Source organism: Notothenia rossii, assembly GCF_949606895.1.
Source record: "Notothenia rossii genome assembly, chromosome: 3".
NCBI classification, from domain to species: Eukaryota; Metazoa; Chordata; class Actinopteri; order Perciformes; family Nototheniidae; genus Notothenia; species Notothenia rossii.
Genome location: NC_136901.1, coordinates 54,153,656 through 54,225,744, shown reverse-complemented (window position 1 = coordinate 54,225,744; position 72,089 = coordinate 54,153,656). Strand labels below are relative to the sequence as shown.

Here is a 72,089-nt window from a genome sequence, read left to right as displayed (position 1 = left end):
AACAACAATAATAATAATAATAATAATAATAACAGCAATAATAATTGGGAGGGGGGGCGCTGCTGTTCTTATGTTCTCTGAGGGGAGGCTCACCTACCCACACTTTGAAAACCCCCGTCCTAAAACATCAGTTGAGACATTCTTTATGAGAGGGGAGCAGAGTCTGAGAAAACTGATGTGCACTCTTGTAGTCAACTTGGAATTGAGTTACTGAGTCAGTATTTTACCATTTCTGGTTCTTTCATCGCGTAGTCAAGGCTTTTTTGAACGTGTCTTTAGTAAGTGCCTGATATAAAGAGTTTTACGATATAATCATGGCTGCACATAAGTGGTCCCCGCCAAAAAAGTAGCATTTGAAAAAAGACACATTTGCGCACCAACATTGAGAGAGAGAGAGAGAGAGAGAAAAAAAGAGAGAAGAAAGAGATAGAAGAGAGAGAAAAGAGAGAAGAGAGAAATAGAGAAGAGAGAGAGATATTTGCGAGTTGTATAAGAACTGGTAAAATAGCAGGGTTTCCCACACATAGATTTTACTTGGGCGGGCCGCCCAGGTATATTAACGGCCACCAAAGTATAATTTGCGAGCTATTTAGGTTTCATTTTTTTTAATCCGACCGCGAGCACGACGGCATCTGCGATCCCTCGCTCTACCCCTCGCTATCGCCTGAAGGGTCTGCTTTATGCACTCCACACAGTAACCCTGCTGCGTGCTCACAAGCGCCCCTCCCCCCCGTTCATAAAGTCAAGTACCCCTCAAAAGTTCTGGTTTATTTCATTTTAAGGATGCGCACCAAGCACCATCTCCAGGTGCTCCTTTGAGAACCAGGGCAAAAAAGTTATGTGCACCCCTGGATATAATATAAGTCAGTAAATACCAAACTGTTGGATGTCCGAAGTTTCTATATGTCCTTTTCAGCCAGTTACCAACAAATGATTCATTCATATGTGTATCTAAACATCATCACGCTGAACATTAGCCACTTTTAGCTTAGTGGTGGTGCAGCAACTAAATGAAACAGCTCCTGCCAAACCAATTTAAACAGAATTAATTCAGATATGTGAATTCAACACAACCTTACATTTTTATGCGGACGATACCGTGATGTACTGTGCAGGTCCCTCCATTAAGGAGGCTGTTGTTGAATTGCAAGCTGTTTTTAACATTATTCAGACTCAGCTCTCTGAACTAAAGCTTTTTTTAAATGTTGAGAAAACCAAGGTTTCAAAAGTTTCAAAAGCTAAAAAGACACCAGAGCCTGTTGTAGATATTGTAACAACGCAAGGAATAAAAATTGAAGTGGTTACCTGTTACAAATACCTTGGTATCTGGCTTGATAATTGTCTCACTTTTAAATGTCATGTCAATAACCTGCTTAAAAAACTGAGGGTTAAGCTAGGTTTCTTCTACAGGAACAAGTCCTGTTTCTCGCTTGAGGCCAGGAAAAGGCTAGTCACTGTGACCTTTTGACCTGTGCCGATTTGATTTATATTAATGCACCTGCCCATTGCCTGGTCAAGTTAGATGCTGCGTATCACAGTGCACTGAGATTTGTAACAAACTGTAAAGCATTAACCTATCATTGTACCCTGTATGTGAGGGCTGGTTTGCCTTCGCTAACTGTACGGAGGCTCAGTCACTGGTACATTTTTATATAAAAAGCCATGTTAGGGAAACTTCCATCGAACATATGCTCCCTGATCTCACGGCGAATTGTAAGTGGCTACTGCCTGAGATCGCATGCTGTGTTTTTATTAAATGTGCCAACTGCTAGGACTGTCTTAGGGAAGATAGCATTTAGATGTGCAGCTCCTCTGTCTTGGAATAGTCTGCAATTGAAATGGAAACTGAGCAATCTGGTGCCACTACATGTTTTTCAAGCTCGGTTGGATGCTACTCAATCGGAAGCTTTTGGTACCTGCTCATGTGGATAGTTATGTAAATTGTAATCCCTGTAATGATGCTGTATGATGTCCTTTTTGTTGTTCTATTTATGTTTTTATGTTTCATGTGGAACCTACTTGAGCAGGTCTCCCTTGAAAAAGAGATCAATGATCTCAATGGGATACACCTGGATAAATAAAGGTTTGAAATGAACACAAACTCTACATTACAAAATACTTTATATACTGTAATACACTGAGTACCTCATTCAACCCACCTTACAAACATCTAAAGTCTCTCATTGGGTTGCATGGAGCAGGGATATGGTCACTAGAGGTCAACAGTCTAGCATCTCCAGGTTCTTTGTTGTGTTTAATTATGAGCCAATTAAGTCCACAAACAGTGTTGCGCTTACAATAAAGTTCTTGTTTATTTGTGGCTTTGAAAGTAGATCTGATCCGGTAAGCCGATCAGAACCCAATCGTCCTGGGTCTTCAAACGAAGGAACTCAATGTCACTGAAAATAAAAACAGACTCAACAAGTGTTTCTTTATCTCCCATTTTAGTTTGGAGCCCAACACTGTTCTTACCTCAAGTACTCATACACTGCCCACATCTTTGATGAGCTTAATCGCGCCTGGTTGTGAAGGAACACAGGAAACCCTCAAGAGCTGTCAGCATAACCTGCCGTTTAAGCAAATATATCAGCAAAGGAAAAAAAATCCCAAACGGCTTGTATTTGCACTACAGAAAATGTCACAATTCTGTTTCATTTTTTTACTTAACTTCAGGACGGTTTTGACAGATAAACCTCTGCTAGCTCAGCTTCAGCAGCACCAAAAGGTCATCCAGTGACCCATTGACTCATCACTTCATCCTGCCACTCTTGCATTTCTGTACATTCTGACCTTGCCGCCACTCCATTACTGAGTGGAAAATGCTTAAACTGTAAAGACCTTTACTTTATTTCAAACTGAAAAGGGGTCTACTGTTTTCATCCAGACAAAATCTTAAATTAAAGGACTATGGACCAAAAGTGGATGAATTGTTTCAAACCAATGCTGTTGCGGCTGCCTTCAGACACTGAGCCTGCTTCAGAAAAGTAATCACAGAAGGGTTGGTTTTTCTCTTTTATTTGAACCTTCACCCTTTAGTCTGAAACAGCAAAGCAACAAGAACAAATGCATCGAAGGTGAACTGTCGGTATAAGCACTTTGGTTTGCTATATAAATTAGAGGGGGGAAAAGCTGAGGTTGGGTTAAAAGGTGGGCAAAATAAATCCAAAAGAAAAACTGTTGATTTATGTGAAAGAAACATTTACTCTCGGTATATAGGTCTGGTGTCTAGAGTGTGCTTATGAATAGTTTACTTTATGTTTTATGCAATGGTGCAGTGATGTTGGCTTTGGTCACATTACACACACTCTTGCCTTACACTCAGCGCAGAGGGCCTGTGTGGCTCTGCTGTCATCTTCTCATTAATACATTAGTGTTTGTGTGTATAATCCCATTCATTTGTGCTCAACTGACTGCACTCTTTGACTCTCCTAAGCAAATACTAAACAAAGTGCATCCATTAAAGCACTTTTGTACAAGCTGACATTTAGATGTCGCCCGCTCTCTGTCTCTGTCAAGGCTGATGTTCCTCTCTCCGCAGTCACTCTTGTCATCTTCGCCTTGGAAGGTTTTCAGACGACACGTCATGCTGTAGTCCTTCAGGGGTCTCTGCACGCCACACAGCAGATTCCGAGCTCCCGGACAAGGCCTTCTGTGTTTTCCAAAAAGTCTGATCGGCCTGTCTCATGAAAACACAAAGGAGCCGTTTTACTCATTTTTTTACTTGGTCCACAGAGATGTGATAGGTGGGTCGCGAATGGACGCGATGAACGGGAGATTATTATTATTTATTTTTTAATAATTATTTTGGAACTCAGGCCGGAATCGAACCTGTGCATCCCAGCATAGTAAGTAAGTAAATGTACATAAACAGATACATAATAATAACAACAATGATGGTAGGTAATGAAGGCAACAGACAGGTATACATAAGTAAACAAGTAAATAATAATAACAGCAATAATGAAGTCAGGTAATGAAGGCAAAAGACAGGTACAAGTAAGTAGACAAAGAGTTATATAAAAATAAAGTGCGATTCATTTCTACGTGAGGATAAATTAGATGGTCGTGTTGGGCTGTGTGTTATCATGTCATCCCTCAACCTCCAACAAACATGCGTTATCAGGGAGGGTTTTTAGTTTGTGGAAAAAGGATATTACTGGGTTCCAGGTAGAGTAGAAGCGGTATTTGGACCCCCTAAGTGTGTATTTAATCTTCTCAAGACTTAAGTAGAGCATAAGGTCAGTCAACCATCAGGAAGAGTTCAGTGGTTTGGGGGATTTCCAACAAAACAAAATCCTCCTACGGGCAAGTAGAGTGGCAAATGCCATAATGTCTTTATGCTTGTTACTTATCCGCTGGTCAGCTGGCGCTGTGCCAAAGATAGCTGAATAGGCATTAGGTTGTAGAGCCAAATCTAGTGCCTGTGAGAGGGTCCTGAAAACTGCTGACCAAAAATCAAACAACAAGGGGCAAGACCAAAACATGTGTGTTAGCGTTGCTGGAGCATTATGACATCTACCACAGTTCTCCTCTACGTTAGGGTAGATTCTGGCCAGCCTAGATTTGGAGAGGTGTATATGATGCAAGACCTTAAACTGGATTACACCTAGTCTAGCACACGATGTGCTCCCGTTAACTCTTGTCAGAGCCTCAGTCCATAAGTCATCAGGTATTCCGTCTCCTAGCTCCTCTTCCCATTTCTCTCTAATTTTGTCGATGGAAGTGTCTCCTAGGGATGTTATGCTAGAATAGATTCTCGAAATTAGGCCTTTTAGATTGGAAGGAACTTGGAGGATGTCATCTATAGCAGAAGGTTGTGGTGTATTGGGGAAGTTTGGATCTACATTTTGTATGGAATGTCGTACCTGGAGGTATCGGAAATGGTTTGAGCGGGGAAGGTTACATTTTTGAGAGAGGTGATTAAAGGTGGAGAAGATGCCCTCATTATAGAGATCTTTAAATTTGGAGAGACCAAGTCTTTTCCACAAGGCGAAAGTATTGTCTATTCTAGCAGGGGCAAAAAGGTGATTATTACAGATAGGGGCTAAGCTAGAGAAATCTTTCAGACCAAAATGGCGACGAAATTGTGACCAAATTCATAAGGTATTGACAACCACCGGGTTAGAGGTGTAGCGTGGGGTAGATAGAGGGAGTTTGGAGGTAACCAAGGCACAGAGGGATGTAGAGAGGCATGATGCATTTTCAATTTTGCACCAAGACGGCATTGGTGAATGGACCCAGTATATAATCTTCTGAATATTGGCAGCCCAGTGATAATAAAGCAAATTTGGTAAGCCCAGTCCGCCCTTGGATCGATGTCCTTGCAGAAGTCTTTTCTGTATTCTAGGGACTTTATCCCCCCAAATGAATGACGATATGGACTTATCAATAGACAGAAAAAAGGACTTTGGGACAAATATAGGGAGACATTGAAAAAGGTAGAGGAATCGGGGTAGAACGTTCATCTTAATACAGTTGATCTTCCATGCCAGAGATAGATTAACAGACCTCCATCTCTGTAAATCATCTTTTAATTTATTAACGAGGGGTGTGAAGTTTTTTTGGTATAGTTGAGAGAAGGACCGTGTAATATGAATTCCCAAATACTTGAAGCCAGGTTTAGACAAATGGAAGGGCAAGTCACATTGTGGGATTGCAAGAGCTAGGTTGTTCACCGGAAAACATTCGCTTTTAGTGAGGTTGATCTTATATCCCGAAAAGCTACCGAATCTATGCAACATCTGAACTATATGGGAAATGCAACGCACCGGGTCGGACACATACAACAAAAGGTCGTCGACATACAGCGCCACCTTGTGTTCCCTCCCCCATCTAAAAATTCCATTTATTGTTGGAGAAGATTTTACCATGATAGACAACGGCTCGATGGCGAACGCAAACAAAAGTGGACTCAGTGGGCACCCTTGGCGTGTTCCTCTCGACAATGAGAAAAATATGGAGCGCTTCCCGTTTGTAACAACCGATGCCTTAGGTGATGAGTATAGGAGTCTGATCCATGCAATAAAGTGTGGGTCCAAAGCCAAAAGCCTTCAGACATTCAAATAAATATGCCCACTCTACTCTGTCAAAAGCTTTCTCCACATCCAGGGAGATAACCACCTTTGGTACCCCCCCGGATGTAGGAGAATGTATGACATTTAGAAGGGTTCGGATATTAGAAAATGAGTGGCGACTCGACATGAAGCCTCTTTGGTCAGGGGAGATCACCTCATCTGTGACGGACTCTAGGCGCCGGGCAATTGCTTTAGCTAATATCTTGATATCGCTATATAACAACGAGATGGGGCGATATGATCCACATTCTGTTCTGTCTTTCCCCGGTTTTGGTAGAAGTGTTATGGATGCCTCTTTGAGTGTCTGTGGCAGGGCCCCATTATCCATTGAGTCAATAAACATTTCCAAGATAAGTGGGGTCAATTTGGTTGAAAATGTTTTTTAGAATTCAATGGGGTATCCATCAGGGGCCGGAGCCTTACCGCTTTGCATAGCTGTGATGCCGTTCCAACTGTCGGTGTGTAGAAGAGGTAGTTCTAATTCTACTTTATGAACAGGGTTGATAACAGGGGCACTTACATTTAGGAAGAAATGTTGCATATTGGTATCATCGTTGGGTGCCTCAGAGGTGTATAATTTCGAATAAAATGCACTGAAAGTCTCATTGATTTCGAGGGGGTCAGTTGTAATCTCCCCGTTTTCTCTTTTAATTTGTGGAATCTGTTCGTCAGAGTACTTACATTTTAATTGGTGCGCTAACATTCTGCCAGCCTTTTCCCCATATTCATAAACAAGACCTCGTGATTTCAGCAACATACGTTCTGTCTTATCAGACAGGCTTTGAGATCCAGCTTAGTTTTGTAGAGTTCCGGAGTGGGAGAGGCAGAGTATTGATGATCTATGTCAATTATTGATTTGAGAAGCTGTTCCTGCTCTTGCCTCGGGGCCATGTTCACCCTGGATGTGTATGCGATAATATCCCCCCTAATTACCACTTTGAGGGTCTGCCATAGCAGGGAGGGAGACACAGTATCATCCTTATTGGTTTCCAAGAAATTATCGATGGCAGTTGAAATCATTTGGCAGAATTCTTTATCTGTTAGTAGTGTGGTATCAAGTCTCCATGGAGCACGGTCAGAATAGTTAAGTGGGAAGTACATATCTAATATTACTGGGGCATGGTCAGATTCAATTATGGTTGAATAGTCTACTTTTTTGACAAAGGGAAGTAATGCACTATCTATGAAAAAGTATTCGATTCTGTTATACGAATGGTGGACGTGCGAAAAGAAGGAGAATTATTTATCATGTGGGAAACGAAAGCGCCATGGATCGATACATCCAATTTGGTCCATGAAATTTGACAAAATGTTAGCCCTTTTGGAGGTTTTTTTTTACTTTGGGTTAGAACGGTCTAATGAAGGGTTAATTACGCAGTTTAGATCTCCTCCAAAAACTAGGCAGCATGAATTTAGGTTAGGCACAGACGAAATCACTTTTTCCATGAATTTCTCGTCGTCCCAATTAGGTTTAACCAATAGTACTGGTTTATGGTAGAGGGACCCAGAGATAATGATAAAACGGCCGTTTGGGTCTGATATAATGTCTTTGGCTTTGAATAGTGTGTTCTTATGAATTAGGATTGCTGTGCCCCGTGATCTAGAATTAAAGTCTGAGTGAAAGATTTGGCCAACTGCCACTTTTTTAAGTCTGATGTGATCTTTGACCATCAAGTGTGTTTCTTGCAAGAAGGCAATTTCCCATTTTAAAAGTTTAAGATGTGCAAATATTCTGGCTCGTTTAACAGGTCCATTCAAACCCTTGACATTCCATGAAATTAATCTTATACTCGCCCCCTCTGCAGCCTGATTACTAATCTGTGTCCTGTTCATAATCTATGAAAAACATCACAAGTAATATTTATGAAGAGACATGTGTTTTGCCACAAACCAGCCCAACACTTACTGGGAGAAACACGTATAGCAAATAAAAAGGTACCTCCATTCATAAAGTAACATTTGGAAAACAGACAATTAAAACGACTTTGAAACCCCGGGATGCACACCCTCAGTACCCTAATAGCCCAAACATATTCCCAAATTACCCCAAAACAAAACATAACATGAACAATGCCTATGTTTACGTCCCCAATTGAGGCAAACTGCAGGCTCACCATATCTCCGTTAGTCTTCCGCGAGTGTAGGCCTAATCCCATTAATCCTATTCTCACTCGAGGAACTCCCAATCAGTCTGTAGTATAATTAACATCACTACAAAAATATGTCTATTTATATATAGATTATATCAAACATAGGTAGGCTATATGACCCAGCACATGAACAAGTGTTAATGAACGTTGATCAAAACTTGAATTGAAAAAAATAATAAGTTGGTTATTTAGTTAGAATCAGTCCAAAAAGCAAACATAATATAGGCTTTTACACGCATTGTTTTGATTTGTGCGGACAGAAGTTAAAGTCTAACAAATTCCAACTTGTATAATGTAAGAAAGAAAAGCAGGCAAGAAAATAGTTTAGCCTATACCTGAAAGCGGGATCCTATGTCGGATGGAAAGAGGAAGACCGTATGAACAAGTCACAATGTTCAAGTAAAGTCCAGTTCGTTAAATGCTGTGCTTGTAAGGTCCTTTTCTCTCGATGCGAGTGTCACCAGTCAGAGTCGTTTTATCACTCCTTTGCTACCCGACGCTTGTAGAATTCCTGGGCATCTTCAGGTGAGTCGAATGTGAACGTTTGTGCCTCGAAAGTTACCATCAGACGGGCGGGATGCATCAGACGGAAGCTTACACCTTTCTTGTAAAGAGCTTGTTTCACGCCGTTGTAATCTGCACGTTTCCTCGCCAGTGCGGAGCTCAGGTCGGGGTAAAACCTCAGAGGGGATCCCCGGAAATTCACCTCATGGTTCCTGGACCACCGTAGGGCTGCCTCTTTTTGTTGAAAGCGAAGAAAGCGCACGATGAACGCTCTAGCTGGTTTCCCGTCTTTTGGTTTTGTGGCAAGTGAACGGTGGGCTCTCTCCAGCTCTCGCGGTTCGGTAAACACATCAGGACCCACGCATTCTGCCAGGAGTTCGGCAATGAATTTCACCGGGTCCTTGCAGTTTTCGCTGCCCTCAGGAATATTCACTATGCTCAAGTTGGATCTGCGTGGCCTGTTTTCAATGTCGTCTACATGATCCAGCAGGGTTTGATTCTGGGCTTGGAGAGCTTTGATTGTAGCTTCAGCCGAGGTCAATCGTTCAAAGTTCTCTCAGGCGATAGTCTCTGTAGCCAAAAGGCGGGCTTGAAATGAGCCGACCGTGTCCCGGAGGGCACCCACAGCAGTCTCAAGTGGCTTTAAAGACTCCTGGATCAGGTGAGAGACATCGTCCTTCAGACCGGCTCTTTGCTTCGCCAGCTCGTCCACCAGTTGCTTCATGGAGATGGATTCAGTAGCAGCAGGTAGGCCACCGCTAACATCTTCGCCGCCATTAGCAGTAGTCGTCCACGCTGAGAGTTTGCTTGCTATGCTAGTGCTAGCACGAGTTGCCGCAGCAGGGTTCTGTGCGCCGTGTTTCTTTCCAAGTTTGGAGCAGCTCATTTTGACAATTTTTTTTTTTTTTGACACCAAAAAGTGCCAAGCAAGTTCACAACGAGCTGTGGTAGTTTTATAGAGGAAACTCCGATGTTTTAAACAGTAAAATGGAAAATGTGATCGGGAGACCTGATGCCGACGTCTACAATCTCACATCGTCAACCGGAAACCCCAGAATAAACCAGTTTAAATGATTTGTTATTGGTTGTGATCATATTCTAAAGATGTTTGGATTATCGAAAAGTATACAGCTCCCTTTCATCTGAGTGTTGAGAGCTGTATCCATCAATTCATGTTGTGCTCAATGTGCACCAGATGGATGCATTTCACTTCAACATTTAAAAAATAATCTATTAAATTAAAAAATAATTAAATTACATGCATGTTATTTTAGTAAACACTATACATGCCAACCTTTCCAAATCCAAAAGAGGTAGGTTTGCAAGCGGGAAATGTGCACGCCCAAATTAGATAATCAGAAGAAATGGAACCCCAGTAATCACATGTATAAACCATGTATTTAACATATATTGCATCATTTTATGCATTTTTCAGAAAAAGTGGTAGTATGGTAAACAGTGACATCAACGACATGTTTGGTCTGTAAAATTTCCAAAATTAAAAGAATGGGAGATAAATATCCCAAAGTCTCCACATTTTATTATATTTTTAATGTGTTTCTGGTCCTCTTTCAGTTGAGACAGTGTAGATGAAGGATGTGTCAGGATCTAGAACTCTTGTGTGAACATTGGATAAAGCCAGGTTCATATTCTTGTTTCATGTTGTTGACATATTAGAGTCAAATGTTTGCACAGAGCGAAATATCTTTGTGTTGCGCCATACATCAGAAAATACTGCATTAAAAAAGTCATTTCCGGCATTTTTCTACTCATAAAGTGTGATATAAATAATGTACAGGCTTTCAGATTGCTGTAGTTCATTAGTGACATGTTTGGTGTTGAAAATGTCAGAAAAAGTGAAAGAATGGGAGATAAATATCCCCAAATCTCAAAATTGTATTATATTTTGTGTGTGTTTGTGGTCCTCTTTCAGTTGATACACTGTAGGATGCTTCCGGAAAAGACCAAACACTGGATGTCTTTCAGTCGCCAACATGTGTTTTCAAGACACTGATATTAACGGGGGAATCCTGCAGGACTCAAATGCCTCGTTGTGGGTAACGCTGCCTTTCCCCGCAGCGTTACCCCCGGTCTGCACGTTGTTTCTCTTTCAGAAACACAGAGGACTGCTTGTATGATGCGATAACAGACAAGCTGCAAACGGTGTCCGCCAAAAGTCGAGTCCAGTGTCTATGTAGTGTCATTTTTATTTGTTATAGTTTGGGAAGATTGGAAATCGGTAGGGAAAGCCAGCTAAGTCGGTAGGCGGTAGAAACATGTCAAAAGCGGTGGACTACCGCCCAAATCGGTAGGGTTGGAAACACTGAAACGGGTCCCACAGACCCAAACAGCACACAAAGGTTAAAGGTTTGATTTAGGAACTTCCCCCTTGATTCTATTGGCTCTAACGGTTCAAAAGAGGTGTCAATCATCAAAATCGACTGAGGGGGACCAGAGAAACGTCAAATCCACCCAAATTACCCCAGAAGTGTTTTTTGTTGTTTCTAAACCTCTCTAAAAAGGTCAAATCTCACTTGTTTTGCATCAATCTTGATACAGGGTACTTATTATATGTTATAGTTTGGATTCCTAAAGCTTTTAGCTTTTTTTTACTATGTTCAATCTGAATTTACTTTAAAATTGAAAAAATCTATATTGATTCTGACACTTCTACATCCAACTCACAGGTTTATCATTACTTTGAGAACAAATATTATTTATTTACCCCTTTTAGAAGGGAATATATAGTCATTTGTTCTGGGCATGTCATTTTTCGAGCCTGAGACCTGAAAAACAGGCTTGGGGTTTAACACGTTAATGGATTGAGGCATGAAATTATGAATGTATAAAGGGATATTGGGAGGAAGGGATGGACGAAGGGATGGATTGATGAAGGAAGGGATAAAGGATCAAAGTGGTGAAGGCTGGGATAGATGAGGTTCGAAGGGAGGTGGAGAGGGAAGGAAACATGTACAAAGGAATGTAGCGAGGGAAGGATAAGTGGTCAAAGGGATATGGGGAAGAAAGGAAATGGATGAAGGGGAGGGAAAAGGAGGGTGGGTCAAACAAGGCTGGATGTGTTCACAAGGTAGGTCTGCAGGTGATGAGGTGTGCTCTACTTCATATGATGTCATATTAAAAGGATTACAGTTTTTCGATTCCTAACACGCAAAAATTATACATAAAGCACAATTATTTTAACTGTCACTCAAAGAGCAAAACATCTGCTCAAATCCCCAAAACTCTAAACACGTTTTCAGCTTTTCACACAATTTGTAAAATCAACATGGCACTTTTTGCAAACCACTGCACACGTTTCTCCACGTAAGACACAGGAATCTGACACAAAGTCACGTGTTAGCAGGTTTCAAACGCTGATATTCAAAATGCCTCACACATGGACCAATGATCAAGAAACACGTTCCACCTGACCAAACACCTAATTGCATAATTGTTGGCTCATCAATCAGGATGTTAGCACTATCAAAAGACCACAGGTGAGTACTTTCTTACAGCAACAATGGAAGCCAACATGGAAGCAAGAGGAAGAGCTGGGCTGAGAGTGAGAGGAGGAAGAAGAGGTGGGTGAGAGTGAGAGGAGGAAGAATGAGAGATAGAGGTAGAGCTGGAGGGAGAGGATGTAGACAAAGAAGAGTACTCTCTAATTAAATTAAATGTTATCAACCATGGTTTGACGATGATTAGGCTGAACCGTTCAGCCTAATCTAAACCGATGTAATGTTGCCTCTGTAATCCGGACACTTAGACTTGAAAACAGGTTAGTTACCAGTTTTCAGCTCTGCATAATATATGATATATCAGTGCTTATATCTGTTGTGTGAAACGTATTGACTTCATTACTGTAATTGAATTGTTGGCATGTTGCATACCATAACTGTACAAAAATCCTGCACAATTTACTGTGGTAAACTTATGCAACACAGAACGTGACCAACCACTATATCTTTGTTCTTTATCTGAAGGACTGAGAAAGACAGAGGTGCAGGTGGAAGGCTAAGGATTTTCAATGAGGCACAGGCAGCAGCAGTTACAAACTGGGTTTTGGCAAACAATGCATCACACTTAGAGAGATCCGATGCATAGTAACTATGTGCTGAGATGCATGTTGCACAATGTTAGTTTTGAATAAAATGTGATTTTTTTATGCTCAGCAGTGTGTAGTTGGGTGCTCAAACAATATAGTATTATGAATGAAGTGTGTTATATTTGGTGCTAAAGTTTGCATTTGGTAAGTGTTTATGTCGTTTTGAGGGTAGTTCTTCATTTAGCAGGAGAAATTAGGATTTTTGCACTATGGGTGTGGGGTTTTTTGAATTGTGTTTAGTGTTCTGAGAAACTGAGCAATTAAAAAAAAATGTGTGTTAGCAATCGAGAAAAACCGTAAAAGGTGATCTGCCAAGCTTGGGATGTAAAACATAGTTGCATGATATGTCGGTACAACATACACTCATCTCCTTCTTCACAGCATGCATATAAATATATAGCAGATGTATCATTTATTTTGCAGCAAAATATTGAATTTGAACTGTAATACAAACCCAATTTCCTTTTAAATAATTATCCAATCAGTGCCAATACTGCTGCTCTTCAGAGAGTCCTGGGTGGATTACTAAATAAGATGATGTGAAAGTGAGAAACTAATATAAATATGTTTATCTGTGATTACGGTTCATGATATGACTATCTGACATAGATGAAACAGCAACAGCTCATTACTTTTAATATGCCCAAACAACATGTGCGCCCCTAATCTTCTTTTAGCTTTTGCTCTAAATGATCGGAGAATGTGGGAGGTTTTGGAAAGTATTTTAAACGCTGGCTAGGAATCTCAGGAATATTATATTTAGTTATTACTTTAATTGCTGTTGGCAGTTGTGTGCATCACGTGGTACCAGGGTCGGCTCTAGACCACATCGAACGGGGGGGAAATCATTTACCACGGGGGGGCACACACTGCCGTCAACAACCAACACACAAACACCAACGCAACTTCAATTTTAAAAAACATGCTGTAAAGTATGTTGTCTTTCACACACATTGCAGGGGTGTAGTGCTAGAGCACCTATATGACTTGTGCATACATGCACGTTTGTGGCACGACCACCAAAACAGAAACATATGGACATAGGCCACCATATTAAAAGTGTGCAAATGTATTTAGTATCCTATCCATGTGAACATGTTTTAGGTGGGGGTGGACCTAACTTCCTCTAGGAGGGTCTGGGGGCATGCTCCCCCGGGAAGATTTTTTTTTAAATATTGAAGTTAAAAGCATCAATCTGATGCACGTGCAAAGCAAAATAAAGAGATCTATGGATACACCTCTCAACACCCATTTGAAACAGAACTGTAAACATAGGCTACTTTTTCTTTATGGATATTTTACTAATCACTCCCCTATTAAACTGTATTCTTGTGTTACTGTCCTATAGTGTTTCATACCTGTTTTTCATTTAATCTCTTATTTTTTAATAACTATAATGATCATATAAAGGTGTTCCTCGCAAATACTTGTTTACATAAATGGTGACAAAACCGTTTGAGACCCACTGAGATAACTTAGACTAAAGTGATCTATCTAAACACTGAGAGAGTCCTTTACCAGACTGAGCTGACGTTATACGATCCTCTCAGTCTGACAGGAGGACTCTCCTCCACCTTGGTGTAGAAACAGCTCTTTATATCCGTTAGCATAGCTAGCTAACCAGATGCTAACAACAACATTCCACGTTACCGCTCGCGCACTGATAAAATGCGCTCGTGCCACACACACACAGAGCCGAGCTTGAATGAAACACAGAGACCCATGTACTTGTACTGTACTGTATATCATATTATTTTCGATTGCTTTACTGTATAATCAGTATAACAGATGAACAGATCGCCACTGGGCTTTCATCTAAACCAGGGGTGGGGAACCTCCGGCCCCCGGGCCGTATACGGCCCGCGAGACCATTTGCTACGGCCCTCGAGGTAATTTATAAACACATGCAAAAAAGAAAAAATTCAAGAAATCTAGACCGCAAAAAAATTAAACAGGCGAGTGCCTGTTTTTCCTGGCCAAGGTCAGGGTCCTTGAACACAACACGAGCCTAACGTGTCATCACTTGGTATATGTCTCGTCTGACAGGGGAGCATGGCAAGGTAGCACCAGATTGTCACGTCGGCACTTCCAAAAATTGCAGTACCCATAAGGAGCCGTACACATGTCGCAGTTTCTGTGTCGCTGTGTCTTTAGTTGAAAGCCCAGTGGCGATCTGTTCATCTGTCATACTGATCATACAGTCAATAACTTTGTTGTTATTAGCATCTGGTTAGCTAGCTATGCTAACGAATATAAGAAGCTTTTTCTCTAACCAGTGAGGTAAAGGCACATCGTTATATGATCATTATAGTTCTAAAAAAACAAGAGAATAAAGTAAACAGGTATAAAATACTATATGACAGTAAATAAAAGTTGTTATTAATGAACAAGAATACAGTTTGAAAGGGGAGTGATTTGTAAAATATCCATAAAGAAAAATACATCTGCTTCCAGTTCTGTTTCATCTGGGTGTTGAGAGTTGTATCCATAGATCTCCTAATGTTGCTCTCAAAGTGCACCAGATTGATGCTTTTAACTTCAACATTTAAAAAAAAATCTTCCCGGGGAGGTGAGGACCCCCCTAGAGGAGGTTAGGTCCCCCCCCCCACTATTAAATCACGTCAACATGGATAGGAAACGAAATACATTTGCACATATCTTGTGTCCAATATACTTTCTGTTTTGGTGGTCATGCCACAACCGTGCACGTGAATGCATGCACGAGTCATGGTAAAATATCTGGATTAAGAGTTTGCGTTTTCTTTGCACGGCATGAAAGAAAGGCGAAATGAATGGGCTGTGATTTTAGTATTTTTAAGCAGAGGTCAATAATTTGTACGGCCCTCGGAGGATGTTTAAAAAATTGAACTGGCCCTTGAGAGGAAAAAGGTTCCCCACCCCTGATCTAAACACACAGCCACGTAATGAGAGCAAAACAAAGGTCGGGGGTCATTGGTCAAGCAACAAACCAATCAGAGAGCAGCAGTGAGCACACCTCAGGCTGTGTTTTATATTTGTATTCTTTATTTCTGATGTATTTCACACAAACATTTTTTAGTGGAAACGTTTTCACTTATATGATTAAAAAAAAAAAGCGGCAAAGTGGCAAGGCTTGCCCACCCTGCGTTGGGGGGACACAGTTACTCATTTGGGGGGGCATGGCCCGCGAATGACCCCCCATGACGCCGACCCTGCGTAGTACTAGTTCAGTGAATGTCTGCTACAATGTACTTTTGGCAATGAAAACATTAAGCCCATGCTCCTCTAACAATGGAAGACATACAATAGGGCACACAATGGTGTACGTAAGTTGCAGGAATAAGAACATAATGTAAAATAAATACTGTATACTGTTAATATACACTGTATATGTCTAGCATGACATGCTGTATCTTGTCTGCTGCAAAGATTTAAATGTCAGATACAAGTGTGATAAATAATTTAACGGCCGTGTCTGTGTTACACATGTACATGCTGGCGCTATGAAATCATTTCTGGGGCTGAGTGAAGGTGCTCTCGCTGCTCCTGACCTTTGGTGCCCCCCCCCCCCCCCCCCCCCCACACTGTGTACGATCTAATTAAGCAGAGAAAACTTCATCCCATCACTGCAGATCTGCTGTTGCACTGCACCGTGCGACAGAGGCAGATAATTATGGTGTCTTGTGTCAGTGAACAGGGCCTGTGTCTCCCAACAGCTGCCACCATGTGTGCTCCATAACAGCTCCTGCTGTTGCTAATGGAGATACGAGTGTAAACAGGCTTCAGCCCACAGATGCTTTTTGTTAATAATTATAAGTATTATTGTTCTCCAGAAGCAACTGTGTCAACACACATATACACTGACAAATGCTAAAATGTGTAGATACAGATAATCTGATATATTCTCACACACTGGCACACGGTTATGTTCATCATGTGTAACCAGCTAAATGGAGAGTCAATATGTGATTACCTTAGGCGTACATTTTACGCATACACATTGTAGGAGCAGTAGAGCAGTAGACATATTGTATTGTTTGAAGTAATGGCAGGAAGCTCATCGTACACTCAGTTTACCTACATTTGATCAGCAAAACACAATGGGGAAACATCTTAGGAGCCAAGGCCCCTTCCCACCTTTCAACTCTATAAGCTTTTCAGATATTTGTTCATTAAAAAAAAGTAAGTGATAACAGAAGGTAAGCAGGAAACAGGTTAAATCCCACATTGACCCCCACTGTAATCAGCATGTCGTTGTGTCCTTGGGCAAGACACTTTACCCCAAATTGTTCCTGTGGGCATTGTCCACCAAGGGCGCCGGAAGCGGGGGGGCCAGGGGGCCATTGGCCCCCCCACTTTTCAGCCCTGCCCCACATTTTCGCAGCGGCAGATGCCGCGGAACACTGTACAAATCCCGTTTCAATAATTCCCCTCTACTCTAAAGTCACATCTAAAACGCGATCTGATCTAGCTGTGTATATTTTGTTATTTTTGATTGCTATATTAAATCTCATTAGCTACAGGCATTTTTGAAGCTTGTAAAGAGAAGATGACAGCTCTCACTCGCCACTCTGCTCTTCCACAGCGCCGCTCCCCCTCCCTCCCGCTGAAATTATGAATGTAAGCGTATAGTAATCATAGATAACACAACAGGGTCCGTTACAGTTTGTTTTCATCTGATTTCAAATAAACAAAGTCTTGGCTTTCAGAATATTAAACTTGTTTCGGCAAATTCAGATGATAAATACAGCTTTGAAGCTTGTGACGGCATAATTACAAGCGGAGATCGGAGTAACTTAACGTCACAACAGGCATAACAACAGCCGGTGTTTCTCGTGAGTGTTTTCCCCGGGAAACAAACACAATACACACACGTATACACACACACACACACCCACACCCACACCCACCCACACACACACACACACACACACACACACACACACACACACACACACACACACACACACACACACACACACACACACACACACACACACACACACACACAAACTTGCAGGCTTCCCCCAGACCACTAATCCAAACGAAAATATCTTCCCTCCGTAGTATTTTGATCATTTGCTCAGCTAATAATCAATCAGATCGATTCAGAGAAGAGGACACTTTAAAGGCCTTTTTCTCCAAATGATGACTCTGTAACAGTCATTATATAATGTGACATATTTTGCTTAATATTTGGAGTTGCAAAAACAATCCTGATATCATCAGAAAGCTAGGAATCAAAATGTGTCTTCGGGTCAATGCGACTGATTTCGATGGAGCAGGTCACTTTAAATTAGGTAAAATAAAGCAGGCAGACATAACAGGAAGAATATGTACATTTTAACCCAATCAAATAGGACATTGTCACACCATTCAAATGTATCCATGTAAATTACAATCAATAAAAAAGCTTATATTTGTTTATTTTTTTACGTTGTTCAGCCTACTTTATTTGTTACGTTGTTCTGTGTGTGTCAGCCGATAACCTAAATAGAAAGAATAGGCCTACACTTGCAAACATGTCAGAAGACTAGCGCAGAAGAAAACTAAATACAGTCAATCTAAACTTAAATGTAAAAACTGGAAGGTCACATCCCTGACATCCACATCTCCGGAGCCTGGACCTTCATCAATCATACAACAGCGAAGCCAGATGAACCCAAAAGCGGCAGCTCTGCAGCCGCAGAAACTGTCAAAATTGCCGCCGCCCCCACTGCCGTCGTTGAACCGAAACAGGCTGGTTCCGACTGCATGGAGGTTTGTTGTCGGGACATTGAGGCGGGTAAAGCTGGACAGCTAACTGTCGAAAAAAAGGAGACCGCTAGATTATTTGGGCAAAGAGAAAGGTACTTCAACGCAGAATGATAGAAAAACAGAGTGGTTAATTCTTTGCAAAACCACTAAACGATACTGATAAACTGCGATGTTAACAACCTCATGATAACCTCATATTTTTTTAACTTAGGATCATACCCGCAGGGGCGGTTCTAGGGGGGGGGGCAGTGCCCCCCTAACACTGATCTCTGACCCCCCTGTGGCCCCCCTAAAAATGAAAAGTGAAAAAAATGAAAAAATGATGATTTATTACCAGTGTTGGGCAAGTTACTTTTAAAAAGTAATTGGTAATAGTTATAGTTACTGCTCTCAAAAAAGTAACTAGTTACTTTATTAATGACTAAATTGTAAAAAGTAACTAGTAGCAAGTTACTTTAGTTTACTTTAAAAATAATAACAAAAAAAATACAAGTGTTTGTGTTGTTCTGTGGCACAGTAAGATAAAAGACAACTCCCCATCATTGTAGCATAATAGAAACATTAACATTATGGATAGATTACCGGCCCTCAAGCGAGTACTGCAAGACATAGATGGCACAGTTGGATCTAGAATTCATTGTGCATCTTACAAAATTTCTCTCTGACATGTTACAGTCTTCATCCCTTGACCTTTCAAAGGCTGTGGATTTAGTTGAATCTTTGGTTCAGACATTGAATGACTTCAGGCAGGAGTCATTCTTTTGATAACTTGTGGGATGAAGTGTTGAACATTTCTGAGGAATGTGATACTGCAATACATCCAGCAACAAAACGACAAAAACGACTGAGCTCTAAACTGGCTGAAAGCTTCGTACTGACTACTGTTGGACAGAGAGAGACAGAACAAGATAAACACGGGTTTCGTACAGCCTTTTTCTACCCTGTCATTGATCAGAGGCTCAATGAGCTTAATAGACGGTTTTCAAACACAAACTGTGACATGGTGAATAGCATCCAAGCTCTTAACCCCAAAAGTAATGCATTTCTGAAGGAGACAACTCTGTTTTCATTTGCTCAGTTGTATGATGCAAATATTGAGGACTCGGGGCATGAACTACATCAGTTCAGCAGAATTTTAGATAAAGTAAGAAAGTAAGAAAATAAAGACTGGGATGCAGAGACCTGATAGTACAGTGGAGCTTGTTCAGTTCATTGAGCCTTATAAATAAGTGTTTTTTGAGCTCTTCAGACTCTGCAAAATAGCGGTCGCAACCCCAGTCAGTTCTGCTTTCTGTAAGCGTACATTGAAGCTGGTCAAAACTGTTTTAGCAATCTGGGTGTGCTTAGTATTGAGTCAAGGAGGTCAAAGGCTTTGAATCTTGACTTATTTGTTGATCGGCTTGCCAAAAATCACAAAAACCGCAGGATCTGTTTTTTTCCCCAGATATCACTGTTTTACATCTATTAAAAATGTGAAGGAATAGACGAAACTGATTAGCGCGCGTGCAGAACAGGGGTGCATTCTGTATTCAGTCTTCATGTTTTTTAAATCGCCTACGTGTCTGCTTATGGGAAATAATACATCTGAAATCTATGTTTTCTATCTATATCCATGTATTTTATTTGAGTCAACATTTAAGATTTGTAGACTTTTACATTAAATCCTTTTCTGTGGATTTAAAAATGTATATTTTCTGGTACTCTTGTTGCGTAAACTTGTTGATCGGTTTGCCAAAAACCGCAGGATTTTGTTGCTGTAATGTGAGATTTTGGGAAGGAAACTACAGCCTGGGATGCAGACACCCTTATGTAAAGTAGAGATGTAACTGTTCATTGCCTTTAGTTTTATATAAATATGATATGGTGTTAGTGCAAAAATGGTACTATAACTTAAGCTGAAGCTAACAGTAATAACTATAAGATCTATCTGAAATAAATAAGTGTACTGAAACAAATATCAATAAATGTATTGCATTGTTTTCTTATGCCCAATTACTTCATACTGTCTAGTTCTCTTTTTCGTCCTGCATTTATTGTGCCCCCCTCAGAAAACAACTGGCTCCCCAGTGACCCCCTCAGTGAAAATTGGTCTAGAACCGCCACTGCATACCTGTGTTTAGTCAAGAAAAAGGTAAATGTGTGCATTTTATTATAAAGTTGTGTAGGCCTATATATTTACAGACTGTTGCAAAAACTAAGAAGCTTATAAACATCAGGTTTAAAAATAAAAGAGCTTTACAAAAACACAATTAAAGATGTTTGGAGTTTTATTTGAGTTATTCATTTACATTTTTTGTCCAAGAGATGCTGATTTGAAATCGGAGAGAGGGGAGGCCGTCCCAAAGCTTGCCGCTGTATTTACTCCCTCCATCTGACAGGAGGGAGCCTCATGTGTCACTCCACAGAGTTCACTCCGTCACGGAGGGGGAGTGTGTAGGGGTAGGGTGTAGGGCAGGGGTGGACAAACTTTTTGGCTCGGGGGCCACTATCAGTTTTAAATTTGACAGGTGGGCCGGGCCAGTAGCAGATCGTTAAACAAATATTTAGCTGTCCACTCCTCATTATACACTCGGCACATGACTTTTCTTTTCTTTGGTCCACTCATTGTTACAGATGCAGGTTCAAAGGTGAATTGGGTTCAAAGGTGAATTATTGCGTCTGCGCTGTAAAGTTTTCATTGTCTGACTGTCACACAAGCAGCTGATAAATATTCTCCCATCCCCATAAGTGAATGTATTTTAGTCTGAAAGCTGTTTGGCATCACAACGCTGTTATGAGCGTTTCTCTGGCATTCTACAGGTGATGTTAGCAAATCAGACTATCTTGACTACTTTTTGTTATCATATTGTGGCATAAGCCGTTTTCTACACGCATATTTTACCGGCGTAGTTTTCGTTATGATTTTACTTGTGATGGCCACATGTAGCCCATGTATTGATTCCATCCGATAGTTGCAATAATACAAAACAAAAGGAAAACGTCTGCCTCTTCACAATGGTCAATAACAGTGAACGGATGGTTATTAAAGTAAGTTAAAATAAACAGAATCACACTAAGCCTGGTTAGTGTTGCCTGACTTTATATAAGTGTTTTTATAGGTGTGTGGTCGCGTTCTAGTCACTTTGCTCAGCGCTACTGCTTGTTACAACTTGTATTCGCCGATCTTGCCGGGTTGCCGAGTGGGGCCAGCTGAGAGAATAGACCAGACTCCAGCAAAGGTAAATTGTGTCTAGAGTGCGCCATCTAGTGGGATCCACTAAAATGGCGGATATTGCAGGAAAAAGGCAAAATGAATGCGGTCTTTACTATAATTTGGACCATTTTGTAACAATATTCGGCAGGCTGGATTCAAAAGCCCAACGGGCCGTATATGGCCCGCAGGCCTTAGTTTGCCCATGCCTGGTGTAGGGCGTGGTTTGGGATTGGGCCATACACACGCACTTTTTGGCCCCCCCACTTCTAAAATGAATCCGGCGCGCCTGTTGTCCACAGCAGCGCCATATAGATAGAAGAGTTACGACAGCGGAAGTCCAAAAACGGTTATCGTCACCTGGTTCATGTAGACGAGGATCGTTCCCCGGAAGTTCATGGCGGGCAATGTGAATGCATTGATAACAGGAGATAGAACTACGATTTTTGGTAATTATTAGTGAATAAAGGTTTTGATTTGCAATATTTATACAACACATCAATATGTGTATGTATTTACATCAATATGTTTTAAAAGATAAAATAGAATTTGCTAATATTAAGTGATAATATTAGGATTAGTGTGAACAACTAGTTTACATGTTAGGCTAACAGTGCCTTGGTTAAAGAGCCTGTTGCTGTTTATTTATAGCTTTGAATTCTTTAAAACCAATATTATTTTCTTAAACTTGTATGGTAGTCAGGAGCATCACTTTCTAATGTTTATTGATATATTTAGAGGGAGGGGATCTAAAGGAATGCTTCAAAATTCAGATTAGATTCATTTCTACCATTTTCTTAAATTCATGGTAGTTTCAGTAATCCCATGGTAATTGAGGACACAAGTTATCTAAATGACTAATGTCATCTTTATGGCTTTCAGAAAGGACAGGAGACCGACAGTTGACTATCAAAGGACTAGCAGCAGCAGCAGCATGATGATGATGACGTTAAATGTGTTGTTTTAGGAACATCCATTGCAAATACATGGAATTCATTAAACATTGAATAGCAAATCATGCAGTTTGTCTGTGCCTTTTCCTCCGTGTTGTCCTTGTTTGCTGTGCTGCCTCCTAGTCGCCACCATGGTTTGCTGTGCTGCTGGGGATGCTCAAATCGCTCCGAGAAAGGAGTACGAATGTACGGCTTCCCCACTGACACAGAGCGGAGGAAAAAATGGCTTGCTCAAGTCAGAAGGAGCAATTTCATGAACCAACACCAAAAATATATGTGAGGTTATTATATACAAACACTGCATTTGCACTTTTTCACAAAACGAAAACCACAACGTGGGAAAGCTTAATGTTTTGTTTAATACAAAAAAACAGGTAAAGGCTTGAAAAACACTGAGAGCTGAGACTCAGGGTGCAGGGTGAGGGTCTCAGTGCAGGTATTCAGGCTCCATTGAATCCCCCTCTGGTTCTTGTGCTGAAAGAGTGAGTAACAGACAGGAGAAAGGGTTATACACACCTATATAGCACCTATTGGATGGGAAATTGCCTTGGGGAGATAAGGTGTGGTCTTTGTTCCCAACTGAAGTTATGGAACTTTATTATTTGTGAGTTTAACAAAGTATGCCAAATGGCATCAGTAACAGATGTGATATGAATTTCTATAAAGTTGTCTCACATTCTTGGTCATATTTTATATACAGTATGTAATGAGTATAACATGTCCAGTAAGTATAAAGTGTTTCCTAATACTGTGTATTCAACCACTATGGTATAGTGTATGTGTAGCCGGTCTGGGCCTACTTCTCAGCAGACCCTTGCTACGACTCTGCGTTGTGTTGTGCGTGTTCGATGGACAAGGAGATTCGGTTGTTGTCTTTAACCGAAACTGTGGCGTATTTATTCCTCTGCATGAAGTAAACACAATAATGCAGCAGCATTAATACACATGGACGTCTGCAACACACCAGTCTCAGTCTGCCATACAAACAACTGAGAGACTAGTACTTATAAAACATTCAGATATCAAATCTGTCACAATAGATCACAATACACTGTACAATTACAGTTACACTGGAAATGTATACACCACCGGCTAATTAGTATTTTTAGACATGTAAATAAAACAATAAAATAAACACATAGTACAAAACACAATAGACCAAAAACATGGGAGCAACAAACATACCTGCATGAAGTAAACACAATAATGCAGCAGCATTAATACACATGGACGTCTGCAACACACCAGTCTGTGGTGGGGAAAAGACGCCATTAAACATGCTGAAGGTGCTGTGTGTGAGTCCTCACAAGTGCTGCTAAACAGTACACTTAACTAAAAGTTTGCTAAAACACTCAAACTTCTGCAAAACAACTACACAGCAACACATTAGCACCATGGAATGATATTATAACCTTGTTTCACAGTTTAAGATTATATAAACACTGTAAACATCATTTAGAACAGAAATCTACAAAGAGCACATGACAAACTCTCCTCACCTCAGTCTGCCATACAAACAACTGAGTGAGAGAGGGTGCAACGCAGGTAGATGACGTCACTGCCGAAAGTGAAGACTTCAAAATAAAAGCATTAGCTCCCAAAACTGTCTTTTGTAGTAAACATACCAAAATAAAAGTGACAATAAATAATATTGGAACAATAAAATAAAACGTGAGGGATTATTGGTGGAATGCATTCCTTTATATTTATATACCTGCTACATTCACCCCTCCTGAATTACACCAAAATCCTGAGCGGCTGACAGGACATAACACTGACAGGGACATTAACACTGCGTTAAAACTGGCACGGGTTCACATAAAGATACCATCTTCACAATCAGCTAGAAGCTACCTGGTAAACAGGTTCAGATAAATCAAAAGGGTGATCAACCCTTAGTCCCCTCTTAGAATTGCTTGGTGCCGTGTACACCAAACTACCCGGCATACTTGAGTCCCAAACCGTACTCGTGAGCACATACAGTAAACAGTACATCACTTACAGTGACACATTGCAAAACGTAAAAAAAAAACTACGATAAAAAAAGAAACATCTCAATAAAAGAAAACAAACAAGAAGAAATAATACAGCCCCTTCAGAACAGGGTAAGAAGAGACTGGGATCTCTTACTGAAAGAGTTTGCGAACCCCCTCATGCTGGTCGGCCTCTGAACCATTGTCTCTACAAAACGGCTGACTCTCTTAACAACCCTGCCAGCACGTGTCCTGACCACACCCTGCGTGTCTGCTTGAGTGGGTGCTTGGCTGTCTCGGCCCTGTTCTGCAACTGTTGGTAAAGTGTCAGAAATAACGGTCGGGACATGGCCTGTGTCAACCATCGACACTGAGTCTGATGTGTCAACTGCTGACGCTGTAACCGGTCTGAATGACTGGACACTGCTTGCGTTGATCACTGATGCTGTATCTGGTACACTTGACTGATCTAGCTCTGCATCAGACTGATCTTCGTCTGTATCAGCTTCGTCACAGGACTGGTGACTGGCAGTGTCTTCCGCCCCACTCAGTGCCCATGCACTTGTCCTATCCTCCGAACCCTCTTCCTCTTCCAAAGAGTTGATGAGATCCTCCATCCGAGACCCGTCCTCTGAATCATCAAGACTGTCCTCAGTCTCCGCCATTTCTCCTTGAGCAGACTCTATGGGGAGGAAGCTGATATCCAGGATAAGGTTGCAATGCACTACCTTTGTTTTACCCTTGTCATCTTCCAACATGTAGACATGAGTCTGTGGGTTGCTGTCCACGACAGTATAGACCAGGGGTCACCAAACTTTTTTCTCTGGGGGCCACATTATTGTTCCTGACTGTGATGGGGGGCCGGGGCCGAGTCAGCTCATTGTGTAGAAGAGATTACTAGCCCGGCACAGCCATCCCCACTACTACTTCCACACTACTATATCAACACTTGATTCCTGTCACATATTTGTTTACCATCTTTACTAGTGGTTTACAAAAGTAGCAATTGAGTCTTCACACTTTGCTTTAATTTGAAATACCACAGATATTCCATTTATTTGTTTTCTAATAAAAATAACATAAAAGCTGCCAAGGTAAGAAACATCTGCCTAGTTGAGGTGATTGACACTGGCAAAGGTGAGTTCAAAATTATAAATTATAGGTAGGCCTGATGATGATGATAATAATAATAATAATAATAATAATAATAATTGTGTGCAGCACTTAATAAAGGTCAAATAAATAGGCCTATAAAATAAATAAATAAATAAAAAACATCAACATTATAATAACATGAGTAGGCTAATAGAACTAGCCAACTCTTATGCCTATCCAGGTGAGCATGTTCAGTTAACATTTTGTTTAGGTCAAGGTGAAAAGGACATGAGCAGTGTAGGCTCAAAACTAAAGCACAACAATAATACAGAATAATGGCAATCAAAATCAGTAGCCTATATGTAGGTGAGCTGGATTTGTACTTGTTGATGAATTGTGCTGTCTTTGGGATGGGATCAGCAACAGCAATCTCCTCTCCTCACTTCAGAGTGCCTTCTGGAGCCCTGGCATGGAGGGATGACGGATTGAACACAAGAAGCACCATATTCAGTAAATGGCAAGACATGCTGCTGTCTGCTTTTCTCTGTGACATAATTTTACAACATATGTAGCAAATTAAAAAGAGCCTTCACATTTCATATTTATAGCAATTAAAATCAGTAATTGTTAAAATCAGTGTGCTTACCGTATCAGTGTGAACTGTGTGTTTGCTTCTGGCTGATGAGAAGTTCAATGTCTGGTTGCAGTCTAGTGGTAGCCAGTCTCAAGGTCTGATGCAAGTGTTTATCTGTGAGTCTGTTCCTTGTTGTATTCTTGGTTTGCTTCATGCGGGAAAAGGTTTGCTCACAGATGTAGGTGCTGCCAAAAACTGTGGACATCTTCATTGCATGCTGTTTGATGTTTGGGTAGGTTTCCCCTGGGAGCGAGTAATAGAACTCAATGAGACTGTCAGGCTTGAATGCATCTTTAAGGATATCACAATTCTGCAACTCGGCTAGTTCAAACTGAAGAGAGGGATGGGCATCATTTATGTCGGCAGCAAAGGGGTTCTGGAACAAACGTATTGCTTTACCGTTGACATGAAGCTCACGGAACCGCACACTGAACTGCCACTGCAGCATTTCCAGTGCATCCTTGCACTTTTCGACTGGGAACGGGACAGGTGGTTTCTCAGCGCAGTAGCTCCGGGTGGCAGGGAGATGCGTAAAGTCCAGCTTTTCGACCTGTCTCACAAGCAGCACTAGTTTGACCTCGAACGCTTTGATGTGGGAATACATGTCACTGATTAGCTTCCCTTTGCCTTGGAGCTGCACGTTAAGGTGGTTCAACATTTCAGTCACATCTGTTAAAAATGAGAGGTCCCATTTCCATTCTGGCTCGGTCAGCTCTCGTACCGTTTCACCTTTAGACTGCAGGAAGGTGTTGATTTCGGGTAGCAGGTCGTAGAAACGGCGCAACACTTTGCCTCGGCTTAACCACCGGATTTCTGTGTAGTACAGCACATCCTTGTAGGCAGACTCAAGCTCGGAGAGGAAGGCCTGGAACTGTCTGTGTTTCAGACCATTTTTTCGGATGTAGTTGACACAGTGCACAACCACCTTCATAACAGACGCCCACTTCAAAACTTTGCAGCATAGGGCTTGCTGGTGAATCAGACAGTGGACTTGTAGTGGGGGGGTGAGACCTCGTTCCTCGAATTCGCTGTTCAAGCGCCCTACTAGCCCCCTTGTCGTGCCAACCATACTAGGTGCGCCATCCGTAGTGATGCTGGCAAATTTACACCAGTCTAGACCCAACTCTTCCATTGTTTTGCACACTTGGACAAAAATATCCTCTCCTGTTGTAGTTCCTTTGAGGCTTTTTAGTGCTGCCAGCTCCTTAGACACTTCAAAGCTTTCGCTAATCCCACGAATAAAAATGAGCAGTTGTGCTGTGTCCTGCACATCATTGCTCTCATCCATGGCCAAAGCAAAAAACTTGAAATGTGACGCTTTCTCGTTCAGCTGCTCATAAACGTTGTCCCCCAATTCTTCTACTCGCCTGGTCATAGTAGTCGCGGAGAGACTCACACCGTTGACTGCCTCTCTCTTGTCGGGACACACCTCCTCGGCCACAGCAAGGATGCATTTTTTAACAAAGTCCCCATCAGTGAAGGGCTTCCCATGGGTAGCTAGTATGTGAGCTACCTTGAAGCTAGCTCGAACAGCAGCGTGGTTTACCTGGGTTTGGCGAATGAATGTTTGTTGTTGTGCTGCCAGTCCGCCTTTCATTCTGCGAATTCTGTCTGCTCTTGCTTGCCCTCGCAAGCTAGCAAAGTCACTGTGGCGGGTTTCGTGGTGACGACGAAGATTATATTCCTTGAAAACCGCCACACTCTCTTTACAGATAATGCAAACGGCACGGTCCTTATACTGAACAAAAAAATAGTCGTTGGTCCACTGTTCTTTGAAAATTCTGCACTCTCTATCAACTTTTCGTTTAACGTTAGCCATTTTTGCTGTCCTGAACACTGACAGTTCTCTACGCGTGCGTTGTCTGTCACTCACTTGATCTCCAAGATGTCGGGTGACGACAATTCGGCAAATATAGTGCATTTTATTTGATAACTAAATATAATTTTTTTAACTGAAACAAAATCAACAAAATACCAAACGCAGACATGTTATTATTTTCCAAAAATCAATTTGAAAAAAATAAGCCATGACGACTTTTGGGGATTTGCCTCATAGGGCCGGTTCAAGTAGTGGGGGGCAGAGGGGGTGGGGGCCGGTCAAAGGGGGGTGGCGGGCCGGATCCGGCCCCCGGGCCGTAGTTTGGTGACCCCTGGTATAGACTGTTGGTTCCCACTTGTCCGCAAGTTTCTTCTTTCCCCTCTCACCTTTGTTGGCGAGAAGTACTCTGTCTCCCACGTTCAGGCAAGTCCCCTTGATCTTTCGATTGTAACCTCTGGCTTGCTTGTCTTGCTCCTTGATGGCATGCTTTCGAGCAATGTCTGCTGCTTCATGGAGGTGGGACATAAGCGTTGTTACATAGCTGCCATAGTCAACAACCACTGGGTCGTGTAGGACCTGTTTGAACATCACATCAACGGGGAGTCTTGGAACCCGACCAAACATTAGGTGGAAGGGTGCGTACCCAGTCGTCTCATGCACTGTCGCATTGTATGCAAATGTCAGGGTCTGGATTTGCTGGGGCCACTTGGCCTTCTCTCTCAGTGGCAGTGAACGGAGCATACCCCCCAGAGTCCCGTTAAATCTCTCAGTCCCTCCGTTCCCCATGGGGTGGTAGGCTGTAGTGTGTGACTTGGAGACACCCGATAGTTTAAGCAGTTCTGCGATGAGCTCACTCTCAAAGTTGGCTCCTTGATCTGTATGTATGCGCCCCGCAAACCCATACACACAGAAGACGTTGTCCCACAACTTCTTAGCAACTTGTTTCGCTTGTTGGTTTGTGCAGGGAAAGGCATGGGCCAACTTTGTGAAGTGATCTGTCAGGACAAGAACATCTACTGAACGCTGCTTGCTATCTTCCGCACTCCAGAAATCCAAACACACTAGTTCCATAGGAGCGGTGGTCCTGATACTTTCAAGCGGAGCTCTGGCAGAAGGATCCGGTATCTTGGCCAGGATGCACCTCTGGCAGCACTTCACATAGTCCTTAATTTGGTGCTCCATTCTAGGCCAGAAGAAGCGTTGTCTTGTCAGGTAAATCGTTCTTGCCTGCCCTTGATGACCGGCCAAGTCATGTACACCACACAAGGCCTTGTCTACCAGACTTTGGGGCAAGACAAACTGACGCCTCTTCTGTTTGCTCAAGGGATCCTTGGTGACTCTATAGAGCACTCCATCAATGACATTAAGTCTCTCCCACTGCTTGATGAGTACCAGAGCACTTGTGTCCAGACCGTCTCTCTCCCGCCTTGAGGGTCTTCTCTGTCGACTCAGAAAAGGCATGACTCTAGAGATGCCAGGGTCAAGCCCTTGGCTTTTTCGGAGCTCTTCCAGGGAGAAGGCAGGTAGCAGATCCTCCCCTGGTGGAACAAGGTGTTGAACGGACTGGATCAACACTGTCGCCCTGGACTCTTCAACTGTATCCCAGTGGTCATGAGAATCAAGGACAGCTTTCACAATGTTGTTACACAGGGGCGGGGAACAATGGGACTGAGTCACAGCACCTTGTTTTGACCTCTTCGTCCGCTGACACTGGACCTTTAAGCGAAAGACATCCTGAACTCCATTTTCTCCAACTTCATCAGATTCGGCAAGCAGATTGCCATAGGACTCTGTAACAAGTCTACGCCCAACTGTCTTGGCAAACGGGTCCCGACTGAGAGCATCAGCCACTACGTTCTTGGTTCCTGCAATGTGCTTCAGACTGAAAGTATAAGGAGCGAGCTTTGCGACCCATCGTTGTTCGCAGGTGTCGAGTTTGGGCTTAGTCATTATGTATGTGAGTGGATTATTGTCCGTCCATACTATGGAGGAATTGCCCTTCAGCCAATGGCTGAATTTGTCACACACACTCCACTTCAACGCCAAAAACTCAAGCCGGTGAGCTGGATAATTCTTCTGAGAGCTGCTCAGTGTCTTACTTGCGAAAGCTATGGGACGGGCTTTACTTTCACCAGCTGCTACTTGTGACAACACTGCGCCAAGCCCGTCCAAGGAAGCATCAGTTGACAGAATCAGGGGACGTGAGAAATCAGGATGTGCAAGGACCACACAGTCCAGCAGACTTTCTTTAAGACTGTCAAAGGCGATGTCACACGCTAGAGTCCAGTCATCAGGTTTCAGTTTCCTGAATGTTCCTGCCTTCACATTCACTTTCACTTTCATCCTTCGTCTTTTCTTTTGTCCAGCAGTCAGAGCAAAGAGTGGCCTGGCAATGGAAGAGCAATTAGGGATGAAGTGCTGGTAGAAGAACACCATGCCCAAATAGGATTTGATCCTCCTTACTGAGGGTGTACATCCGTCATCTTCCATGAGATCAGACTTCGACATAGTGGATATTACTTCCACCTTTGCGGGATCCACAGCTACTCCGCCGCCATCTATGATATGACCCAAAAACTTGACAGACGATCGCATCAGGTGACACTTCTTAGGACTCAACTTGAGGTTGTTGTCTCGCAGGCGCTGGAAGACGACCTCCAGTCTCTGTAGGGCCTCCTCTTCGGTTGATGCGAAAACAAGCAAGTCATCAAAATAACATAACAAGCTGCTGAAGTTCATGTCCCCAAATATACTCAGCATCATGCGCATAAATGAGGTAGGACTATTGCACAGTCCCTGCGGCATCCTGTTATACTCATGCAAGCCTAGCGGTGTGGTGAAGGCTGTGTATTTTTTGTCCTCTTCAGCCATGGGGACGTTGTAGAAGCCGGACGTTAAGTCCATCGTGCTGAAGAAGGTGTTCCCTCCCAAGGCAGCCAAGCAGTCTGACTGATGTGGAAGAGGATGGGCGTCCTTGAGTGTTCTCGCATTCAACCACCGGAAATCGGTGTAGATCCTCAAGTTTCCGTCCTTCTTCCATACCATCACCAGTGGTGAGGCATACTCACTCACAGATTTCCGAATGATCCCTTGCTCCTCCATGTCTGTCAAGACTTGACGTAGTTTCTGGTAGTGGGTCAGTGACATTTTATATTTTCAAAATGGCAAAAAAATAAAAATGAAACAGCAAGTCAGTTTCAACATTTTCTGAGTGAATTCAAATATGTATTTTTCATTTGTGCATGTGCCCACTGAAAAAGGTAACACTACAAGGCATTTGTATGCATTTCATTGATACACCCCTTGACAATGTCATTCGGCAAAACAAGGCTATTTTCCATATGATATTAAAATCAATGACAATGACATAGTCACAGATAGTGAACAATGTAATTATTGATCTATAAGGAATCTATATTCAGGTATAACATTTTCACAGCAAAACTACAAATATTAAATATTTTGTCTTTTAAGGCAATAGCTTTTCATCCGTCAACATTTTTTTCCTACATTATTCCAGTACAGGTAAAAATGCTTTCAAATCATATGAAACCTCTTATTATAATTAAATTAACTTTATTAATTTAATTGTTTATGTCAAGTAACACACTATTTTATATATTTGTTGTAAAATTCATTGTTTTACTGTATGACGTCTTTCGTTTTACTGAATGACATACTGCAATATGCCATTGCACATAGATCCAATAACTGGATTTAGTCCTACATTTAAAAAAAGGATACCAAAGACTTTATAATTGAACTTTACATTTATTAACATCAAAAAACAGACTCAGTCTCATAACATCGTTCTCCATTCTCTTAACACAATAATGATGTCAAATATGAACCAGTAAGTATCTGATTAAAGTTTCTTTTTTATCACTACAACAGAATAATAACAATAACAACTCCTGTTTTTATTTCAGCTGCTATCAACAGGTAAGTGAACAGGCAACAATAGCGGCAATTCTTTTTTTTCTTATTGCATATGAAATATATAATTTAAAATTGTTTTATTGCAATTTATACTTTACTAAATAATGAACTCATTAGTGTTAAGAAATACACAGTACCACTGAAGGCTGGTCAGTGTTATTTACTGACTGTTTCAGACTGATAAGAACTTATCCCAGTCATCAGCTGACAATTTGGAGCTTCTACTAGAAGATGGCTCTGGTTCTGAGATAAGCGTTTTCACATCTGATTGAAAGTAATAGATGACGTCGGGATTTTGGGGCCATGCAAAGCAATTCTTTGTGCCACACTGTTGCATACAGGACACCTCAACGTCATCACCAACTACCTTCAGGACTTGCCCTACAAATAGCTTTTTGTCATAAGACACTATTACCATCTTTCCAACCATGTCATCAGATTCTGAAATGGTGGTGGAGGGTGTAGCTGTTTTGGCATGAAAGTCTACCTCAGAGGGTGATTCACATTCACAGGTAAGTCCCATTCGATGGCAAAAACAGGACACATCTCTAAACATGATCTTCCCTGCGGTGTTTGCAGTTACCTGGTGAATATTCAAGGTGCCTTTAACAACCGGCACGTCATTCGGCAAAGCCTCATCCACTCTGGTGATGTCATCTTCGGATACCCAGTAGAATTTTACATTTGAATTCAATTTTTCCAGAAAGGAAAACAAATCTTGAGGCTGCTGAATATCACTTCCTTGCAACACAAATGCATCAGCACCTCTCTTGACTGAACCACCAATACCGTCTGTTGCACCCTTTCCATGGGCCTTCTCTGAGAAGTTCCATGTTATCTCTTTAATGCCTCTAAGGAAAGGCATGGTACACATCAAGTAGAAATTATTTCGGTTTCTGTACTGGGTGAGTGGGCCGTCACTCATGAAGTGCACTGTAGTTATCCCTGCATTGGATAGGACCTCATCCAACACAGGTTTCAGATGTCCCCATACTGCCCGTTCGTCATGTCGGAGGGAGTCGGAAATGGTGGCATAGGCTTGAGATTTCCCAGCTGTGTAGACCATGCATGTGTGAACTGTTGCCTGTTTTCTACTACCCCCAAAATGAAAAGACTGGACCTCAACATTCAGCTTACAGGCATAATTTTCAGAAAAGTCCATATGGACTACAGCCTCATGGTCTTGGAGGCTGTTCTTGAGGGCCCTGCACTGTTCCACTTGATGGATCCATATGTACTGGTGCTTTGCCAGTGCGTCCAGCTTTTCATTAAAGCTTTTCAGGAGATCCTCCCATGTTCCTTTTACAGCTTTCTTCACAAAATGGGAATAGGTTTTCCCCTCCGAGCAGACCCTCTCTCTCTGCCATTGGTGCCATGTAATCTGCTCAGTGTTTTGGGGGATGGCTGATTCAATGTCGGAGTAGCAACACTTTGCACATTGCCTGAACATGCATCTTTTGTTTTTAAAATTACACACAATTTGAGAGAGTGTCTCCGAAATGCTTTTGCTTCCTAAAATGCCAATTTGATGTAATTTGTCAATGAGAATCTTGACATTCTCATGATCAATGCACGCACAGGTGTTGCGGTCACTAGCCTTTGGCTCTGTGACATAAAATGGATGCAGACGGACAAACTGCCTGTAGGATATGGAATGTGCCACTCCTACCTCCGTCTTGTACTCTGAGTGAAGCTCTCTAAGAGACTTGGTAAGAACACGCCGCTGTTCCTTGACCTTATTTTTAGTGACAGTGTCCTTCTTTCCTGGTAAAAGACGACTGTTTTCATCACGTGTGAGAAATTCAATCACACTTCTTCTTCTTCTTCTTTCTGGACCTTTTCTGAACACTTTTGGTCGATACTTTTCATTCACTGCTTTATGTTTTGCTCTATTCAGTCTCTGTACTTTCTTGCGGAATGCATCTGCTCTTCTTTTTTCTCTTAAAAGTTGCTTTCTTAACTCTTCTATTTCCTCCCTCAGTTTCCTGGTACGGTTTTCACTTCGATGGCTGGAGTTTTTTTTCTTGCTTCCACATGAAGCCTTATCAGGTGTTGAGGATGAGAGTGGTCCCTCCCAAGGTGAGGATGGCTGAGCAGAAACAGATGGCCTAGGAAGTGAGGAAGGATGAGATGGTCCAGGAGGTGAAGATGGCTGAGATGGTCCAGGAGGTGAAGATGGCTGGGATGGTCCAGGAGGTGAAGATGGCTGGGATGGTCCAGGAGGTGAAGATGGCTGGGATGGTCCAGGAGGTGAAGATGGCTGGGATGGTTCAGGATGGGCAACTTGTGGAGGCTCCTCAAAAGAGTCCTCAGACAGAGGTGTGAGGTTCATCACAGCTTCCACCTGCCTCTTTCTTTCCCTACGTCGCCTCTGATTGAGCCTCCACTGTTCCCTCTTCTTTTCAGCAGCAGATGCTGTCAGTTCTGTGACGGATGGATGATCATGCTGTCCAGCTTGCATCCTCTGTTTATACCTACAAAGTATTTATTAATTTAGTCATGTATTTATTTATTAGATATTCATTTGTTTATTCTTTTTAATTAAGATTTAAGCCAAGTTAACTGCCAAATGCACTTTGTAGTGGTACTGTAGATATGGAAAAAAAATTCAGGCTTATAGACAATGCATCCTATACTGTTTACTGCCATTACTGCTCTCATACACCTTCACAGTTATACCTGTCCCTTCTCTTTGCTAGTCTCTCCTCCCTAGCAGCAGGATCTGCCCTTATCCTTGCACGGAAGTGTGCACCCCTCTCCTTGTTGGACACAGGCATCTGTTAAAATGTTTTTTTTAATAATAATAAAAAATAAAAATAAATAATACAATTAATTCAGTTATACAAACTCTATAGCATGTTAAAACAATCAATCAATAAAGAAAGAAATCAGTTAAATCCACTGTGTCATTCGGGATAACAGATGTCATTCAGACAAGCGGTTTTACTGAATGACAAATTCTGTTTTGCTGAATGACAAATTTCATAGAAATGCATTCCTAACAGGCAGTTGCTTGGTCGCCTATTAGCAACAATGACCTTGACCTCAATTTGTAAACTTCAAATTTCATCTATAACTTAATATTATTTTAATTAAAAACTTTATAAACACTTTTTTGACGTTTCACCGAATGACATTCAAATCTGTGACACATGGTACCACACATGGAAAAGGTGTAATCATCTCAAATTTAGGAGCAAAATGTAAACTTACCTTCAACTTGGGCAGTCTTCAAGGGTCCTCTGAGTGATGTCATCACATGTGGCCTGACTAAAGTCATGTGACTATAGTTCAAAATGGCCTCTGAACTTTGTTTTACCGAATGACATACAGGAAAATGTTTTTTTGCGGAACAAAGTCTTTTAGATATTTCTTTATGTTTTTAAAGGTGCATCTTATCAAAACTTTAAAATGTTTATCAAGAGACTTGAAAAAATATGCCGCATGATTTTAAATTATTTTCATCATTTTACAAACAATTGTCTTCATTGACTTTAAGTGAGAACCGTTTTACCGAATGACATCTTACCACTTTAATACTAGAAAAATCACCCAATTTAGTATTATTTACACTATTTACGAATAGTGGTCAGTAAAGTGATGTGAGATTAATGCCTTCATACAATATTTAACTATTTTTATATAACAATATAAAGTTAACTTCTTGTGGAAACAGATATCTAGGCGTCACGTCACTGACCCGGTAGTGAGCAGGGGGTACTCTCCGGTAAGGAATGCGGAATAGGCGATCATCGGTAAGTCGAATGCGGTGGACAAAGCCCTTCGTCTTACCGCAGTCCATTTCATGCTTGGAGAAGACATCGTTGTAACACTCGAGCAGTTGGACTAACTTCTCCTTCCCTGTGTGGCTAGTATGACAAGGTTGTATGTCAAGTTTGTCAAGGCCAACATCTCGCAGCCTCTGTTCGAGATCTGAAGGACTGGTTGGTGTATGGTGCTTGCCTGGGACAGCCTTGTCAATCTGACTAGAGCCTTGGAGGAGCTCAAAATCTTCTACAGCTAAGCAGGGGGACACATCTGCCAGTTTACAGTTCCTCTTCAGCGTAACTGGTCTATCAGACAGATTGGTGACCTTCATGGGGACCCACCTATCACCCCACAGAGGTGTCACGATCCGGCCAACCATGATGTTACGTGGCATGGACTTGGATGAGGTCGGCTCAACTATCACAGTGCTTCCCGGTGACATGGGAGTATCGTTAGGTAGCTTACCCCAAACGAGGTGTTCTTGCATTGCTAGGAGAGTGACTGACTGCTTCAGCTTGACTGTGCCAATTTTGTCTGGTAGCTCCTCACCCCTCCAACGGGATGAGTTCGCCATGAGGTCCAATAACTGTTCACACTCTGGGGATGAGGAAAGACTGCAAACGGAGATAAGCCGCCAGTAATCATCACTGTTCTTCAACTTGCGCATGAGAAACTTGATCACATTTGTGCCAATGATGAGATCATCTCGCTGGCCTGGCACCACAATAACTGGAACGATGCAGCTCTCTCCATACACCTTCAGTTCAACTTCATACATGCACTTCGGTTTAGTGAGTTTTCCTCCACACCCAACTAAAACCACTTCCTGAGTCATCGGTCTTGGTTCTGACAATACCTTTTCACTCAGCATCTTTTCCACTGCTTCTTCAATGAAAGTACAGGCCATGGAACCTGAATCAAGCATTCCCTGCATCTGGAACATATTATTCACATTGACTGGAGCATAGAATAGCTCATCATATGGCTCAACTCTATGCGTGTTCTGTGCTATCATCGTCACACGAGCCGGTGCTGCAGCGCACAACTTCACATAACACTGTTCATATTCACTGTCACTTCTGAGGGTTTGTTTGTCCTCACCCACACGTCCCCTCTCCAAATGCGGGCCAGTCAGTTTAAAGGCTGCTGCTCTCGAGGTGAATGTGCGGCCTGGTCCTCCCGTCCGGGAGTGTAACTCTGACAGTCTTTCTTGATATGGCCAGGCTTAAAACAAGACAAGCACAGGCGCTCCCGCCGACAGTGTGCTAGAGTGGAGTGTTCCATAGACTTGCATACCTTGCAGTGTTTTCTCTGGTCAGACGGGTGCTGCCTATACATTGGCTGGTTGTTTTGAGCCATCGGCTGGCTGTTCTGAGCCATCGCCTGGCTGTTCTGAGCTAGTGTGCGGTCAAGCAGGCCAATCAAAGTCTTTAGGCAATTTCCATCAAACTGAGGAGCAGATGTGACATTCGCTTCAGCCTGGACAGGGGGCAACACTGGAAGGCTAGGCATAGACACCTCCTCAGACACAGGTGTTTAAACATGAGCTGCCACATGTCTTGCTGCGCTGGGGCGGTTTGGTCTGGTGTTCAGCTGTTCTCTCATTTCGATTTGATAACGGTCAACATGCTCCTGTATTTCACCAGCTGTCCACTTCTCTGGCGCTTTGAACCGCAACACTGCAGCCAGGGAGGGATCTGGACAATACTTGACAAACATCATGGTTACTTCTCGACGGGGATCATCAATATGTCTCCCATGTCTGCTCAAGCCCTCCTCAGCTGCATCAACAGCTTTGTTAAGGCGGATCCAGTACTCGACAGGGTCCTCTCCTGCTACAGGCACAGTGCTGTAGAAGTCTGCAAGGGGCATACTCGAACATGACACACCACCAAAATGCTGTTTCAATATGTCAGTTATAACTTTTGGGTTCTCGTGAGGCTTCAATAACGGATTGCTACGGAGCGTTATCTTCACAATGTCTCTGGCTTTGCCCATTAATCTAGTCAACATCTCCTGATGCTGCTCACCCAGCTGTATGCTCCTCTTCCTCAAGTACGTGTCCATCAGCTCCTCCCACTCATGCACTGAGAGCTTGTCAGACCCATCTCCTCTGTACACAGGAGGCTCTCTCACATCGGACTGCATGACTAACTTCACACCAGTCAGGTTAATTGTGGAGTCAACGCGCGACTGGCCTGCACCTGAGTTCTGAACCTGTGCTTGACTGCCTTCATTCGCTTGACTCTCTTCCTTTAACTGAGCTGATATAGACTGTCCCACTTGCTGGGCGATGTGTGCGATGAGATCACTCAAAGCTGGGTCACTCCTGCCTGGGATGGCCGAAAGTGAAAAGGTAGGTCTGACGGCAAGGGACGGGTGGCTACACTGTAAAAAAAGTCCGTGAAATTAACAGGGAAAAGCTGTAAAATCACGACATCAAAAAACTGTAAATAGAGAAACAATGAAGCAGTGTTTAATTGACAGTAATATTTCGTAAAGTACTGAACCAAACAAAACTGTTAAATTCACATTAAGAATATGTTAAAAATAATTATATTTCATTGTATAATTTACAGATTACTGTGGTTTGAACACAGAAAACTGTAATACATAAAACAATACAATACAGTTAAAATGACAACATGACAGTGTTAAAATCATGTTTTTTTATATTTTTTCATTCTTGAAAATACTATAATATACTTACTTCTTATTTCTATTTTTTTAATACATATGTTTATTTTGAAATTGGAAATAACCCAGTACTGAGACATTTTTGGAAATTAAATGAGAATCCATAAAACAGCTGGCGTTTGGATTCTCGGGCCGCCCGGCTATTTGGAGTGGAATGCAGCCCACGGCAGACAGCCCAAACAGTAATCGAACGCGCCACTAACGGCCCGTCCACACAGCGGTAAATCTACTTTTTGAGTCTTGTATTTTTTTTAAATTGGGACAGCCTCTCGGCGGAAGTGACGCAAGCGGTCAACGAACGCAGCCTCCGAAGGAAACGGCCGCTGAACTGAGACACGCCTACTGAGCAGTAGAGTTTGTTTCTGTTATTTCATTGGACTATTTAATTATCGCGGGAACAGCCACTTTTTGTAGGTTAACGGCTCAGTGCGCGGCCAAGTCTGTCTGCCACGGACCACGGAGCTATGTGCAGGTGCTCATGAGCGGAGGATCACATCTGTAGCACTGGTAAGCTAACCGTTTATTTTCTTCAAACTTCAGTTATAACACGGTGTGTTGTCAGGACAATTCTGTTTGTGATTTATTGCATTTTGCAGTCATAGTAGTTATAACGTCTACTGACTGGGAGTTAATTTAAATAGTCTGGTAACGTTATTGAAGTATCATGCTAAAAGCTGAACTCTTTATTTTCGTTCAATTCATACTGTTGTGAAGCGGGGGGTTCGAAGCTACATCTGAGCGGGTTCAAATTTAACGGGCAGTTATATTATTATTATATTGCTAAATATGATTACCTACCATTTTTGCAGGTTAACGGTTACGGCTCAGTGCGCGGCCAAGTCTGTCTCAAGTCTGCCTGCCACGGACCACGGAGCCGTGTGCACATGAGCGGAGGATCACATCTGTAGCACTGGTAAGCTAACCGTTTATTTTCTTCAAACTTCAATTATAACACGGTGTGTTGTCAGGACAATACTAACTTCTGTTTGTGATTGAGTGCATTTTGCAGTCATAGTTATAACGTCTACTGACAGGGAGTTAATTTAAATAGTCTGGTAACGTTATTGAAGTATCATGCTAAAAGCTGAACTCTTTATTTTCATTTAATTCATGCTGTTATGAAGCGGGGGGTTTGAAGCTACATCTGAGCGGGTTCAAAGTTAACGGGCAGTCGTGTTAGCGTGCTAAAAATGATTACCTGCCGTATTTGCAGGTTAACGGCTACGCGGCCAAGTCGGCCTCAAGTCTGCCTGCCACGGACCACGTGGAGCTGTGTGCACATGAGCGGAGGATCACATCTGTAGCACTGGTAAGCTAACCGTTGAGGGGTTATGTTCTGCATTGCATAGGAACCCCTAAAAATGATTACCTGCCGTTTTTGCAGCAAAACGCTACAGACTTTGAAGGGTTATGTGCTGCATTCTAGAGTGCATAGGAACGAACCCCAGTGATTTTTCAAATGTGTTGGCACGAACTGCAAGCGAACATTTTGTACTTACGCATCTTTTAAAGCTCACTTTTATCGGATTCACAATGTGCCTGCAGCCACTGCTAGAGCCATTGTTACAGATTTGAAATGTGCAATTTCGTTATGTGCGCGCCAATTTCAAACAGTGAAAGAACTTATATCCCACTTAAAAGATCATATAGTGGAGAGACGACCTGTGTTATGTCCAGTAACTGGTTGTACAAATACTTTCACTGTGAAATCGTCATTTACTGCTCATATGTCCAGAAAACACAGAGCATGTTCTGTTGATAGCATAAGTGACATGTACAGGGAAGCCATTTCTCCGTGTTCTGCACATGAAGATGCTTCCCAGAACCCAAATGATGCAACAACAAATGAAAGCACTGATTTGACACAGCATTTCAATGAGACCTATCTTAGGAATGTATGCTTATTCTACTTAAAATTGCAAGGGCAGCTCCTTCTTCCAGCTTCAACAATACAGACCATTGTCGAAGAGATGCAAAATGTGCATGAGTTGGGACAGGATTACATTTTAAGTAAACTACGTTCACTTTTAAAAGATGACATGTCTCTAACTGATGATGCTATTGCTAAAATCTGTGATTGTGTGAAGGATTCCGATCTGTTCTCAGTCTGTCACCAGGGACCACTGAGAACAACATATTCAAGAGCTCAGACATTCAAAAAGATGTTCAAATACATAGAGCCTAAAAAAGTAACATTAGGAAATGATGAAAATATGACACAAAGGTTTGCTTACTACATACCTCTGAAACAAACAGTAAGTGGCTTATTAGAATCAGAATTTTGGAAGAATTCAATGTCACAGCAGTCATGTGAAACAGACTCAGATGTTTTTGGTGACATAAGTGATGGACACAACTTTAAGTCCAACCAGTTCTTCATTGAAAATCCAGGATGCCTGAAGCTAATTCTGTACCAGGATGCTTTTGAAATTGTCAACCCCCTTGGCTCTGCTAGGAAAAAACACAAAGTTGTTGCAGTCTATCTTTCTGTGGCAAATCTACCTGCTCATGTGCGCTCTAATACTGATCACATGTCCCTGGTTTTATTGTGTGGAGAGAATGACCTAAAACAATTTGGATTTGCTAAGGTGTTCTCAGAGATGTTAGTGGATTTAAAAGATTTGGAGGAAAATGGAATAGTTACAACAGTTGGAGACATGGTCAAAGGGGCTCTGTACTGCATTGCGGGTGATAACTTGGGTTCACACGGTATTGGTGGGTTCACTGAAAACTTTAGTCGTTCAAAGTACTTTTGCAGGTACTGTGAAATCACACAAAGTGAGTTTAAGAGTGATGATCCAAATGTATGTGGGCCACAGCGCACACCCGAAGGTTACGATTCTGCTGTTGCTGATCTACAAGTTGAAGACAGTCCACACATCAAAGGCATAAAGGCAAACTCTGTCTTCAATGCTCTGACATCTTTTCATATTTGCAAGCCAGGTCTCCCACCTTGTTTAGGCCATGACATATTTGAGGGTGTCTTATCCTACGATGTTGCACTGTACTTAAAGTATTTTATTAAGAAAAATAAATGGTTTACATATTCACTTTTGAACCGGCGCATAAAACAGTTCAAGTACAAAGGATCTGATGCTCTCACTAAGCCCTGTGCTGTCAACTCTGACGTATTCAAGCTCTCAGGTCAAGCCATTCAGAACTGGAATTTGTTAAGATTGCTGCCTGTATTAATTGGAGACAAAGTGCAAAATCCAGAAGATGATGTGTGGCAGTTGACTCTCCAGCTTAAAGATATTGTTGATCTGATTTGTGCACAAAAGATTTTGTTGTCACAGGTAGCCTATCTTGACATTACAATCCAAGAATATTTGGAAACAAGGAAGTGTTTCTTTCCTGAGAGTCCACTAAAACCAAAGCACCATTTCATGAGACACTATCCGGCACTCATCTTGAAATTTGGCCCCTTGATTAGAGTATGGACAATGCGTTTTGAAAGTAAACACAGCTACTTCAAGAGATGTGCCAGGCATTTGAACAACTTTAAAAACATCTGCCTAACTTTATCCGAAAGACATCAGATGTTTCAAGCATATCTTTCAGCTGGGCCAGGATGCAGTCAACTTCTGCAAGTCAAAGACAGTTGTAATTTTTACTCCAGTCTTTACAGTGATTCAATCAAACATGCAGTGAGAGAGTTTGGCTTTTCAGAAAACAATACTAGTGTTTCCACAGACATACAGTATAAAGGTACATCATATAAAAAAGGGCTTTTCCTTGTGTCCAAAAATGACGAGTCCATGGAGTTCGGAGAACTGCTCATTATTTTAATTCAAAATGATTCAGCTGTGTATTTTGTGATGGATATACATAAAACTGACTATCATTCTGAATACCACCTGTACTCTGTGACAAAACAGAATGCAAGGTTGCAATGTGTTAACATTAACGACTTGGTAGATTTTTATCCGTTACCATCATACATTGTTAACGGGCACCAAGTCATCCCGCTGAAACACAGTGTGTTGTCAAAATAAACACGATATTGGCTACTGTGGTGTTGAAACCATTCTAACAATGCACATGTATGCTTAGGGAAAATGATAAAATACTATTTGAAAAATATTAAAGTGACAGCAGTTTTTGTTCTGCAATGTACAGAAATAAAAAGTATACATCCTCAATCACACCCTATACTCAAATTAGAGGTTCCTCTTATCTGTATATAATGTATGTACAGTATTACTTGACTAAATGTCTAATTATCTTTGTCTTTCATTTGTAATTTTGAAAACCGAAAAGTGTCGTTCTTCCATGATTCCAGAGATGACAGACATGGAGCAAACATTTATATGCAGTGCCATCACTGAGGTCTTGCCTGACCTTCCAGAGATGAAAAAAGATATTCTGGAAGAGACTTTACAATCTTGGGGTGGAGACCTATGAGGATTTCCAGTTTGTTAATGAAGCAGATTTGCTGTCAGCTTTGAGGCCAATTCAAGCCAGAAAAGTCCTTGCTGCTTGGAAGCTGAGATGTATGTATACTTGTGACTATTTTAGTACAGGATGCAACCAGTGCCCAAAGTGGCCTGCATAAAAGATACATCAGAAATATAGAAACATTAAAACTGTGTTCCTCATAACTCTTTTTGTTAATATGTGTGTGTTTTGCAGGCCAGACTCCTGAATCCAGCAGCTCATCTGTTGGTGGCTCGCCAGGACCTTCTGCATCCTTGATGTCCTATTCACCCAGAAGTTCATCCTCAACCTCTTCCGACAGCTGCAAAAGGCCTGATATAGACTGGATGGATAGCTTTGTGATACCGTGGGATACGTTCCCAGAGGAACTGATGCAGACACTGGACAGAGGAAAACGACCTAGTCCACAATGAGAAGAGAGATGGTACGGATTCTGGTGTGTGAAATGAAGCGAAAAAGTACTTGCTTAAGTAAAAGACACACTATTGAAGTTGCAAAAAAGATAGTGGCAAAGTATCCTACGTCTCTTCAAGACATAATAGAGGGAGACGTGATCGGGCCAGGGTATCACTCTCTGGTCAAGCAATTGCAAAATAGGATAGAGAATGTGAAGCGATCCACAACCCCAAAAATAAGAAAACGAAAGAATGGCACCGACGAGTCAGACACAGATGAAGTCCCTCCAGAACAGAGAGCAGCAATCCAGGACACTTATGGGTGCATTAAATGGGATTTAAAATTCCTGCCCCTTGGAGAGACCGAAGAGAGCCGATGTAAATCCAGAGGAGGTCAAACTTCTAATGAAGTCAACGTTCTACACGCAGCGTAAACAAGTCAACGGGAGTATGGGGACGTATGTAAAGCTGTGGATGGGTGCAGCAGCGAAATGTATTTTAGCCACCTAAAAATTCAGTTTACATGTACGCTATATTTAGAATATTGTCACAAATGTACCCTGCTGCTTCAGTCCCTATCAGAAACAGACTGTATAGCTGTCTGACAGCAAGGTAGAGCTTTGAAAATATTCTTTAATATAGCATACACTAAGAGTAATATTGTTTTAGTTTTTTTGGTGGCTTAACTATGTCCACAGCAGTGCATTGCTTAGCTGTCTGCTGGTTCTCCTCTCTGTTTCTCCAAACTGTAGCTCCTACAACCCCCCTTCAAACAATATGAACTATCCCCTAAACTATCCCCTTTATCTCCCCTTAACCTGCAAATACACATACATACATTTTTGTATTGATGGTGAGAGCAATTTAACAGACCTTAAAATGTAATAACATATGTGCTAAAATTGTTTTGTGAAATGTTTCAGGAAGACAAGTCTTTTTTTAATTTAGTTTGAATTGTGTTTTTCTTCTTTTTTAGGACGATCATGCTATTCTTCAAAGCGATACATGCTGAGTGTGGATCGAAACATAGTACAGGACAACATCCCCTCCTTGGTTTCTGCCCTGTCCATGATGTTTGGGAGCTATTATTGCTTCAACATCGCCTACCCGTCAGAGCTGGCATCCACCCTGGAGTTTGTCCAGAGGTATGTGTTTTTTGGGATGGGTTTTATCCAACAATTTATTTTATTAAACTGCAACAAATCTAAAGCAGCTGCTTCAGTGAATTGGGGGTTAAGATAATTGTCATTTTGGCTTCAAAATAATAAGATTGATGTGAATTTTGTTGTTGTTAGGCAAGCTATTTCATTATTAATTCTGTTGTTTGTTTGTTTTTCTATTTTAAGGTGTTTTTTCTCCATCAACCCAGAGAAGGGCACCAAAGTGGAGAAGATACGCGCATCCCGTCTTCAGGTGAACCCGAGAGTCCTCACCTTGATACAGGAACTTTCGGACCATGAGTGGCGTGATGTCTGAATATGGACAGTAAGATCAATGGAATGTGGCGATGTGCCCAAGTTACAGTTTGTTTGATTGTTTAAATCGTAGTTAAAATTTGAAGTGCCTTTTTTCTAATTAAATTGTTCTTTTAAATAATTTAAAAAAATGCAATATGTAATTCTCAAAATGTCAAACTATTATTTTAAGGTCATTGTAGCCACTCTTGGGGTTTGCTGTTACAAAGTGAAGTTGCTTAAACAATCTTCGGTTGGTTTATGTGGATGTAAAAGCTCAGGACATCACTGTTGAGTGTAAAAATGTTGACGTGTTACACTCCACTGGGTGGTTTTGTTTTGTTTTTTGTTTTATAAACATTATTTCCCATAAATCATTTGTAAATAACCTCTCAACTTTGTTCAGCTTGAAGTTTGTTTATTGTGCAGCCTTAGTTTGTATGTTTTACCAATATGTATGTTGAGAAATGACAGTATTTTTGATCACTGCTATTATATATATATATATATAATAAATTCTTGGAAAGGCAAGTTCTTGTTGGAATTTTTTCAATTTTTAATACAGTGGCTCTTGAGGTTTATCTAGCTTTGCATTTTTTATTTTAAATGCTTAATCTGTGTACCCTGGATTACATTCTTCACATTTCTGGTAATAGTCAAACATATATATACGAAGGCAGTGTAGTTTAAATGAAATCTTTCAATCTGACTAATGTATAGGAAAAACATTTTTTTTCCACTGAGCAATAATCCTTACAGGCGCTTGTATACTATATATTTGAGATTGTTATTCATAAAACAGTTTTTGCTGCATTTTAATTGTAATAAATACATTTTACAGAAAATTAAAATTGCAGTAGTTAGAGGTTGCTTTCACCGTAAAACTCGTCATTACTACGGCAAAATACACTAAATTATACACAACTTTTGATTACAATTTGCGGGAAAATTCAGTTAAATTACAGCATTACACTGATGCTTTTACAGTTAAACAGTGTTATTTGTTTGGTATTTTTCTGTTAAATTTAATGGGATTCAATGTACAATAGACAACAGCTGCATGTAAATCTTACTGAAATAATCAGTTTAATAGCAACGTGATCATGCTAATTCAGCAGAAAAGGGCTGTTGAAATTACAGATTTAAAATGTAAATTACAACTGTTTTAAAACTGTAAAATATACACGTTGTTCTGTAAAGTTGTTTACAGTTTACCATATTTTTTACATCATTATTCTGGCAACAAAGCTGCCAGGTTTTTACCGTAAAAACAACGGGGTTTTGTTTACAGTGTAGGTCAGGGGTCGGCAACCCCTGGCACGCGTGCCAGCATTGGCACGCGGCACCGTAACCAGTGGCACACTAGGAATAAGTCGAATAAGTGTGCAAAATATTGAAATTGTATTTTCGGAGCCTGAACGAGACCGCCGCCAGAGCGCGTCTCCCCGTTACCTGCAGAAGGAAGCCATGCACGCAACGCAGCCCCGCTCTCTTTATCTCCAGGCCACTTTCTGCCGCTTTCCTCCGTGGTGCAGTGCTGATCGTTTCACCACGGAGGAAAGCACTTCACTAATTGCTGTACCCATAAGGAGCTGTACAAATGCCGCAGTTTTTACGTGGCTGTGTATTTAGTTGAAAGCCCAGTGGCGATCTGCTCATCGAAATAATATTCTACAAAGGGGCGGACTGGCCATCTGTGTGTTGAACTTCCCTGTCGGCTCCCAGATCGTAGTCAAGGAGGGCAGCAGCAACAAGCTTCAGGTTCAATAACCCACTTTAGCTTAAATGACTGGAGAGAGGCGAGCTCTTCTTGGGAGGCCGTTGCATTTATTTAGCTGTTCTTCTGTTTCACAAAATACATCACAAACACCTATGTTTTTCTGCTGCCTCGTTACACCTCCAGAAACATACACACGTTCCCTCACTGTCGCTATACCATCCACAAACACACATGCACAAGCCACACCCCCCTCTCTCTCTCTCTCTCTCTCTCTCTCTCTCTTAAAGGGACAGCGATCTCATCTCACTCTGCATGAGACTAAAATCATAACATGTGTGTTCTGGAGAATCACAGAACGGACGATCGTCCTTATTATTATGCCGTTTAAACCAATTATGAAATGTGTTTGTCAAATTTGGCATCATGTAAGTTGCGCTGACAGGTCCACACACTGCTTCCCCGCGGCGAGGCTCTCCCGAACCTCCTGCTGATAGTTGACGAGCGTCAAGCTCCTCAACCCCCCCCCCCCCCCCGTTGATAATTCTCGATCGTTGGCACGCTGATAACAATTTTTTTTAATATGGCACTTCATATCAAAAAGGTTGCCGACCCCTGGTGTAGGTAGACGGGTGGAGGTGAGAACTGGGGAACCTCCATTGTCTGGAACAATAACTGGGCGGGTGTAGCTGGGCGCTGGCGACATCATGTCGCCTGGACTTGCAACTGAAGAATTAAACAGCTGTGCCCCCCTCCCAAAAGAGTTAAACAGCGGTGCACCCCTCCCCAAACCAGCAACTGGAGAGTTAAATAATTCCAAACCAGGAAGTTGCGCCCCCCTGCCAAAACCAGAAACATTTTGAACAGCTTACATTGAAATCCATCTCTTTTTTTGTTTAACAAACACTTAGTTAATGTCAACAAAAACAGAAAATACTGATTCACAATAAACAATGGACATTTTTTTCAATGTCTTTTTCTTTCACTTGACACACATTTTTCCAGAAAGAACACAATGTCCTTGTAACTGTGACAAAGCCACTTCAATATAACCTTCATAAGGGAACCTCTTTTTTGTTGTTGTTTTGACGTCCGACAACCTCCGGTGACCAAGCTGGTGTTGATCCACGATGTGATCCGAGTCACGGCACCAATGTAGCCGGTCTGGGCCTACTTCTCAGCAGACCCTTGCTACGACTCTGCGTTGTGTTGTGCGTGTTTGATGGACAAGGAGATTCGGTTGTTGTCTTTAACCGAAACTGTGGCGTATTTATTCCTCTGCATGAAGTAAACACAATAATGCAGCAGCATTAATACACATGGACGTCTGCAACACACCAGTCTCAGTCTGCCATACAAACAACTGAGAGACTAGTACTTATAAAACATTCAGATATCAAATCTGTCACAATAGATCACAATACACTGTACAATTACAGTTACACTGGAAATGTATACACCACCGACTAATTAGTATTTTTAGACATGTAAATAAAACAATAAAATAAACACATAGTACAAAACACAATAGACCAAAAACATGGGAGCAACAAACATACCTGCATGAAGTAAACACAATAATGCAGCAGCATTAATAAACATGGACGTCTGCAACACACCAGTCTGTGGTGGGGAAAAGACGCCATTAAACATGCTGCAGGTGCTGTGTGTGAGTCCTCACAAGTGCTGCTAAACAGTACACTTAACTAAAAGTTTGCTAAAACACTCAAACTTCTGCAAAACAACTACACAGCAACACATTAGCACCATGGAATGATATTATAACCTTGTTTCACAGTTTAAGATTATATAAACAATGTAAACATTATTTAGAACAGAAATCTACAAAGAGCACATGACAAACTCTCCTCACCTCAGTCTGCCATACAAACAACTGAGTGAGAGAGGGTGCAACGCAGGTAGATGACGTCACTGCCGAAAGTGAAGACTTCAAAATAAAAGCATTAGCTCCCAAAACGGTCTTTTGTAGTAAACATACTAAAATAAAAGTGACAATAAATAATATTGGAACAATAAAATAAAACGTGAGGGATTATTGGTGGAATGCATTCCTGTATATTTATATACCTGCTACATATGGTACTATGGTATGGTATCCTAGCTTAATCTGTTATATGTAAACGTTCCCTAAATCTACTAATGTAGGGATAATCCACTGACATCCTTTAATACACATGTTAATTTTAATCAGATCTACTGATAATATCCGCAATATAAATCTTTAAACTTCTTCTTACCTTTAAAAGTCCGTCACGAACGGTCTATTATGCTGCAACTCTACAGCTCTGCTAGCCTTGGCGCTAACTTCCGGGGAACGATGGAGAGGCTCCACGATCCACCATTGCTGTAAAAAAGTGGTCCATTGGAGTGAACGGAGATGATGTAACTCTCAGTCTATATGGCGCTGTTCCACAGTATTCAATGTATAACATGTCCAATATGTAATGTATTGTAAATTGCTTTGAACACTTGGTAAAGCACTCAAATAAATACCATGAATTATAAATGATGAATACCACTAATAATGTGCATCCAAAGTTGTTAAGACCTTTTTAAAAACAAACAATAATACTATGGTTGTTCTAGAATAAAAGTAATGATACCAATGTCATTGGTCCTCTGAAGAGACAGGAATCCAATGTCAGATAATAGCTGTCAAGTAACTTCAGTTGAGTCTAGTGCCTTGAATAGTTGCCCTCACCAAAAGTGATGATTGCCACTCTTAGCTAGCTAGCAACAAATGTTTGTGGTACCAAATCATTACAGACTGCTCAAATAACCCTACAAATGAAGGGTGGCTTCTTTTCGATACCAGTATAGTGGTATGTTACTTAAATGTGTAACATGTGTGTTTACCGGAGCAAACGTCATCCCGATTTCTAACAGATTTTAAATATTTGAATTGGGGCTCATTGACTGGTGACTCAATAGAGAACCGCAGTGACGCGTCGTAAAACCCGGAAGTAAACTTCTTCCGGTTCCTTTGTGAAAAACCAATGCAAATTCTCCATAGGATTTTGGAAAATAGCTCGAAATAAGGTCTGTGGTTGACACACATTTAAGAGAGGGATCACTTTTTGTTCAGCCGGATAATCTCCACATGTCAGCCCTACTTTTATAATTTTTGAATCATAAATCTAGTCGCCAAAAGCGAAATGCTAACGTTATGCTATAAACGAACTACAAGCCAGTACAGCAGCAGGGTCGCACGACTTCAACGTCACGCCAACTTAAGATCGTTTCAACTGACTTGCACTGAAACTGCACTTTGAACACTTTAAATATATTAACATTTTAAACTGTATACCCCGGTTATGTAGGCCCTTTTTGTTTTGTTTAATGTATACCACGTTTATCTAGGCCCTTTTTGTTTTGTTTTATGTATACATGTCACACTGTGGGAAACGATATTTCGATATTTCCGGATGTATGACACATGTAGAATTTTTGACAATAAAGCTGAATTTGACTTTCGCGTGCTTGCATATTTTAACAAAGCTTTTCATTTTAGCCACACTGAATTTAACTAGAATTCATGGCTGTGTCAATTACCAGTCTGATATCATTTTACAAAGATGACAAGAAGAGTGTAGATAGAGGAGAGAACCACTACAAGTCAGGACACGTAACAGTGCAGCCTAGATGAAGGTGTGCTTACCGGTGTTGTCAGGGCTAGCATGAGGGACAAGGTTTTGTTAGAAATTAAAATCAATGTTGATATGGCGTAATTTGAATTAAATAAACTATTTGATTTAAATCAGTTTTATTCTGAAAAACCGGAAGTTCTCACTATTAGCTTAACACATTTATTCTGAAAATTCGTCACTTCCGGTTAGCATTTAGCATCTGGCGGAATCATACGATTTCAAACCTTGAACCAAGGTGAAATGACATGTGATGTTGTACACTGAGCACACTGGGATGAGCACTCATTTATTGACGCTGAATAATGTGTAGCAGGGAATGTTTAAATAACCACAGACGCCAGAATGATGCAATTTAGCTACAGAAAAAGGCAGGAATTGCATTGGACCCGCCCCCCGACGACGCCGGCCAATAGGAGAAGACCTCAGATGACAACAGGAAGAGCAAGCCAAGAATTGATCTCTTCGTCCCCCTGACCTGAACTGACCGGTCGGATGTGGAGAGCGCCTCCACTCGCACATTTCATTTTGTACACCACCGCATCTTTTGTGTAATTAAATGCTGTTAACTTTTATAAGCTTCCCTTGACTGTTTTCAGTCTCTCCTGCCTTCAGGGTTCTAGAATTGCTTTCAGTTTATAGTGTCGGTGAGTAGTGATAGCAAGAGTACCGTTAACCTAGAGTTAATTTATTCACATTAATTCCCATCAACAAATCAATTGTATGTGTCACATTAAATATTTATTAGGAAAGGCAAGGCAAGTTTATTTATATAGCACTTTTCAACACAAGGCAATTCAAATTGCTTTACAAAAAATAAAAGACATTAAGAAAATGACATTTAAAATCAGTCATTAAAAAGAAAAGCTAATAAAATAAACATTAAAAGAAAAAATACATGGATAAAAGTTACAGTGCAGTCTAATATATGAATAGTTAAATTAAAAGCAGCGACAAAAAGAAAAGTCTTCAGCCTGGATTGAAAAGTAGTCAGAGTTGCAGCCGACCTGCAGGTTTCTGGGAGTTTGTTCCAGATATTTTGAGCATAATAACTGAACGCTGCTTTACCATCTTTAGTTCTGACTCTGGGGACAGAAAGCTGACCAGTCCCTGAAGACCTGAGAGATCTGGATGGATCATAATTTAGCAGGAGGTCAGAAATGCACTTTGGTCCTAAATACTGCTTTATAAACAGCAGCAGTATTTTTGAAATCTATTCTTTGACACACAGGAAGCCATTGTAAAGACTTCAGAACTGGAGCGATGTGATCCACTTTCTTAGTGTTGGTAAGGACTCGAGCAGCGGTGTTCTGAATCAGCTGCAGCTTTCTAATAGATTTTTTAGTGAGACCTGTGAAGACACCATTGCAGTAGTCCAGTCTACTGAAGATAAAAGCATGGACACGTTTTTCCAAATCCTGCTGTGACATTAGTCTTTTAATCCTAGATATGTTCTTTAGGTGATAGTAAGCTGATTTAGTAACTGTTTTAATGTGACTGTTGAAACCAATAACTAATTTAACCCGCTGACAAGAGAGCCCACCTCCGAAGATCGTGACTGGCTGAAGGACAGACTCGGGGGCAGGTTTTCAGGAATTTCTTGGCTTCTCTCCCCCGAGCCAGAAGAGGAACACTACAGCTTGGAAACACTTACTGTTCCTGAAATTATCAAATCTGTTGGGCATCAGGGACCTGAGGCAGTTGTGGCAAGCACGGCATTGTCTGAAGAGCAACAGAGGACAATTCAGGTGGCTACCACTGGTCAGCGAACCAACCCAAAATGGCATTTGTTCAGGAAAGGAAGGCTGACTGCCAGCAACTTTGGAGCTGTCCTGTGGTGAAAGCGTGTGGCTGCTTCCTTTATTGCCAGGGTGCCAGGGCAACAACAGGCCCTTGATGGTGTTTTGTCTGTACAGTGGGGGACTATGAATGAATGTGAGGGCGTCAGGCAGCGACGTGCAGTCAGGGGATATTATTTTGTGAGCGCGCTCAAGCCAGTTACTGTGGGGTGAGGTGAAGCACAGATGAGCTCTGCCTCACCTCAGAATGCGTCAGCCCCCAGAAAGTGTCTGGAAAGCGGGCCCTAAGCGCATGCCTGTTACCATCTCACTGTAGGTCACACATGTAATGTTTTTAGATCCCTTTATTACATTTATCCTCGCCATCCTTAGTCTCTAAATAACTTATTTCACGTATATATGATATTTAGGCCCGCTGGTCTCATCATACAACGGCAAGGAAAAAAGCAGCAGAAGAGGCAGCCATAACGTCTGCCACACCGAAGGGGGCGCAAGTGAGCCCACAGGTTCTTGTTGCTACTGTTATTCTACGCAGAGACGGTAGATGCAAACAACAAACTAGACTTTTGTTTTGAAACTAGAGGGAGATAAGGAGGACTTTTACAAAAACTAATAGAGTTTGTTGTCCAGAAGGAGAGCATGGACTTCATCTTCAAGTCAAGGTAAGACCACAATTGTAATGAACATGGGATCTTACTAAGAATGAACAATCCAATATTTAGATTGTGGGTATCCTTTTGTTGAACAGTCTGTTTAAAATGAATCGAAGCATCAGACTAAAAAAGCTTTTGAAAATAACCGGACATTTCGATTAAGGTCAAAATATAATATTTGTAAATCTGACTGAAAGAGTCAGTGCCTCACCAGCCATGAACGTCACCGCACGTCACTGGCGTCAGGGCATTCACCACTGCAACCCAGATGCAGGTCCATGAGTCAGATTTGTGGCTCTCCCTATCAAGATTGTTGGGGGCATCTCCAGATGGTCTGGTAGGGTCTTCCGCTGTGCTGGAGGTAAAGTGTCCCTACAGAGCCAGGGAAATGACAATTAGTGAAGCATTGCAAATCAAGGGCTTCTACGTCAGTAAGGAAGGAGAAACATTCAGCCTGCGTGAGGAATATCCTTACTTAGACCCTCCAGAAAAACGCGGGCAAAAATCCTTGATTATGCGGGCTAAATTCCTTGATTATGCGGGCTAAAATCCTTGATTATGCGATTAAACATGCGGGGTTTTTATGTGATTTTATAAGGTGAAATTGCGGGAAGTTGCGAAATATGCGGAAATATGCTAAATATGCGGGGAAAAAGAATAACAATTTTTTTAAATATTGGGCTGCCTTATTTATTCTCTCTCACACACAACCTGCCACTAACGTTAAACCCCTTTACTATTCAATTAAACACATTCAATGTTTATTTATTGTAAAAGCAATTGGGCTATTTTAATCTCACACACACACACATAGTGCTGCGTACCGGTACGCCGAACCGGTACTGGACTTGTAAAAAGTTTCGGTTCAAGTCCGGTTAAAACCGGAACGTCGGGAACCGGTACTTACGTATATTCTCCTTTTTGTTCTAAACCATCTAAAACCTTCCATAGATCGAGAAATTTGCGCTGAGAAAAGACGAAAAACATTGTTTTGGCTTCTGATATGGCGGCCATTACTGAACTCACGAAGTCTCGCAAAATATCCCAACTGCTCGCGAGATCTGTGTGAAGTCAAGGGAAGCTGGCTTAGACATAGTGGACACTGACAGCGTGGGATGCTGGTTGCCATATTTGGTAGTGTAGCTTACTGACAAGCATGGGATACTGGTTGCCATATATGGTAGTGTAGCTAAGCTAACTCCTTTGTATGTATGGTGATATAGTGTCTGCCGAAAGAGCAACACTTCACCCAGACAATGTCAATATGCTGTTGTTCTTGAACAAGAACACATAGACTTGTACTCTTGCATATTGAGTCTTGTATGTACATCACTATGTATGTAGTTGTGTTGTGTAGTTAGTAACACATGTAGAGTTCGAGAAAAGACATGGTGTAGACCAGGGGTAGCCAACGCGGTGCCCGCGGGCACTAAGTCGCCCGCAGGGGGGAAATTGGTCGCCCGCGTGCATGTTCTAAAATAAGCACAAGTCACCATGGAGCTCCGTCTAAAAACATTATTGAATAACATTTTTTTTTTTAAATGACAATATTTAATATAATGTTTTAAAAGCACACATTGTGTATGTACATATGTAAGTGAAATGGAGATTTGGTGCGTGAAATTGAACTCTGATCCCAGATAGGTTCAGAGTTGAACTCCACGCACGAAATATCCGTTCCACCTTTAGCTGAGACAAGCTAGCATGAGCAGCTACGATCATGGGCTTCATCACCACACCGCAAACAGACAAACACACACACATAGCAGTGGTGAGGATCTCAGCCTGCCACTGACGTTCAACCAGAAAACATCAGCAGTTAGCTGTTAGCAGTTAGCAAACAGAGATCACAGCTCCTCATATCTTTTCAGAAACTGGACAAAAGTTAAACAAGTACAAACCACAGACTGTCTGTGTCATGGCGAATACAGTCGCTGGTTTATTTATGTCTGTAGGCCGTTGTTATGAGTGTGGAATTAGCATATACAATGTTAGCTTAGCCTGGTCGACCCAATCTCCATTCAGAAAACAAGCATTTTAAAAGGTTTTTCGCCTGCCGTCTTGTCTGCAGACTTGTCAAGCATTAATTCATGGTTTTTATTAACCGGTATCAGTATGTTGTTACTTCGGCATCATTTAGAAACGGGTATTACAATTTAATCACGGTAAAATATGTTCATTTTGTTGTATTTGTAGCTCCCGAGCCAGCGCGTCTTGTTTGAATGATGCGAGTAAACACACCTGGCAGCAGCGGTGAAACTCGAGCGATTAGAGCAAAGTCGCGTCCGGTGTGAACGCAGCATTACAACGACCCCTGATAGATCTCGCGAGAATGTGTATAAATATAGATACATTTTCATAACAAAACAATGGGGTTGCTATAGCAATGGTAAATCATTGTTAATAATTATTTTGAGGAATCATTAACATTAACATGTGATCAGACAGTCCTTCACATACAGTAAATTAATATGTATTCTGATTATTATTAATAATAATATTATCATTAAACGTGAACCGTGCAATTATGTTATTCAGGAAGTTTGTATCAAACAAGTAGCCCTTCGTATTACTCAGTACCCTTGAAGTAGCCCTCGGTGACAAAAAGGTTGGTGACCCCTGGTGTAGACACAAGTTGGAAGGGGGCACAATAAACCTAACGAGTTTGAATTTGAGTTGATTATGAGTTTATTTTCAATTGATAATTAGCTCACAATAAGTTCACTTTAGTTACTCACACAACTTGACACAAGTCCGGACTTATAAGTCCGGACCTGAACCTGAACCTCTGGACTTGAGTCCGGACCTGAACCTGAATGTGAGTCCAGGTACACAGCACCACACACACACACACACTTCTCCGCCTCATTCTGTTTTCATTTACTCATTCGTTATCTGACCAGCTTCAATCTTGTAGGCTACTCACTTCGTTTCTTGTAGCCCTCGAAAGGGTTTTGGAGGTTGATGCCTCCGTGAACGTGAGTTGTTTGGCTTTCTTGTCCGCAGCAGCAGAAAGCATTTTCGAATGTTTGAATGAATCAAAGTGGGTCGTCACCGTCGATTTTCTCTTACGGTCCAACACACAGTTGCACGGGGTGCAGAATAGTTTCCCCCCACTTTTTCCCGGTCTTTAGTAGAAATGTTCTTCGGCAAATGAGATGGATTAGATTTGTTCATCTTGTTGTTTTCTCTATCGTGTGAGCTCCACACGTTCACTCTATACAGTGTTGTTTACATTCTGTGATGCGCGAGCTGATGACGTCACGTCAAGACGAGTTAACTTTTTTTTTTTTCAACTTTGTGTGGAAAAATGCGGGGATTATGCGGCCTTTTGATAAATATGCGGCCTTTTAAAAATCTGCGCCATTTTGCTGATTATGCAGTAAATTCTGCGATCGCAGAATCGCGTTTTTCTGGAGGGTCTACTTACTGGCACCAAGTGCAAGGTCAGCTTCACCTCACTGCAAGGAAGAAGAAATAAAAAAATTGTGAATTGTTTTTAATTTACATTTACTCGCCTTTGCAATGTTGTGGTTGTTAGAGTGTTAGGTTTCCTGTCAGCTCGTCTGTTGGGAAAATATAAAATATTAGTTTCATGGAAGTCACACCGTCACATATACTGTAAGAGCATTAAGACATACAGTACATAGGCTAAAACAAAACATCTAAAGTTATAACCTTGCACTTTGATAAGTCTCATGAACATTTTCACTATTTTGACATTTTTATGGATGAAAATTGAACTAAAGAAATAAATGGTAGATTAATCCATATTGAAAATAGGTTTCAGCTGCTACACTAATTATAATAGTTATATTTCTTAATAAATTAAGATAAGATATTACTGTATTGATCCCAATTTGGGAAATGTTTGTATTGCAGCAGCATAACAAGAAAAACAAAATATAAGTTATGATATATACAAAAGTATGTGAGGGATGGAATATTAAATTGAATATAAATGTAAAATGTACATGTGATTTTACGTCCAAGAGAAGCTATGGAGCAGAGAGTTCTCTGCCAGCCAGAGGTGATTTGTTATTAGTTCAATATGTCAAACTGATTTCCCTGACTACAATCTTTTGTTACATGGTCAAACGTTATGCTGCTTGTACTAATTAGACTTATCATATAAGCCACACAGGTTTTAATAGGATGTGTTCATTATCTTTACTTATGTTGCGGTCTTTTCAGCAGCGCCATCTCTAAAACGGCGATACAGTCACTACCCATCATTTACATTTCACCGTGACATGGACAAAAATGTAACGTCAGCTTACCTCATGGCACGAATCCAGACTCTCCTTTGGAAAACATTGGCCGGGAAACGATAGAACAAGCACGTTTCATGCGAAGACCTGTGGCTGCAACCCGGAGCAAAGCAACAAACCATTGCGTAGCTAACTAGTAGCGCTAGCTTTAGCTAACGTTAGCTAACGAAACGAACTACCGATTAAAATTGGAAAACACTGGTAATTAATTATTCTATAATTTGTAAAACTACCGTGTTAAAAACGAAAATTTCAAAAATACAGACCCTAATGGTCAGATATAGATATACAGATACTAAAGATAGGCAGGTACTTGCTTTCAAGCAGAACACAGGGGGAAAAAAACTTAGCGGGAATGTTTACGTGTTCGGCGTAATGACGTACAACGGCCTCGACAATTTCTGTAGTCCTATTAGGCCGCTCGGTAACAACCATCGTTTTTCAGACACCTAAACTCTTCAAAAATCCCCACTGCTGATGTATTTAATGTCGTAGAACAAAACGTGATTTATCTCTTAAATGTGTGTCAACCACAGACCTTATTTCGAGCTATTTTCCAAAACCCTATGGAAAAAATGCATTGCTTTTTGAGGAAGTTCTAAAAATGCTAACTTACTTCCGGGTTTTACGACGCGTCACTGCGGTTCTCTATTATTCGATATTTAAGATGCAGCTCTATTCTAAGAAATGCTATGTTTTAAGATAAGACCATTTAAAAATGTTTATGTTATACAAAAAATAATACCTTTCTGCTCTGTCTGGTGCCTTCTGTCTGTTTCCCTCTGCCCCTCCCTTCATTCTCACCGAAATTCATCCTTATTCAGCTTATTTCTGTGCATGGGCACGTCTCTGATGTTTTTATTCATCGGCATCACTCTGATATCTGTGTTCTGCTCTTAAACCAATCCTTGTTCTTGTGCATCACAGAGGAAGGACAGACAGAGAGGAGGTAAACGCTTTGTTAAGATAAGGGTGCAGCGGCAGTATTACAAGTCAAAACTATGACCAAAAACAAAGGAAAATAATCCACCAGCAGCTCAGCAGTTTCGAAAAGAAATCTCTTGACATGTACTTGGTAGATTGGTTTAAAATTGTACTAAGTGGGATTTTGTTCTTACTAAAGCGGGTTATCGCCATGGAGTAAGGTACACTTGTTAGTTACATGTTCCATAATAAATTAAATTGCAATTGTTAAATGTTCATCTAACACCATTTACAGGTCATATTTTCTATTGGTCAAATTCACATACCGTTTGAATAGTTAGCATATTTTAGCCTTGACAGAAATGTAAAAGTTTCAATAATGATACGACTTATCAACAAATAATGTGTTCTATGTTCATACAGGTCAATAGCTTTTTCAGTTGTAACAATTAAGTACATTAAAGGTGGGTTGGTAAGTTTGAGAAACCGGCTCGTGATACACTTTTTGTTATATTCCATGGAATGCTCTTAACATCCCGATAGCAATGAATATCTTAAGTGCTTTGACAAAAAATCCATACAAAAAAATCATCTGTGGAAGCCGTGGCGCTGTAAAAAGCACGACCAATCATCTGAGCCGGCCCGGCTAAAATGACTGGATGGCCTACCTGCCTGTCAGCCTTCCATCTGTGCACAAACTTATCTCGTACCCTCATTGGTCATGTGCGTTCGTGAGTGTTGGAGGAGGGGCTCTTTGAGGAAGTGGCAGATTTTTTCCGGTTGTGTATTTTCAAATTCTAGCGCACTCGAGCCGGTTTCTCCAAAATTACCTACCCCACCTTTAAGGACATCAAGTAATGTACTTTAGTACAATTTACTCTACTTAAAGATTTCCATTCAATGCTATATTAGCTGGTTACCCTTAATATGACATGTTCCATCTAAAATATATACCGATCAATAACCGGACAAAATGAGCCAACAACCAAAACGCTGCTTGCCTTTTTTAATTTCATTATCAGTTAGATGATAAATACTACAATTACTTTGTATACTGAACGATTGCTATGAATAAAGTACTATTTGGAAGATGAAAAAGTGTGGTTCATAATATTTTTCAGAGAGTATACTTGGAATATACGACTCAAATCTGTATTTTTCCACTGTGGTATTGCTACTGTTTCCCACATGAATCATTTGAATTCTCCTCTTTTGATTTAGTTGCAGCAGAATTACTCAAATGTCCATAAACCTTTTTAGTACCCATCAACCAAGGCATACACTTACTTTCTTTAATGTGCAATTTTACCATTACTGATGGCAGTAAATGGAGAAATTATGTTCAATGTGATAAATTACACATCGCATGCCAGGTTTAATAGTTTGCGAGGGGATTCTCAGTCTAGAAATGAAATGAATTGAAACCATTGCCTTGTCTGTAGGTAAGAATCTGTGTATCTACCATCCAATTGTTTTTCTTTATTAAACACATAAACGGAAGAGCGTCTGAGAGGCCTTTTTGCTTTTTACCTTACTAAAGGGTCTAATGGTCCTTGGAGTGAGGGGCGGGGCCAAACTCACGGAAGTGATTTCAAAACAAAAGCACTCGTTTGCTAAAATCACACTTTGAATCACTACAGTATCCTGCTGAAGGAACAGTGATTATTATAAACAAGGGGAATTTTGCGATCACAACGAAAACGGCCAAGACACATATTGAGCCCAGAGAATGGATGTTATTAAGGGCTGTAAATATAATAAGCCTCTTTATAAAATGGACAACATTGTTAGGAGATTTAAACTATACAGCGGTTCTGCACTGCGGTCACTCAGCCGTCTCTCGAGTTTGCTTTTGCAAATCAGCGGCTCTTCATTATTCCTCCTATATTTGACGAGTGATACAAATATTTGTTACCACAAGTTCTTAAGGAAACTGACACTGTTGGACTCGGTTCGAGTTTGACTTCTACCAGAAATAAAATGAAGTACTTCTACTCAGGGCCGTTTCTTGCTTTTTGGGGGCCCTATGCAAGATGCTGTTTGGGGGCCCTAGTTTTGACGGGGGATTCCGAAGCCTTTAAGATGATCTGTGATAATGCATCAATCTGTTACACTTTAATAGGAAAACAGGCTAATTTCAAGAAAACCAAGCAATTGAAAATGACAAAAAATGATATTAAAAAGGTAAACAATAAGGCTCCTCTATGTCAATAAATGTGTATATATATATATACACATCCGGCCTGACAAGGCCGGAGATGAAATATCTACATACATATTATAAGAGTATAATACATATGTATAATATCAGTTAAAATAAGTGCTTCAACATAGTTAACATTGCTGGAGGTATGCACAAATATTGATAGATGTCTTGTAATGCACTATTTAGGAACCTGCGACCCAAGTTTTTCATTCATTGCATAACTACACCGTTTGTGTATGATATGTCAATAAACCTTAGAAAATCTTGAAATCTTGAAAGGGATGTGCAAAATAGTCATTATATACAGTCTTGAATAACTATTAGTAGAGAATAACGAGTAATGAATATACTTTATAGGGATCTATAGGAATTCAATAACATGCTTTAACCACTAGGTGTCCCTTTATATCAGCTGACCTTTATGGTGTAAATACAGCCTATCTACCAATTGGATCAAATATAAAAGTCAGCCGAATTAGTGTTGATAGTGCAAGGAGACGTATTGTGTGAAAATAAATGTAAGATGTTGTTTAATTGCTGATATATTTATGATCCATGTCACGTTTTCAGTGCTGGCGGCAGTTCCTCATGTTTGTCTAGAAGTCTTCTCATCAAGGCTCTATAAATAGAGAACTACGGCAGATAATATTTAATGCAGCCGAACCGTGTATTACAATGCCGTTATGTGATGACTTTCAAAGAGAAAAGCAAGCACACTCTGAATAAAGTATTATTATTATTTTTTTAGGGCTGTCAAGTTAAATTAACGCCACTAATTATTTTAACGCGATTAACGCATGTGTATTTTTTTTCCTCGGCCGCCCCGTACTTTCAGAGCGCATTGAGTTTAAAATACCATCTACAAGCTGATGCTGACAGCCCCGCTGATGCTGACAGCCCTGCTCCTGCCGCCCGCTTGTGGCAGACCACACTTCCACGCTCACTGGCAGGCACCGACTGGCTATTGGGAGGACCGGGAGGGTGTGTGTATGTGTGGCGCGAGAGAGAGACCTTACATGTATTGTTGTTGTTGTTAGCATCTGGTGCTAGCTAGCTGCGCTAACGGATATAAGGAGCTGTTTAAATGAAAACAGAGGAGCGACATTTCGCCACAACTGCGCCGAGCACTTGACTTTATGCAGGTAGCCAGACAGTGGGACATTGTACGAAAAGTTAGCACACTCAGCACGGATAGTGCGTGCAACATGATTGCAGCGTCCAGGCAGCTCCCGTTCGAGCATATGCCTTGAGTTGCACATAGCTCCAACGATCCATCACACACACACACACACACACACACACACACACACACACACACACACACACACACACACACACACACACACACACACACACACACACACACACACACACCCACACACACAAACACACACACACACACACACACCAGGGCTGCCAACACTCACGCATTGAGCGTGAGAGTCACGCAATTAACCCATATCTCCGCACTCACGCCACACTTGCCTTTCCTCACGCTAAGTTTTCGTCCAAAATAAATGTATATAGTGTAGTGCCGAGGACATGGAGTCGGAGGCGGTGCAATGGAGATGTGAAAGGGTACTTTAATAAAGAGCAGAATAGGATATGTTATCGGGGTCGCAGCCCGGGTCGACAAGAGAAAGAGCCAAGAGGGCACACACTATATATAAGTAACACATAACATGTCCGTGCGGGAACAAGAGCAGCAACTGTAGTTCCCAGTTTGAATTATGAACCAGTGGTTAAATACGTGGTCACCACACAAGCCCCCCCAGAATTCAAACAGGGAAAAAATAAATCCTCGCGGCCGTGGAGGAAGCACCACAGGGGCTGACGAGGGTGTGGTCGCAGGTGAGGACTGGGCCATGGAACGGGCCATGAAAGGGGGCCGCAGGAGTGGGTAGGGGCCCTAACGATGGCAAGGGCACCCCCACCGGGGGCGGGCCGGAACGGGCCGTCGTAAGGGGGCCGCAGTAGGCGTCGCGGAGAACCCAACAGGAAAAAAACGCAACCCGGCCGCAGGCAGACGTGCCGCGGCGGCGGGCATGAAGTCCTCGGCAAGCCTTGAGGTAACCCCAGGAGGCAGGAGTAGTCTCCCGGGAGGAAGGAGCCGTGGACAGATGAGAGGCCAGACAGGGTCCCGGAGTGCGCCACCCATGGGCCGATGGAGCATGGGCGACGTCCGGAACTGTCGAGGCGAGACGGGGTCCAGGAGTGCACCACCCAGGCATAGATGAAAACGTGAGTGGCGTCTGGAACCGCCGTCGATGTGGTGAAAAAGGTGAGAGTGTCCACATGAGGTCAACCGGCTGTTCGAACCTCCTCTCCGGCACCAGAAAACTCAAAAGGGCCGATAGCCGTTAGCACTAGCCGTTAGCAATAGCTGTTAGCAATAGCCGTTAGCACTAGCCATTAGCAATAGCTGTTAGCAATAGCCGTTAGCACTAGCCGCTAGCTAGCAACCATGGGTAGCCGCTAGCCGTCGTTAGCCCCACGTGGTTAGCCGCTAGCTGGCAGCCATGGGTGGCTGCTATCCGTCGTTAGCCCCACGTGGTTAGCAGCCGGGATGTGCAGCCGCACGCCCCGAAGAACAAACCCACGAGGTAGAAATGGGGTTGCTGGTTGACCCAGCAGGTCGTGCATCGTCCCGCCGTTGGATAGAAAGCCGATGCGGGAACGGCGAGCAACGTCTCCAGCCTTCCGCGGAGCGTGCACCGAGCCTCAGTCCGCGTGCCGGTGGCAGCCACGGACGTCTCCAATCTAACCCCGGCATTTCGAGAAAGGAACTCGAGTTCCTTTTGCCGTGTTCGGCTCCGTCCAGGAAACTTCCCAAGACGTATCGGGGTCACCAGTGTAGTGCCGAGGACATGGAGTCGGAGGCGGTGCAATGGAAAGGGTACTTTAATAGAGAGCAGAATAGGACATGTTATCGGGTCGCAGCCCGGGTCGACAAGAGAAAGAGCCAAGAGGGCACACACTATATATAAGTAACACATAACATGTCCGTGCGGGAACAATAGCCGCAACTGTAGTTCCCAGTTTGAATTATGAACCAGTGGTTAAATACGTGGTCACTACAATACAGTAAATATAAAAATAAAGTGAAGGAACAGCAAACCGAGTGGTCTACGAAATGAGACGGTCTTCTTGCTTAGTTCATTAAAGTTGAAACGATATTGGGAGATTCTGATTTCACGGATCAATAACTCATGAAGAAAATGTTATTCAGACACAAATGACGTCTCCTAAGTACCGTGGTAAGGCTGACAACGAACTACAAACATATTTTGATCAAAAAAAGCCAATACGCGCCGTCCTCCGAGCTGGACACATTACATTGGTCTCTATCTACAGTCAGAGAGGAAAGGAGTGCTCAGGGACCGTCTGCAAAGTGCAACTCCGAAAAAAGAGAATACAATAATATTCAATCACTATTATACAACTTATTACTACCAAACTCACCACACACATCAATAGTCTCCTGTGTGTCATACTACAACAAGGAGTTTGGAAGAATATGCTTTTGAATAATTTTGGGGAATATGTATAATGTAAAATCTTCAATAAATATGGCATCTTAAATAACTTTACTATTATACAGTATATGTCTACCAAACTCACTATTTGCATTGTTGTTGTAAGCATCTGGTTAGCTTAACGGATATTAAAAGCTGTTTCTAAAACAAGGAAAGGGAGAACTCTGTCCTGTCAGACTGAGAGAGATAACTACAGCTCCTGAGGTACTCTATTTATATAGAGAGTCCCGATAGTTGACTTTAGTCTAGTTATCTCAGTGGGTCTCAAACGTTTTGGTAAACATTGATGAGAATAAATGAAAAACACTTATGAAATACTATATGACAGTAAAACAAGAATACGGTTTAAAAGGTGAGTGATTTGTAAAATATCCATAAAGAAAAAGAAAATCTGTTTACAGTTCTGTTTCATATGGGTGTTGAGAGATATATCCATACATTCATTTTGCTCTCAAAATGCACCAGGTTGATGCATTTAATTTCAATATTTAATTAAAAAAAAATCCAGGGGGAGCATGGCCCCGGACCCCCCTAAAGGAGGTGAGGACCCCCCCCACTTATAAAATAGCACTTTACCTCTGCTTACACCTATATGCCATGCCGTGAGCTGATTATCGAGCCTTCATTGTAGGAGTCGCGGGTACACTGTTTATGTGCGTATTCCACTGTAGCGCCCGGTACATTAATGGGAAACCCCTAGTTTGACTTTCTCACAGAGTCCATCCTCCAACACACACGAACGCGCACATGACCAATGAGGGCACGAGATAAGTTTGTGCACAGATGGAAGGCTGACAGGCAGGTAGGCCATCCAATCATTTTAGCCCGGCCGGCAAAAAATGATTGGTCGTGCTTTTTACAGCGCTACGGCTTCCACAGATTAATTTGTTTATGTATTTATTGTCAAAGCATTTAATATATTCATTGCTATCGGGACGTTAAGAGCATTCCATGGAATATAACAAAAACTGTTTTCTGAAATAAATGACATACCCCATTGAATTATGACTGAAGATCGTCAGCTGTCTTCCTCTCCCGTGTTGTTCCTCGACACGTAAAGGCTGCAGCACCTTTGACAACTTCTCTTTACATATCAAACATACCGGTAAACCAGCATCGTTTGCTGTGAAAGCATATAACTCTGTCCGCACAGAATTAAATCCTGTGTTCCTCCGGTACTTTTCTTTGATTTATCCATAGTTCGCTCATCGAGCCGGGGGTCAGGTTATTCGCCTCCAAGAAAAGGCGCTCGCGCGGGACCGTAGCAGGATGTGACGCATATTTTAGTTGACCTAATTAAAACCGTTTAGTTTTTTATTTATGTATCACAGTATCACCTCAAAATACAAGATACGAAACATTTTCAACCTTGCAACAAAATATAAATAGTCCTACAAATACTTTTATTTTATTTCCTTCTTATTTTTGTCTAAACTCAAGGGAGCCAGAGCAGAGGGCTTAAAGGGCCGCATGCGGCCCGAGGGCCGCGGGTTGCCGACCCCTGGCCTACTCTATAGTTTATGTTTGAATTTTGCCGAGTACAGAATGTTAGGTTACTAGCATAATGATCGTTTGGGTTAGGTTCCGCGGTTGCGACTGACTAACAAAACGAGTGACTCACACTCAGCCATAGGGCCGCAGCAGTATAGCCAGGGGTGCACATAACTGGTACGCAGGTACGCATGCGCGGCCTAAATGTGGAATGCGTAACGTCCCGTGAGTCATTGCGCGCCTTTGCATACCAGGTCAAATCAAAACATATTTGGTGTACACGTGTTTCATGTAAAAATTCAATGGAGTAGACATGTCGAAAAAACAAAAAACACTGAGCAACTACTTTGGCGTTTCGCCACCTGCAAAGAAACAACAAACCGAGCCAGAGCCGAAGAAACGATTATTTTCTGTTAAGTGGCTCCAAGACGTGCCGTGGCTGGATGCCGATGATGATCGCACGGAAATGTGGTGCAAAATATGCCGCTCGCATCCACATCTAGCGGACAAAACGGGTACGTTTTATACAGGCTCGAAAAATGTCAACCACCCTTTGTTTGAAAAACATGAAAAGAGCAAGGAGCATGTTAATGTGGCACAAGTTATTGCTAATAAACAAGCTACTACAGAAGAACTATCCAACCACCCACTTGCTAGATGGCAAGGCAAGCTGAATGAAGAGCAACGGCAAGCCCTGTGTAATATTTTTCTCCTCGCCTTTCATAAAGCTAAACATGCACGTCCTATGTCTTCCTATGCTGAGGATATTCCTTTACTTAAGCGGCTCGGAGTAAATATCGGAGGCGCATATCACTCACGTGAAGGGGGGACACGAATAATGCAGACCATTGCGCAAACTATCAGTGGGGAGTTGAGACTAAAGTTGAAGTCTGCTGAATTTTGGGGGCTACTTTTTGATGGATCTGAGGACATCACAAAAACCGAGCAGGAGATCGTTTACATCGTGTCCGTGTCCAGCAACGGAGAGTTTACTTCGGACTTTCTTGGACTAATTGAACTGGGTGCTGACCGAACCGCGCAGGCCATAACAGACGGACTGGTGAAGCTTTTCCAGGAGGCAGGCTTGGATGACTGGAAGAAAAAGTTGGTCGCTGTGTGCACAGACGGAGCTGCTGTTAACGTTGGTGTGTACAACGGAGTTGTGCCAAAACTACGCCGACTGGCTGCGGTGGGAGACTCGCTTGTGCACATCCTGTGCACCGCGCACACACTGGAGAACTGCGCCAAATCAGCTGATCGTAACGTTCCTTACTGTGAGACTTTTAATCGATCTGTGGTCAAGCTGCTCCAGTTTTATTTACAGAAAGGTGGAGCAAAACACACTGCTGTGCTAAAGAGATTGTGTCATGAAAATGGGATCCCCTTTGTGAAACTGGGTAAGTTTCACAATATCAGATGGTCGGCGTGGAGGCATGAAACACTGTTAAAAATATCAAGACTATTGCCAGCCATTAAAATGCATCTGGCTACAAGTGATAACAATGACTTAAAGCATATATGCTCTGAGCGTTTTCACTGTTTTCTGGCCAACATGCTTGACATTGGCAACATTTTGAAGATCACATCCATTAGGTTTCAGAAGGAAAAACTGACCATTGGGGAATGTAAGGATGAACTCATGGTGGCCATTGGACAGTTCACACTTCTGCTTGATGCTGAAGGCCACTACAGGAGGACACACACTGTATCTAATGATGATGCTGACAGGGACAAGACAAACGTACTCAGGGGGTTAATTGAAGAGTTTGAAATCAGATATGACTCCCTCAAGTCATCTGATCACTTCTTAGGGTTTGATCCTTCAACTTGGCCTCAGGAAATGCAAGGAATTCACAGTTTTGGCAACACAACAGTTTGCAACATTCTTCAGAAATATGAGGCCACCTTGCAACTTGACAGAGACACTATACTGAGAGAATGGATGTGTTTAAAGCAAGCAGGAAAATGCTTGGCTGCCACCTCTGTGTATGACTTGCTCCAAATAATAAATTGTAATCCAGATGCTTACTCCAGCATCAACACATTAGTTAAACTGTCTCTTACACTGCCTTTGAGCAGTGCAGCTTGTGAGAGGGGATTCTCACATCTGAACATAATAAAAACCAAGTACAGATCTCGTCTGTCACATGCTCGTCTGTCAGCCCTGATGCACATTCACCTGTCAAAGAAGACCACAGAGACATTTGACCCAAAGCCAGCTGTTGACCTGTGGATGGAGACAGCAAGTCGGAGGTTTAAACAGGGACAGGGAGGTGCATCTGCAGCATCATCCTCTACCATGCAAGAAGTGGAAATAGAGGACAGTGAGGAAGACACTGAGGTAGACACTGAGGAGGACAGTGAGGAGGAATAGACTTATTGAAACCACGGTTCCTGTGGGGTGAGTACCAAACCCTGTCTCCTGGTACTCATCTGAGTAACTCCCTGAAAAAGTTATGTGCACCCCTGAGTATAGCCAACGAGCTGGGTCTGCTGCATTTACATGTTGTGTGTTTATCCCAGAGAGTTGCCGCCACTCTCTACCCGCTTCCACACGGGGACTGGTCGCTTTGCATAGGCCAGTTGAGGAATTGGAAGCAAGTTTTAATTGTTTTGTCTCTAATACTGTGTTTACTGTTGTTGTTACTTTTTTACTCCTTTACAGCTGATAGGACCGTTACCATGTATGACCTTGCACTTGACATTTTTAGTTTAATTAGAAGGCCCTGCAATGACAGCAAGGACTAACGGTAGGCCTATATTGGATAGTATAACTGTAGTCGGTTACAACATTAAGGGATTGGGAAATCCTATTAAGAGGAAATAAATACTTTCTCAGCTTAAGGCTTTGAAATGTTCCATTGCGATGTTACAAGAGACCCATATGTCTGAAGTTGAGCATTTAAAGTTGAGGAGAGACTGAGTGGAACAGGCGTACAGTGCATCGTATAAGGGTTGGAGGAAGAGGGGGGTTGCGATCTTATTCAGTAGGTCTGTGTTCTTTACCAGTGAACGAGTAATTCAGGACGAGGAAGGCAGATATGTCATGGCGATAGGCACGATTGGGGAAGATAAATTCACATTTCTGAATTGATATGCCCCGAATGAGGACTGTCCTTATTTTTTCAAGAAAATAGCTTCCAAATTGGCAGAGGAGGGGGAGGGAACTATTGTGATGGGGGGGACTTCAATTGTGTATTAAATGTTAGCATGGACAGATTGCCTGCTGAGAAGGGACTCAGATCTAGGAAAAAAAACACTGCCCTAGGGATGTTAGATGGACTGGGTTTGTTAGATGGACTGGGTTTGGTAGATGTTTGAGGTGATGTCTCCATCCCAATGATAAAGATTATACATAGAGATCTGTAGTTCATGGGAGTTACTCTAGAATAGACGTGTTCTGTCTATCTAAGGTTGACATGTATAGAGTAACAAAATGTAAGATAGAACCAATCACACTGTCTGACCATGGCCCCATCACAATGAAAATGAACCTAGGTCAGGATAGACAATTCAGATATTGGAGGCTTAATGTCTCAATATTAAATGATCCCCTGATCCAACAGGAATTACGTGACGGCCTAAAGGAGTATATTGATATAAATGATAATGGTGAGGTTACTCCTTCTATTTTATGGGATGGTTCTATAGCTGTAATGAGCGGAAAGATCATTAAAATGTCTTCTAGATTAAAAAAACAAAGAGAGGCGAGGAGACTTAAAGTAGAGACTGAAATAACTAGACTTGAAAGGGAACACAAGGTATCGAGGTACAGGGTCACACTGGATTTGCTAAAACATGAAAAACAAAAATTAGATGATCTACTTACCTATAAGGCAGAGGGAGCGCTTAGATTTGTGAAAAAAAATATTATGAAATGGGTAATAGAGCGATTAGGTTATTGGCCTTTCAACTACGCAAGGCTCAAACTAGCCGAGTGGTATCTAAAATTAAACATCCAGACACAAAGAAAGTTACATCTCAGTCTAAAGAAATAGCAGAAACATTTGCTGTGTATTACAAAAAGCTGTATGAGGGCCAGGAGGTACAAGGGAAAGAGGATAAGATATCACTTCTCCTGTGACAATTTGTTTGATTCTACAGAAGTAGAATCAAACAAATTGTCACAGGGGGGGTGTTACGCTCTCCACGAGTTTACAGGATTGAACTCACAATGCTGAACACCAGGAAGAGGAGACAGAATTGATGTGGTAAAAAAGGTTTATTAACCCAAAAAACCCTTCAGGAGAGAATAAGAGGGATTAGATGTCCACTTAATCCTGGGCCAGGGTTTATCAAAAGCGGAGGTGCGGAGATGCACGGAGGTACGCTGGCGAGATGAGCCGAGGATTCAGAGCTGGCGAGAGTTTACCGGTTGGAGCTGGTGTGCGTGGAAGCACGGGGAAAACACCGGCGAGGAGGGACGGGGATCCAGAGCCGGCAAGAGTAGACAGGCTTGAGCCGGTGTGCGTGGAAGCACGGAGGAACACAGACGAGGGGTGGATGGCTGGACGTGGCAGGCAGAGGAGTAGGCAGACGGATACTGGACAGAGAGAGCACAAGGTAAGGATAACAAGAACACAGAGAGTATAGTTTAGCTATAGCAAATATACCAAGTCGTATTACCAGCGTTGTGAAACGACAAACTGGTTAATACTGGATGAAGGAACCGGGAATCTATGCAGGTGAAGGTGAGTAGTTGTAATCCGGATGATGAGCAACAGCTGAGGAGATGAGTTGGCGGGAAACAGAAGTGGGTCAACCAAGCCCAGCCAGGAAGACAGACACACAGACAGACAGACAATAACAAACACAAAACAAAGGGGAGAAGAAGGAGGGAGAACTATAGGTTACTAACGTAACCCCAGTTCTCAGAGTAACATGAAGTTTGATGTCTCACTATGGGATGCGCCTCAACGCGTATGCATCAGAAGCATCAATCTCATTTCGCCAATCCTGATTGGCTGGTGATCTTGACGACTACGCCAGGGAATCCACCCACCCTTTAAGTAGCTTGCGCTACGTTGCAGCGTCATTCAAAATAAGCACCTCTTCTCGCTTCGCCTCAGCAAGAAGGGCCGTCTGGTGAGGCATCTCACTTCATGTTACTCTGAGAACTGGGGTTACGTTAGTAACCTATAGTTCTCATTCACAACACTCCGTTCGGTGTCTCACTATGGGATATTGAGACTCCCGTATTGCTAGACATGCTTATCTCGAAAATCACCAAAACAAAACAGTACTTAATAGGTAGAACCCTGTCCCAACACGGGGCCCAGCACTGCACGGGTCACACTTGGAGCAGAGACATCTAGTCTGTAAAAGCGGACAAAAGTGAGCGGTGAAGACCAGCTCGCTGCTGCACAAATGTCCTGGATGGAAACACCCTTGAATAAAGCCCAGGATGTAGCCAGTCCACGAGTAGAATGAGCACGCAGGCCCGTTGGTGCCTGCAAACCCTGACACGTATAAGCCAGAGCTATCGCTTCCACAATCCAGTGGGAGAGCCATTGCCTGGTAATGGGCTTGCCCTTATGAGGGTTAGCCCACGATACAAAGAGTTGGTCATTGCATCGAAACTCTTTTGACTTGTCCATATAAGTGCGCAAAGCACAAACTGGGCACAGCAAATTTGGGCGCTGTTCTTCAGAGGAACATAGCGGTGAAGGAAATGTCTCAAGGTCAATGGGGGTGCATGAGCCAACCACCTTGGGCACAAAGGCAGGGTTGGGCTTCAGCAACACTCTCGTTTGCCCCGGGGCAAACTGAGTGCATGAAGGATGTACAGAGAGCGCGTGAATGTCACTGACTCGCTTGGCAGATGCCAGAGCCAGTAACAACACTGTCTTTAGTGACAGGTGTTTTATGTCAGCTTCTTTTAGGGGTTCAAATGGAGGTTGAGGGAGCCCATCTAAAACCACTGCCAAGTCCCATAAGGGCACCAGTGACCTGGAAACAGGGAGGAGCCTGCGAGCCCCTTTCATAAAACGGCAGACCAAGGGATGTTGGCTAGCCGTCTTTCCCTCAAAGCCCACATGGCATGTGGCAATAGCAGTCAGGTACACTTTAATCGTAGAGAGATCTCTGTGTTTATCAATCAGGTCCTGTAGAAATGATAGAATCACACCGACAGGACATTGAAAAGAGATGTGTCCCTTTTGAAGGCACCACTCCTCAAACACCCTCCACTTGCAGTCATAGAGAGACCTGGTGGAAGAGGCCCTTGCACTCTGAATAGTGTTTATCACCTTCTGAGGAAGCCCCACTGTACTCAAATTATACCACTCACGGGCCAGGCCCATAGTGCCAAGCGCTCTGGGTGCGGGTGAAAAATCATCCCCCCTGCCTGAGATAGTATGTCCCTGCGTAACGGGAGCTGCCACGGCTGCCCGCACAGCAGCTGATATATCTCCGCCAGCCAGTACATTGCAGGCCAGTGCGGAGCTATTAGGATCAGTGTGTGGCGATGTTTTCTCATTCTGGCCAGAGTTGGGGGTATTAGAGCCAGGGGGGGGTTGGGGGTATTAGAGCCAGGGGTGGGAACGTGTACAGAAGGACCAGAGGCCAAACGTGTGCGAGCGCGTCCACTTTCCGCGATAGGACAGCACCCATAGGTACGCCCCGTACTAGAAAAGTCGGGTGCAGCCAGTGGCGCAGTGCCATTACTCATTCCACAGTGACCATCACTCTCCGCGCGCCATGACGCACAGGGTCCAGTCTGAGGGCAGCTACCCAGCGCTGAAAATCCCTCATGTGTAAGCGGCCCAGTCGTACCACCAGGAAGGCTGACGCCATGAGCCCCAGTAACCGCAGACATGATCTGAAGAGAACATATTTGCTTGGCTGGAAATGAGCGAGGCAAGCCCGGAAGGCTTTCACTCTCTCTGCTGACAGGCGGGCTGTA

The 72,089-nt window shown here is 42.1% G+C and overlaps 1 protein-coding gene and 2 long non-coding RNA genes across 4 annotated transcripts; 1 reads left to right on the top strand and 2 right to left on the bottom strand.

The window, feature by feature from the left end:
* Nucleotides 1-32,344: 32,344 nt before the first annotated feature.
* On the bottom strand, nucleotides 32,345-35,419 carry LOC307034360 (uncharacterized protein; the record flags this gene model as incomplete). Its single annotated transcript, XM_079673182.1, has 3 exons — nucleotides 35,386-35,419; nucleotides 34,852-34,949; nucleotides 32,345-34,646 (listed from the first exon to the last, which is right to left on the bottom strand). The coding sequence occupies exons 2-3, from the start codon at nucleotides 34,947-34,949 to the stop codon at nucleotides 32,345-32,347; spliced, it is 2,400 nt and encodes a 799-aa protein (XP_079529308.1). The 5' UTR covers nucleotides 35,386-35,419.
* A 3,749-nt stretch (nucleotides 35,420-39,168) lies between these two features.
* On the top strand, nucleotides 39,169-47,737 carry LOC307034361. 2 transcript variants are annotated; one of them, XR_013806870.1, is made up of 4 exons: nucleotides 39,169-39,946; nucleotides 42,920-43,130; nucleotides 43,270-44,614; nucleotides 44,816-47,737. It is a non-coding gene; the product is annotated as an uncharacterized lncRNA (long non-coding RNA). The 2 variants fall into 2 exon arrangements; XR_013806871.1 differs by lacking the exon at nucleotides 39,169-39,946 and having other exon boundaries at nucleotides 39,965-43,130.
* Nucleotides 47,738-47,880: 143 nt separating this feature from the next.
* On the bottom strand, nucleotides 47,881-48,629 carry LOC307034362. The gene is made up of 2 exons (XR_013806872.1): nucleotides 48,200-48,629; nucleotides 47,881-47,918 (listed from the first exon to the last, which is right to left on the bottom strand). It is a non-coding gene; the product is annotated as an uncharacterized lncRNA (long non-coding RNA).
* Nucleotides 48,630-72,089: the final 23,460 nt, after the last annotated feature.